We start from the raw sequence: 60948 nt of genomic DNA, 5'->3' as shown, positions 1-60948 counted from the left end.
TGGAGAAGTAAGTATGGAATGTAAGAGGAGAAACATTTGCAAGGATTGATGTTAGGAATTCATGTTTACGTTGCAATTTTATTTTATGATAACAGTTACATTTCAACATTTTAGCTGTAAAAGGCCACATGCAGTGGGTAATAAGAAATATGTTGTGGTTTTACATAAAAAGGTTGGTAGTAGTGTTACAGTTAATGCTCACAAACTTTGAAAATCTTAAATACAGAAGTTGCATTTGTAATGTTGCATTTTCATTTAGATGTGGTATTATTTGTGCAGTAAGAAGATTAATTACTGCATTAATTATTAAGCTTATCAGTAATACAGCTTTTAATATAACATATAGTCAACAGTAGCACTGTTGCTATAATTTTGATGGTTTGACCACATACTTTTGCTGCCGAATTTCCGCGCCGATTACTTTTGGGCTGGGCCTAGTCAAAGTCCAGGGCTGTTTTTCAGTCCAAGTCCGTCCCTGGTTTATTCTACTTATTTACTTAAACTTTTTACAGTGACAAAATCATACAAATGTATAGCACAGGAGGGAAAAAATAAAACAATATACAGGGCTAAGAATTAGCTATGCCTGTAAAATTTCCCAGAAGGCTTTTTCTCTAGCAGAAATGTAAACAAATGTAGGACGCTGTCCTGTAAATATAACCAAACATCAGAAGAGTCTGAAGCACTGCAGCAGGGTCTCAGTTTCAAGCAGAAGTGCTGCAGTTCACATTTCAAACATCTGACAAGAAAATGCTGCAGTAGCAAGACACAACACAGAGACGAGATGGCCTTACGAGAAAATAGTCTAAATTATTTTTAATTCCTTATGGTTTTCTTCCAGGGCTCATAGTGAAGCAACTGTCAGTACATAAACAAAAAAAAAATTCAAATAAGACAAGATTTGTATTATAAAGAAAAACAAATTACGAACAGTCAAAGTGCATTTTTCATTTACACTACCATACAAAACATTTTAGGCACTTCAAAAGGTTAGCTAAATATTCACATAGGATTATCCTGATATTTCTCAGGATAAAAAAATAATGTTTTACAATAAATTGGGTCATTTTGTAAAATGTAAACAAAAGCATTTTCTAAGAAAACGTTAGACAGTCATTGCTGCCTTTAGAAAAATATATACAAGCTATATCTGTGTAAAATTGCAACGTTTGTTGGGATTTAGTGTGTTTGTTGGCTCAATAGTAATTTATTTTAAATCTCAATATTTATACATATCATGAAAAAAAATGTGGCAGCATCATTATTTGAAATGGTGCAATGCTTATGTTGTTAGATCATTCTGTATTTATCTATAGTATATAACTTTATCAAACGTATGTTTCCTTGAAATAATTGCTAAAATAATCCATTCACACTGGAAGCTGATTTAAAGTGCAATTTGTAAGAATTCTACAATGAAATCATCACAGAACAGCCTAATGTCTCAATGATAGTAGAAGGAAGGATATACTGAAATAGATTTAATTCTCAGCTGGCTAGGGGATTGCCTGTTTTCATCCTTTTGGGAAAAAAAAAAAGTGGGATGTACACTGAATTTGTGAGTTTGCCGAATCTGCAACAACCTAACGCAGCATTGCCGGCATTTGCAATTCATCACTGACGGGCAAAAAGCTCCAGAGTTGTTTAAAGCAGTGGTTCCCAACCTTTTTCACGAGGACCGCCTTTAATGTGCTCAAGAAAAGCCAGGGACCCCCAACTCAAACTCTTACTTGCATGCACACAATTAAAAATTAATATTTACAAACTTGATACAGACTGAGTCATGCCTCTTACACAGAGTATTAATTTTACTATTGAGTGTGTTATCTGGATTTAATACAGATATAATCTTTGTAGCCACACTATCTCAGCACTGACAAAATTGTGGGGACCCCCTTGGGGTGTCATGGACCCTAGGTTGGGAACCACTGATTTAAAGAACAAAAGCCAGTAAACTGGAACAACCAAGAAGTTATTTCTTGTACCCCTAAAAAGCCACAGATACCTTTTGTTTTACTCTAATAAAAGGTGAAGCAGACTAGAGGCTAACGTTGAGCTAACAATGCTAACGATGAATTAGAAGCAAATAGTCAAGCTCTTACTTTTTCAACAGTCAATTGTGGTTGAAGTGAATAATGAGTAAATTGTGGCATTTTACTTTCTTTAATGAGTCGTTCAGAAGTATAACAGCAATCTGCCAGCAAGACGGCAAACAACCACACTTCCTGTAATGCCGGAGACATACTACCATAATAAGTGGAGTAAGTGGTCCTACTGTAGAACAGCCAAGAGGGCTAACACCAGATATGATAATGTGTATATCTACTTATCAACTTTGCGTATGACTCGTCTTGGCTAATCATCTAGAATCTTCTGGTCCTGATCCATAACTGGGAACAGCCATGAAACTCACAGAGCAGGAGTGAGAAGCCTAAGTATATTTCTGCGAAAAAATAATTGATTGCAGTAACCACGTTTTATTGCAAAAAAATCAGTCTTACAAATTTCACCTTTAAAAAACGTGTTTGTGGCTCAAACATTTTGGTGAATAACTGTCTTTTAACAACACTGGTGCTTTTTACACAAAGGGTCATTACGCTGAACACTATCGATTTTTTTCTTGTTGCATTTTACACAAGTTCATTAGGTATAAATTCACAGCTTTATATTTACAGTGTTGACTTCAATACACATAGTGCCTAAACATTTTGCATAGTGGCAAATGTTCAAAGTAAGACATGTGAAATTCAGTTAAGACTTAGACAAAGAAATTTCCTATGCTCAGGCAAAAACCATTAAACATGATGTTTGTTAGAATTTAAAAACAAAGTACACTAAGGTGATAAAGTCTTGAACCACTCCTTAGTTCTCAGTTTAATTTATGTATTTTAGTTCATATCAAGTTGAAAAATAATCTGTGGTCATTGTAAATTATTTTTGAAAATCTTGATCACGTGACAAAAGGAATGGACTGAAAGTTGAAGAAAATACCACAAAAGTCCAACAGAAAACTTTGCAAGACATTTGGGAAGTCTGAGACCACGTTATACATGCAATTACCAAAACTCATGGCAAAATATAAAAGAATTAGGGGTGGGTTTTAAACTTTAGCACAGGTCTGCATTTTGATTAATACGTAAAGAAAAATGGGAGATTTAAATAGGAGTATTTAAAAAGATGACTTATCTCTTATGAACAAAATGCACTTAAATAGTCTACATGAGACAGTGTTAAAACTAAAGTAAATTCAATGAAATGACCACTAAAAGTCAATGATTTGGGTTAACAGAAAATACCATAAATAAAGGGCCTGAAAAATAGGAAAAAGTCTAATAAAACATAATTCAAGTCATGCATAGAAAATACTGTCTTAGATAATAAGAAATTATTTCACTCACGCAAAGAAAAACTATTCTCATTTTGACAAGGATGGGACTTAAATAGTGCAATATAAACTGGGCCTCAGTGAATAACACCATCAGCTGACTTTTTAAAAAGTTAATAATTTACATATGTACAAAATAAAAAGCCCCCCAACAAATTTTGTATCTAATTAGAAAGAGGAGGGCTAACGTTTATGGTAAAGACAGCAGGAATTAGTCATATGATTCTTACAATATCACAACAAATCATAGTCTTTTGCAAACAAATGTATATTCATTGTCACTTCTATTATATACTTTACAACGTTCATTATGTCCTCTTCTTAGATAATTAATAAGATTATTTTTGTTTCAGACATGCAAGGTTGTGTTGTGAGTTCTTATTTACCTTGACATGTTTCGACGACGTCTTCATCAGAAGTGTCACACACAGATGACTGTGTGACATGTCTTTATCAGCTGTTCTTCTGAACATATTAACCAGCTGTTCTTCTGAACAGCTGATAAAGACGCATCACAGAAACATCTGTGACACTTCTGATGAAGACTGCAGTCATCGGTCGAAACATGTCAGTGTAAATAAGAACTCACAACACGACCTTAAATGTCTGAAACAAAAAGAATCTTATTAATAACATTTCTATTATAGAGTGGTTGTAGTTTGTCATTTAGATCTTCGTAAGGTTGTTGGGACTTTTTCATTAGTATGATTGTCAGACATGGAAAAACAGCTTAAAGGTGTGGTTTACTCATTTATTCAATACATTTGCAGTGTTCTCTAGTGTAAATCAATGTCTTATGAGTCATTAAAAAAGCTATGATGCTCCTGTTCTGAAAAGTAAAAGGTTGCTGGTGCAGAGGTGGGCTAAAAACAGCAGGATTACTCATTATTCTTAATGATACACACCTGGCTGATTGGCTAACAGAATGCGGTCAGCTATGGTGCAGTTACTGTCACCAAGACACTCTCCTCTCTCTCTTCTTGCTGCAATAAAAAACTGCCTTCCTGTGGGCAGTTGTGAACCAAGATGGGCAAGGCCATGAATGCAAATTCACAGAGTGACATAGATATGTGAGGATTTTCTAATCCTTGCATTTCACCATCTATTTTCTATCAAAAGCTAATGCAGGGAAGAGGTGTAGGAGACAATTTTCATGTTCAGCCTTCAGGAAAAACTCCAAGTGAACAAATGTAATCAGACATAACTAAAAAAATTATTTTTTCAGCCACACCTTTAACATCCTGCAACCCACAAGAGAATGTTGATTTAGTTGTATGATTTTCATTTTCACCCCTGACCCTAAAAAACTCTTCAATAATTCTACAGAAATAGAAATTTTTTTAGGGGTTATATAAAAGTGGGCGATATGACAATATTACATTGAGAAGAAATAAAGCTGCAGTGCAGCATTTCCTCAAATGCAAGCAGTAAGAACATTTTTAAATCCAAAAGCCCAATATGGTTACGGCCTGTTTTCAGAACGTCTGTATTAGATGTGACACACTCCAAGCCTGATTGCCTTTTGCCCAATACAATGCTGACAATTGAAAGTGAACAACTATAAAAATGTGTTCACTTGATGATTTTCTGTTAACATAACTTCACTGTGAATTGGTAATTCATACTGCAGTCATGGTAGTTACCATTTGTGGTGATATGTTGGCATTACTAGCACCTGTTAGCATGAGGCATTTTTTGATGTTGCCTGTGAATTTCACAACTCTTGCCACTAGAAATAAAGCCACAAATTTTGCAAAATAGAGGAGGGAAGCAGTGTGTACACATTGTTCTGTAACTTGCAAAAATAATAAAAAATAATTTAAATAATCAAAACAAAATTGTGATGTACTTTTGCTCTATTGCCCATCCCAAGTCTATAGGAGCAATAACAGGGTCTAAAAAGTTAGTTAATATAGTATAAAAAAAAGTGAAATAGAGAAAACAATTTTTTCATTGTCATACAGATGACTCTTTTAGGATTGATAAAGTTAAGAGGTGTTGATCAGGGGCAGAGTATAATAATACCTCGTTTGTTAATTCAACAGGAACAACAATATGTGGCTCTGAGGGCTCTTGATGACATTTGGCTTCATCACAGCATAAAATCACTTCTGTGTTCAGATGCTCTTGGTTTGCTAGAGCTTGTAAATCAAGTCGCTCCATTTCCTCAGCAAGGTCTGTATTGCTCCCATACAGCACCCCCATCCTTCTTGCAAGCAACCCCTCTTTTTCAGGAGAATCATCACCTCCACCCTTCCTGCCCATTGTCTTTGAGCGGTGCATGAAAGCAGCATGGTGTATGCAACGCTTCAGGAGATGTCTGCGATAAGCCCTTTGAATGATGAAAGAAGACATTAGCTCTTCTTTGTGGCGTACTGTTGTGATGACTGGTGCAAAGGAATCATTTTTTGGGTTGCTCAGGGTAAAATTCATCTCAATGCTCTTCTGCATGGCTGCCATCTCCACTGTGTCTCCCAGTACCATCTGAGTAACAGCCAACAAAACATCCAGGTAGTGGATCCTGTCCCCGATAACTAAAGGTAGATCCATTTCAATCAGGTGAAACCGATTGGGTTTGGGAACCCTTAGAGGTTCCTGTAAGGTGTCACAAAACTCCGAGAGTTGACTGAACTTGATGAACATTGTTCCATTTAGGTCAAACTTCTCCCAAGTTTCGTTGAACATCTCAAAGTCTTCCTCACAGAGAACATCGCCGCTCTCCTCCTGTGCTACATTGAAGTTCTCTAAGATTATGGCAATGTACATGTTAATAACTACCAAGAAAGAGACGATAATATAGCTGCAGAAAAACACCATTCCTATTACTGGGCTGCCACAGTTGCCTTTTACATCTGTTCCTGGGTTCTCAAAGGTTGGATCACAATCTGGAGGCTCTCTGTTCAGCATTGGAAGTAAAAATCCATCCCAACCTGCAGAAGTTGTGATCTGAAACAAGCAAATAATGCTTCCACCAAATGTTTCAAAGTTAAAAATGTCATCAATCCCAGCCTCCTTTTTTACATAGGCAAAATTTGACATGGCAAATATAGAGAAGATGAACATGATGAGGAAGAGCAGGAGACCAATGTTGAATAAGGCAGGAAGAGACATCATCAGAGCAAAGAGGAGCGTTCGAATACCCTTAGCTCCTTTAATGACGCGCAGAATCCTTCCAATCCTGGCTAGCCTGATCACCCTGAAGAGGGTCGGGGAAACAAAGTACTTCTCGATTAAGTCCGAGAGCATTGTACCTGAAATAACAGAGAAAACAGTAAGTTAATTTTCTGCTCAGAATAAAATTCATTGACTGCAATGATTTTAACTTCTCATACCCACCAGCTATAGACAAGATTACCACAATGAAATCAAAAATGTTCCATCCATTGGTGAAGAAGTATTGTCGCAGTGCAAACAGCTTCAACACACACTCCCCAGTGAAGACAACGATGAATGCCACATTTAGTTTAAAAAGAAAATCCTCCTTCTCTGGACTCTGGTCATCAGTTTCCACCATCATGGTGACCATATTCAGACAAATGAGAATCATGATGAAGATATCAAAGAACTGTTGACTGATGAAGTCAAACACCAAGCCCTGGATCGGGTTCTGTAGATCAGAGGGAGATAAAGAGACATTTGCTTGTTCACAATATTAATGTGGAGGTTGAGTCTGTGAATCGATCTTATGAGGACACTGTTATGCCAAAGTGTCTAATTTTTTCACTACTGTTTTCCAGATGACCCAATGAATTATAGGTCAATATCTAACCTTCCATTTTTATCCAAAGTCCTTGAGAAAATAGTGGCCATCCAAGTATGTGAACATTTAAACAGTAATGATCTGTTTGAGGAATTTCAGTCAAGTTTTAGAGAGTATCACAGCACTGAAACTGCATTAGTGAAAGTTACAAATGATATTCTCATGGCCTCAGATAAGAATCTTGTGTCTGTTCTAGTCTTGTTAGATCTCAGTGCTGCCTTTGACACATTAGATCACAATGTTATTTTTCAAAGACTTGAACATGTTGTAGGGATCAAAGGAACAGTGCTAGGCTGGTTTAAATCCTACCTGTCTGATATGTTTCATTTTGTAAACGTACATGACAAATCTTCTTCATACTCCAGGGTTACTTGTGGAGTACCACAGGGTTCAGTGCTTGGACCAATTCTTTTTACTATATATTTGCTTCCAATTGGTAAAATCATTAGATAGCATGGGATAAACTTCCACTGTTATGCTGACGATACTCAGTTATATCTATCCATTAACCATGATGAACCTAATCGGTTAGTTAGATTACAGGCTTTTCTTGAAGACATAAAAAAATTGATGACTCAAAACTTTTTGCTTTTAAATCAAGACAAGACTGAAGTTCTCATCTTTGGACCTGAAATTCAGAAAAGGAAATTGCTTAGTCAATCACCTGACCTGAACGACATTAAATTAATCTCAGAGAACAAAGTAAGGAACCTTGGTGTTATCTTTGACCAGGACATGTCATTCAAATCCCACGTTAAACAGGTTTCTAGGATTTCCTTTTTCCACCTTCAGAATATTGCTAAGATTAGATGCATCCTTTCCATGAGTGATGCTGAAAAACTAGTTCATGCATTTATTACATCAAGACTGGATTATTGTAATTCATTACTCTCAGGAAGTCCACAGAATGTAGTTAAAAGTCTTCAGCTTGTCCAGAATGCTGCAGCTAGAGTTCTGATGAGAATTAAAAAGAGAGATCATATCTCTCCTGTCTTAGCTTCCCTACATTGGCTGCCTGTTAAATTCAGAATAGATTTTAAGACCATCCTTTTAACATATAACAGTCTTAATAATCAAGCTCCATCATATATCAGTGACCTGATTATTCCATACATTCCTAACCGAGCACTTTGCTCTCAGACTGCAGGTTTACTGGTGGTTCCCAGAATATCTAAAAATAGGATGGGAGGCAGATCTTATAGCTATCAGGCTCCTCTCTTGTGGAACCAACTTCCAGCTTTAGTCCGTGAGGCAACATTGTCTACTTTTAAGACTAGGCTTAAAACATTTTTATTTGATAGGGCTTACGGTTAAAATCTGATGTTAGCCTAGAGCTGGACAAATGGGAGAGTAGAGGGAGGTGGAGTGTACAGTTGGTAAAGACGACTCTCTTGCCCTGCCTCCAACATGCCTCCATCTAAAAGGCTAGGTTATCCAGAGTTATCTCTGTAGTTATGCTGCTATAGGCTTAGACTGCTGGAGGATACACTGACCACTTTCCACACTCGACTACTTTCTTCTACAATTTGCTCTTTAACTGTATTAATTCCTGCAATTTCAGCTGTAAACTTAATTTTTTCTCTAGTTGTTTTTCTCCCCAGAAGAAGCTACAATGATGTTCTGCTGAGCTGTGGTGGCCTCATGGAGGGGGCCATCGGCTTGAACACTGTTGCTAACCATTTAAACATTCTCCCTCTTCTGATAATAGCATTTCACTTTCCTTGACATTGAATGTGCTACTACTAGTTTACCTGTTTAATTATAGATTCACTAGGATAAATACAATAAAGTTTATCCCTCACCAAATAGAATACTTACTAAGAAATCACAATGTAACCATAGAAACATGACTTGGTGTGTGTGTGTGTGTGTGTGTGTGTGTGTGTGCGTGCGTGCGTGCGTGCGTGTGTGTGTGTGTGTGTGTGTGTGTGTGTGTGTGTGTGTGTGTCTGCTCTGTCTTCTTGATCCCCAGTGAGTCATGGCGGATAGCTGCTTGTACTGAGCCAGGATCCTCTGGAGGTTTCTTCCTGTTAAGAGAGTTTTCCTCTCCACTTTCGCTAAATGCTTGCTTAGTATGAGGATTGCTGTAAAGTAGTCAGTGACTTGATGCAATCTGCTGGGTTCCTCACATAGGAAACTTTCTTTTCTGATTGGCTTAATGAACTGACCTGAATTGGAATGTTTATCATGTGAAGTGCCTTGAGACAACTCTTGTCGTTATTTGGCGCTATGTAAATAAACTTTAATTGAATAGAATTGCCTGGTCATCTTTTCTTCCATCCATCCATTTTCAGCTGCTCATGAGAAGTCGGGTTGCAGGGGCAGCAGCCTAAGCAGGGAGGGTCAGAATTCCCTATCCCCAGTCACTTGGGCCAGCTCCTCCAGAGGAATACCAAGGTGCTCCCTGGCCAGCCTAGAGACATTGTCCCTTCAGCGTGTCCTGGGTCTTCCCTTGGGTCTCCTCCCAATTGGAAAACCTCACCAAAGTGGCATCAAGGAAGCATCCTGACCAGATGCCTGAGCCACCTCTACTGGCCTCACTTCAATGTGGAGGAGTAGCAGCTCTACTCCGAGCTCCTCCCGGATGACCGAGCTTCTCACCCTATCTCTAAGGGAGAGCCCAGCCACCCTGCAGAGAAAACTCGTTGTGGCCGCTTGTGTCCGCAATCTCGTTCTTTTGGTTACTACCCAAAGAATGTGATGGTAGGAACGTAGATCGATCTGTAAATCGAGAGCTTCACCTTCTGACTCAGCTCTCTCTTCACCACGACAGATTGGTATAATGCCCACATCACTGCAGATGCAGCTCCCTGTCGATCTTGCGCTCCATTTTTCCCTAAATCATGAACAAGACCCAGAGATACTTAAACTCCTCCACTTGAGGCAGGACCTGGTTCCTGACCCTTTTCTGAATTAAGACCATGGTCTCAGATTTAGAGGAGCTGATTCTCATCCCAGCCTCTTCACTATCGGCTGCAAACTGCTCTAGCAAAAGCTGGAGATCACTGTCTGATGAAGCCAACAGGAACTCATCATCTGCAAAAAGCAGACTAAACTCATAGATCACCAAAACTGATCCCCTCAACAACTTGCTGTGCCTAGAAATCCTGTCCATAAAAGTTATGAACAGAATTGGTGACAAAGGGCAGCCTTAGCTCTCACCAAAAAGGAGCTTGACTTACTGCCAGCAATGCGGACCAAGCTCTGATGCCGGTCATACAGGGACCTAACAGCCTGTATCAGAGGGCCTGGTGCACCATACTCAAGAAGTACCCCCCCACAGGGACCCCCGAGGGACGTGGTCGAACGCCTTCTCCAAATCCACAAAACGCATGTAGATTGGTTAATAATAATAATAATAATAATAATCATTGTACTTATATAGCACTTGTTTAGGACACTCAAAGACGCTTTCATGCACTCTCACATTCACACACTGCTAGTGATGGCAAGCTACTTTGTAGCCACAGCCGCCCTGGGGTGGTCTGATTAAGGCGAGGCTGCCATTTGGCGCTGTCGGCCCTTCTGACTACCACCAATACAGGCAAGTTGGGTGAAGTGTCTTGCCCAAGGACACATCAGCAGAATACTCCAGGCAGGAGCTGGAATCAAGCCCATGACCCTCCCATCATGAGGCAACTCGCTCTACCTCCTGAGCTACTGCTGCGCTGTTGAAGGTTGGACCAACTCCCACACTCACCCTTCAGGATCCCTTAAAGAGTATAGAGCTTGTCTAGTGTTCCATGGCCAGGCTGAAAACCACAGTATTCCTCCTGAATTTGAGGTTCAACTATCCGACGGACCCTCCTTTCCAGAACCCCTGAATAGACCTTACCAAGGAGGCTCAGGAGTGTGTGACTGTCACTCCACACTCCATCTTTTGTTCATGAAGCCAAATTATGCAACTGGCTGATGTATTTGAGTGTGAAACCTACAAACTATACACAACAATACTTATTACTAATGAAATAACCACAAACGTATTAACGTACTTTTGGGCGTGGAATTGGCTTTGGTGGCTTTTTGGAACCAAGTTTCTTCATGGCCTCATAGTATTTCTTTTGCTCATCAGTCATAAAAAGATCTTTATCTCCAAAGTGCAGACATAATCACAAAACAATAATTACTTTTTAAATTGTGGGCATTTTAACAAACACATTTTTCTAAATACAGTAATTTTGTTATACTCATCTTTTTCTTTTGTTGGTTGAAATTGTCAATAACAACACCGATGAAGAGGTTTAAAGTGAAGAAAGCCCCAAAGATGATGAAGATGACAAAATATAAGTACATGTAAAGGTTGATCTCATAAGATGGTTGCTCCCCAACCTAAATGAAGAAGAAAAACATGTCGTTATTATAGTATTTTCAATGTAGTTTAGTTTCGCAAAAGCATGAAGCAAGAAAAACCCTCCTTTTATTTGTTGATTTATGTCTCTTGCAGCATTTGGGTCAAAAACATTTAATGACATTTTGGTGAAAGCATGTTAAAAATTTTGTTATGTCACCGATTCCTTTTTCTAAAGTTGGCTCTTGTATTGGATGTATAATTAGCAGATAAAGTAAGGAAATTTGAATTTGGCTTACTATTTTTTCATCTTAACAATACTTCTTAGCAACAAACCTCATGTCAGTTGATGGAATTGGAAAACCAACACAGAATGAACTTAACAAAGATATCAAAGAACAATACTGAGTAAGGTGATATTGTTGTAAAGCCAGAATAGTCATTTCATTGAAAACTAAAACTTGTTCATCTTGGACAAGCTCTGTGCATTAGAGTGACCAACACAACATCAAACTGGTTACCCTTCAACAATTCCTGATAAAGGAATGGGATGTCATTCCAAAGCTAGCTGTGACCAGACTGGTGACCAGCATGAGGAGGAATCAAGCTGCAGTGGCTACGTTTGGATCATCAGTAAGCAACTAAGACAATTGATAGTGTAAAAATGGTGTTGTTTTTTTTAACTCACTGCTGTGAAAACACCAAACAACAATAGGAAAATATTGCAGGGGACTCTGACACATTTTTGAGAGCACTAAACCACACCGGGTTGCTTATCTCATAGGAACACAATCTACATTCATTGTACTCATTAGCAATGGTGACTTATCTGACTTTCCAAAGATTTAAGATTATCACATAAATAATAGACTAAACAAAACTTCCCATAAGTTTTGGGGCAATGTTTCTTAAATTGACTTAGTATTTGAAACTAAAGATATTACCTCTCTTGAGTCCACAGCAGCATACATAATGTCCATCCAACCTTTAAAAGTTGCCTGCAGATATAGAAAACGTTTACTCCAAACGTTATCCAACAACAATCACTTAAAACCAAAATCATTTACTTCAAAAGTTTATTACTACTGAGAAAAACCTGTTACCACTTGAAGCAAAGACAGGTAGCCTTGTCCAACATTGTCATAATTGACTTTGATGTTGATCCATCGAGCCTCCTGTGTGGCTTCTCTAAGGGCCAAGCATTCACTCCGATTGTTGACCTCACTTATGGGGAAAAGCTCCTCTGTGGTGGTGTTGATGCAGCGGTAGAACTTCCCAGCAAACAGATTGACCCCCATGATGCTGAAGATGAGCCAGAAAATCAGACACACCAGCAGCACATTGAAGATGGAGGGAATTGCTCCAACAAGAGCGTTCACCACAACCTGCCCAAAACAAAAAGACTAAGTGAATTTCATAAACACACCTGGATTTGATTCAATCTGGTTTGTTTGCAAAACCAAGCACAAACCTTGGTCTAATCACCGCTATGCTAACCCTAACCCTAACCCTTACAAACTAACAATAAACACTTACCAAGGCCAGGTCTACTGCAGCAGGCAGCCATGGTGTAGCATGCATTCAACAAACACAGCAAGCCAATCAAATTAGAACAAAACTGCATTTAATACCACAGGTTTGCATCTTCACTATAATGCTAATTTCCTGTAAAACGGACATACCCTCATGCCTTCAAATCTCGACAGAGCTCGGAGAGGCCTCAGTGCTCTGAGGGTTCTGAGGGACTTGACTGGTCCGAGGTCCGAGTACCCCATCCAGCTGGCAACTAAACTAATCAGGGAAATCTGTAGCAGGATCAAATTATTTCCTGTTCACATCAGTCGTGTTTATCTGTTTACTCTGATGTAGAATGTTGGTATTTAACTTACATCCACAATGAAAAAGTCTAACCAACACCAAGCATTGGTGAAGTATGTCTTGAAGCCATACGCAACCCATTTAAGAAGCATCTCTATCACAAAGACGTATGTGAAAATCTTGTCTGCAAACTCCAGAATGATCTTGATGGTTTGACGTCTTTCTATGTAGATATCTTCAAAGGCCTGTGAAGACAAGATGTTTAATATTTAAGTATCTAGTCAATATTATGGTATGTATTTCAAAAATGCTCTCACCAGAGCTCCACTGCTGAGGAGAATCATAAAAATAATGAAGGTTTCAAACCAGTCATGTTCCACGACGGTGAAACAAGTTTTACGGAGATTCCACCATTTCTTGCCCTTGCCGTCAGTGATGTCCACAGTTAAACATGGCCATTTCAGCACACACTCTGAACAAAGGAGAAAATGCACATGTGCATGTTAGCATATTACATTCACTCTCACTCTACAACCCTGACGTTAAATAACCAGATGCTCCCCACCATTCCCAGACACAGATTAAAAAGCAGAGGTGACCGTGCCCCTAACCTCTGGAACAACTTACCTCTCTACGTTAGATCAGCTCTGGACCATGCTCATTTAAAAAATCTCTTAACCCTCCCACTGTCCTATTGGGTGACCCCGCCAAGAAAGTTGGCTATTGAGCTGGGTTGATGGTTTATCCCTTGAGGCTCACGTGGCAGGGGTGAGGTGGTGCTCACTGCTTTTATCCAATTCGAGGCAATGCCTAGATGACAGGATATAAGACTCCTAATAGCCCCATTTGAAGGACAGCTCTGATGTCACAGACTTGGGGTGTTTCTCAATGTCAAGGCACCTGACCTCGCAAGGTCTTGCAAGGTCAGACATCTTGCTCACAAGGACACTGTTCTTCCTTGGTCAAAGAAAATGGTTAAATGAAACAGACTGGCATCATGTGACACATGAAGTAACATTATGTTTTATACATATATGTCTTAATATAAATGTATAACGAGCTTTAACTTTTTATATTGCATATATATTGGTTAAATTAAATATGTAGGCAAGTTACTACCTGCTAGCCACCAAAGCTGCAACTCATAAGTAACTAATCAACCATAGATAACTGCTTTGGATATAAATAAATAAATAAATAAATAAATAAATAAATAAAATTTTAGATATCAGCCCAATAGCTACAATTAGTTGTCTTACATTTAAACTGGAAATTTGCGCCCGAAGTAGCTACCGGCTTCTCATCCGCCATCCTTAAGAAAATACAGAGCTGTATCCTGGGAAATTTTTGACCAAGGCAAGGCTACAAGACACCTCCCATGTATCCTTGCTCAGCTAGCTAAACAGCTAACAAATGGAGAACAGACGCCTTGGTAGAACATTGGAACACGCCTTGGCGGTTCCTGATGACGTATCTCCTAGGCAACTGGGGCGGGACCAATACATCAAGGCAAGGTTCCTTGACATTGAGAGCTGGCAGCTACTTCGGGGCCAAATTTCAAGTTTAAAAGTAAGTTAACGTGGCATCAGAGCATTTTTGCGTAGTGATGTTGCAAAACCTAAAACCGATATACCGGACTGAGTGAACGCTGGCGCGCTTGGCTGCCGCTGCCCACCAGTAACCTTTGACTTTATTTGATTTTATATGTTGGACTGACACTATCGGATTGTTGACTGGACTGTGGATATCTATATCAATATCTAACCTCTATTATGTGGACCAACGCTATTCACGTGTGGTCCGCACTCATCTGGATTTTATCATTCATCTTCCACCGACCTGCTGCTGGCTTCCTCCAGCACACTGCTGCTGAGCTCCTCAGGATTTGCCACCGCCCTGGATCTCCACCGGCTTCACTGCACCTCGACCCGGACATCTCTCATCTTCTCCTTCGGAGATATGTCCACCGCGGCTCATGCAGGAATTTCCACTACCACAACTCCTCTTCAATCAATTCTTTCTGGTCCACCACTCGCCGTCGTCCTCACAGGAACTCATACCGCCGAACAGCTGATCACTCCTCGTTAGCCATCCTCGCCAGGACAGCTAACGCTCATGGATGTGACAGCACCACCGTCAACTTAGGCCTTCTCAACATCTGCTCTCTCACTGGGAAAGGTCATCTCATTCACGATCTCATCAAGGACCGTGAAATCGACTTCATGTGCCTTTGCGAAACTTGGCAGCAGCCAGCTGATTTCTCCCAGCTCAATGATGCTACTCCTCCCGGGTTTGTTTACCTCACCAAACCACGTGGTTCTCGCAGAGTTGGAAAGTTTTGCCAGTGTCTGTCTCTGATTTTAATTCCTTTGAGTATTTGGTTTTTAAACTTAATGGACCTACCCCCACTATCATTGGATTAATCTACCGCCCCCCTAAACCTCACAAAGACGTTCTGTCAGAAGTCTCAGTACTGCTCACTCATTTATCTACACTCTCATCTAATGTAATACTGCTTGGAGATTTTAATATACACATGGAAAACAGCGATCTTCCCCTCACCAAAGACTTTTCATCCTGCCTGGACAGCCTCGGATTTAATCAGCACATCAACTTTCCAACTCACTCCAAAGGACACTGCCTGGATCTGCTGTGCTGCTCTGGTCTCACCCCTCTTAACTGTGCAGCTGATGATCTCCACATCACTGATCACTATTTTATTTCTTTCAATATTGTAACCCAGCTTTCTTTTACCAAACCAACCCGGCTCATTTCTTTTAGGAATATAAAGGACATCAATATCGACACTTTATCCTCCTATATTGATAATATTCAGCTACCGGACAATCTCTCCTCTCCTGATGACCTGGCTGCTCTCTACAATGACCAGTTAGCTCACATTTTAAACTCCCTTGCTCCAGTTAAAACCCGTTCTGTTACTTTCTGTCAGTCTGCTCCCTGGTTTTCCCCTCAATTCCGGATGCTGAAAACCAAATCCAGGCAGCTTGAACGCCTCTACAGAAAAACTGGTCTCACCATTCACAAATAACTATATAAAATCATATGACTCAGTAGAAAGACTTAATTATACTAACCAAACAACAGTATTATTCCTGTCTAATCAACTCCAATCGAGGCACACTAAGTCATTGTACTCCATTATCAATAAAATTCACCGGCCATCCGATACTCTGCCCCCACACGTGCTCTACTGCTACTTGTAATGCCCTTCTTCTGTTCTTCAACGAAAAAATTATAAACATTCACCGTGCAATCAACCAAAGCATCCCCCCTACCTCCCCATATGATCCGCCCGAACCAACACAGTTATTTTCCATTTTCCAACTTCCCAGTGATTCTGAGATATCAGATATTATCCACAAGTCAAAGCCTTCTGCCTGCCTTCTCGACCCCCTTCCCACAGCCTTGGTTAAATCCTGCCTCCCCTCCCTGCTCCCTCTTGTCTCCGCTCTCATACACGCATTTATTTCCTCCGGTATTGTTCTCTCTATCTTCAAAACTGCTGCAGTTACTCCAACCCTAACCCTAACCCTAACCCTTAAAAAACCTGGTTCGGATCCTAACATCTTTACTAATCTCCGCCCCTTCTCCAACCTACCCTTTGTCTCCAAAATTTTAGAAAAAAATAGTTGCTACCCAGCTCCACACCCATCTGACACTAAACTCCTTCTATGAACCCTTCCAGTCTGGTTTCCGCCCACTTCACAGCACAGAAACAGCCCTCCTCAAAATAACTAACGATCTCCTCCTTGCTGCTGATTCCGGTCTACTATCCATCCTGGTCCTCCTTGATCTGAGTGCGGCCTTTGACACAATATCTCATTCCATTCTCCTCCATAGGTTATCTTCCATCGGCATTGCTAACATCCCACTTCAGTGGTTTCAGTCCTACCTATCAGGTCGCACTCAGTTCATTACTATCAAATCCTCCCGCTCACAGCCCTCTTCTGTCTCTTCTGGTGTGCCCCAGGGCTCTGTCCTGGGGCCCCTCCTTTTCATTATATAAATCCTTCCCTTGGCAATATCTTCCGCAGATTCAATATTCATTTTCACTGCTTCGAGGATGACACCCAGCTCTATTTGTCCAGTAAGCCACATTCTGCACTTCCTCCCTCCTCCCTCATCACCTGCCTTCAAGAAATAAAATCCTGGTTCCGTTCGAACTTCCGGAATTTAAATACAGACAAAACAGAACTTCTTTTGGTTGGTACCAAGAACACCCTCTCAAAATTTGACAGTTTCTCTCTCACAGTTGATAATAATTCAGTTTCCCCCTCTCCCCAGGTCAAGAGTCTGGGTGTCATCCTAGACAGCACACCATCCCTCCAATCTCATATCAATAGCATCACACGGTCAGCTTATTTCCATCTTCGTAACATTAATCGTCTTCGCCCCTCCCTTGATGTCCACTCTACTTCTATTCTTGTCCATAGTCTGGTTACATCACGTATCGATTATTGCAACTCTCTTCTCTCAGGCCTCCCTCAGAAAACCCTCCGTAAGCTCCAGTTGGTTCAGAATGCAGCAGCACGCATCATTACTAAAACTCCCATCTCTCATCACATCACCCCATCCTCAAACAACTCCATTGGCTACCAGTGCACACCAGGATTAACTACAAGATTCTCCTTCTCACCTTCAAGGCCATCCATAACTTCGCCCCTCACTACCTCACAGATCTCCTTCACATCGTCACCTCGTCCCGTTCACTCAGATCTTCCTCCTCCATTCATCTCTCTGTGCCCTCCTTTCTTCTCAGCACCATGGGGAGTAGAGCCTTCAGCTCATAGACTGTACATACAGTGCTAACTGCTAACTGCTCCCAAACTCTGGAACTCCCTTCCCCCTCTGATCAAGAACAATATCTCCTTCACAGAATTCAAAAAACAACTCAAAACTCACCTCTTCATAACCACATATCAGCTTTGAATTTTAGAGTGCCTTGTTTGTTCATGTTTATGTATGTTTACTTACTGAATGATTTGTGTTTTTATTCTGTACAGTGTCCTTGAGTGACCAGAAAGGCGCTTTTAAATAAAATTTATTATTATTATTATCATTATTATTATTATTATTATTATTATTATTAACTAATTTAAAATGTTTTTTTAGATCTAAAGAAGTTATCTGTGCTTAATAGTTGCAGCTTCGGTGTATAGCGGGTAGTAACTTGCTTATATATTTAATTTAACAAATCTATACACAATTTAAAAAGTAAAGTTTGTCATATATTGTATATTGAAACTTATACATATAATATATAGCGTTATCTCCCGTGTCACGTGACGTTACATGACCGCCGTGGAAGCCGCAGTCACGTGATGTAAGTCTGTTCTATTTAACCATTTTCTTTGCCCAAGGAAGGACAGTGTCCTCGTAAGCAAGGCGCCTGGCCTTGCAAGACATCTCCTTGCAAAGTCAGTTGCTTTGGTATTGAGAAACAGCCCTTTTCCTGCTGAACCAGGGGTTTGTGGGGTTTCTTGTGCCCTGAATTCTGCCTGCAAGGCATTCCTGCCTATTAGACAAGTAGTAATCTACACCTTTAAAGGCCCCCTTGACCTCTCTGGCATTTAACTCAAGTAAAACTTATATCTTAACACCCCCCACCCCCCATGCCCTAGTCCATTTTATGTATAACTCATTTATTACTTCTGTTCCCATTTTGTTGTAGAAAGAAAATGGCCTGTGGTTGATATAGTGTTTTCTATAGTTTTACAACCACCTAAAGCACTTTACAACACAACCAGTCACACACACACAGGTTGTGATGACCTACATTATAGCCACAGCTGCCCAGGGGCACACTGACAGAGGCGAGAATACCGAGCACTGGTTCCAACCTCCAACCACCACCAGCAGGCAAGGAAGGTTAAGTGTCTTGCCCAAAATGACTATGACAGATGGGGGCATGAACCTGCAACCCTCCAGTTATGGGCAACCACTTTGCCACTGTTATCCATTGTAGTGCGGCTATAAAGCACTTTGGGGCAAACCTGGTTGCTAACAAGTGCTACAGGGAGCCTAAGTCACGCCCATCTACTTCCAGACCATGGGTACCCGGACGATCAAAAAAATTAATGCAAGTCAATGGGGTTAAAAACGCTGTTTTCTAATTCCGCTTGTTGTGTGCCATGGGTTTTACATACGATTTCCGTGAATTTTAAAGATGCATTTTGATGGGGGGTGAAATGTTATTTTAGGTTTTGTGTGAAAATACATCCGAGATATGCTTCACTAACCTGACTTCATTGAACCACACACTGAGAAAAACAGAGGGAAAATTGCTGTAAGTTCTTTAAATCCTTACCTTCTCAGTGGCCTAGTGGTAGAGCGTCCACCCTGGGACTGGGAGAATTGAGGTTAAAATCCTGGCCGAATCATACCAAAGACTTTAAAAATGGGACCCAATACCTCCCTGCTTGACACTCAGCTTTTAGAGGTTGGATTGGGGGGGTTAAACTACCAAATAGTTCCCAAGTGCAGCCACTGCTGCAGCTCATCGCTGCCCACGGGGGTGGATCAAATGAGGAGATGTAATTTCACCAGTGTGTGATGATGATGATGATGATGACTAAGAACAAAAATCTGGCCATGTGGTAAGTAGCAGCTAAGCTGGGGGTGGGGGTGGGGGGGAGGAGATTCTGTGATATGCGTACCGATATCTGATTTGTAGTCATTCTAATTACAAGCTTTTACAAGCTGATAAATCTAAAAGTACGTGACTGGCGAGGTCGAAACCCACATCATTACTTTTTATTTAAATTGAAGTACAACATACGTGCAATCCAGAGAGTAAGGCAAAGCGGATTAGAAAGCAGCATTCACCCATGAGCTGACTGGAAAGGGAGGAGACTTAGGCTCGCTATTTAAATAAACTTGACATTGACAACAGACAAAAAATTAACCGTTTCAGATCATGTAACTGCCAATGAAACAATGTTTTGGTTTCATTTTGAGTGATTGCTCCTACTGTCAGTGAAGCAGGTCTCTGGCTCCACAGGATCTATTATTTCTTCTTCCTCTACTGGTTCTGGTTCAGGCTCATAGTCTGCTGTGCTGCACACTGAAGCGTCGTCCTCTTTCACTGAACCAATCAACTGTTCAGAGTAATCACAAGTGAAGCTAGATTAGATAATACTGTGCCAAAGAGAACTGCTGTAAATCAATTTACATGAAAGTAATACTCATTATAGAAATACTCACTTTGATATTTTCTGAGATACTGATCACATCTTCTGAGTTTCTCTGAAAGTAGAAAACAATATTTGATTATCTTTAACAAGAGGAAATTGGTCTTAAATTAAGTAGTTCTGTGTTTTAGCATGTTTGATTTGTTATATCTGATGAATTTCTTCATGCTGACTTCTCTGAGAATAAATAACTAAATTAATCTGATCTGTAGAGGGCGGGGCAGACATACTTGCATCACTAAACATAGCGCCACTAAGCAGAAACAATTAGCAGGAAGTGTTGAGATTAGATGTGAACTACTGAGGAAAAACACATCTCCACAAGTAAGTCAAAAGTAGGTGTAGCGTACCAAAAGGCCAAGTATTTCATCAAAAATGAACATTTCAAGAATAGCCCAAGGAAGCTAATCTAGGATAGCTCCTTGAACCTGAGTTCTATTTCTATTATTACTGAAACTGATGGTTCAGTTTATTTTATTTTTATCTGGGTGATCCAAAAGTGTACTAACTTTTTTGAAAACAAGGTTACAGACTTTTGGCTACTTCTACAGAAGTAGAAATAACACATTTGCGGTTATAAACTCTCAAAGAATCCCATTCTTGTCACAAATGTACGTGTTATTGCTTCTCTTTTGTTTATTGTTATCAACATAAATAGATTATGAAGATACATACAAATAAATAGCTTAGTTGTGTGGATTTATTACCGTAGTTTGCTGAATATCTCTCTCATTTGTCCTCTCAAAGTTGTCTGCCTTATCTGCAACATCTTGTTCATCATCATCATCATCATCCTGGTCATACTCGCTCAGGTTTTCAAAATCTGATTCTGCTTCAGCGATTGGCACGTTCAGGCTGGCATCTCCATCCACAATAAATCCAGATGGCTGGCCTTCAACCAGGCAAACTAATAGTCCATCTGCTACGTTAAAAGCCTGACAGGTCTCCAGGTGGTTCATTTCAATTCCCTCTGTTTTAGCGTCTGCTCCGTCAGCCGGGCCCTCGTCGGGCTCCTTGGGTTTTCGGCCAAGAATCTGCTGGACTTTTTGAACAACAAATGCTTTAAACCAGTTGATGCCCAATGTGATCCTGCCGATGGCAATTTGGAGATTGTTCATCTCTCCGTCGTCGTCCACTCCTGAGAGGTTGTCTCCACTGAACGAGTTGAGCAGCAAGGCCAGAAAAAGGTTCAACACCTTAGCAGACAGACAGATTAAATAAAGCATTCAAATATGAATCTAAGACTTACAGGTGATACATTTATTGCACGTAAGCAACATTTCTCTTAAAATGTTGCTTCAGAAGAACAGATTTTTTATTTTATTTGTTTTAGAATGCAACTCTCCTCTAATATACAAATTATTCTCTCTTAAGTGACTAGACTTTGAGTACGAGTGTTTCAAATGTAATCAGCTCAACACAAAGTTCTGCTTCTTCTCAAATGCACACCTCAAAGTTCATATTGGCACTGTGATGTTGCATCGGTAAACTGTCTGCATCCACATGCTGCTGCTATTTTTAGATCCTTAACTCTGTTAGTTATTTTTTGATTGCTGTTTGCCAAGTTTAGCAGGTTATCACGGTTACATGTACTGGCTGATCTTCGTCTTTCCTGTTTGGAGGCTGTGAATCAGTTAAGAGCTGGTGGAAATACTAAGCTGCTGCTCAAACCTCATCTTACAATGAATGAGCTGAAAAATTCTGCAGGTTTTAACCTGAAAGATTTTGCACAGAATATGGTGTAGGTGGAGTAAAAAGCAATGTGCAAAATTTCTCTGTAAAAGTCACTCAGGTTACTTTTAATTTGGTTAAAAACATTTCTAGGGATCTGATCATGTGCAAATTTTCTTTTTTTTTCATAGAAGAATAGTTTGCATGTTTGCTGATGTACTGGGAAATGTTTATATTTTATTTGTCTTTGTCCTTGACGCTAAGAAGCTGGGGTCTCATTTATCAAACATTGCGTAGACTCCTTACTAAACTTACTAAACTTACTAAAACCTTACTTAAGCTCAGCAAAAAAATTTACTCACGCTAAGTAGGTTTGTGAACTGTAAAACACAGAGTACGCACAGCTTCATGCAATCTGCGCTTTATAAATCAGAGACTACCTAGAAAAGTTCTCAGCTGCTTCTGTGTCACATCCCGCCCTCACCACGCCCACTTTCTGCCATAAATGGTCAGTGCAAAGTGCCTTGTGGATCTCATGCATATACATAAGTTGGCTCGTTGCAGCGCTCCACCATTAAGATCGCGACCGCAGATCAAGGAAGCACAATTTCACAGAAGCAGAAATTGAGGTACTTGTGGGTGAGGTGGAAAAATGAAAGGAAGTACTTTTGCAAAACAAATAAGATAAAATCCACGGAGTGGCACAGTGTTGCTGAAGTCGTCAATGCTGAGTTCTTCAGAGAGATCTGTGGCGGATATTAAAAAATGGTCCAATCAGGATTTGATCCCCAGACTCCCAGGTGAGAGTCACATGCTCTAAACAGTCAGCCAAAGGAACATCCCCCTTGGCCATGTAGCCAGGGCGCATGATCAATCGGGTCACAGTGACAGGAAGCTCACGCTGTCACAGACGCATGACATTCTGTCTCAATCTGTCCCCCTGCTGATGTTCAGCATCCTGTATTCTATGCTTCAGGCTGTGCATGTGTGAGTGTGCACGCGTATGTGTGTGCGTGTGGGGGTCTTGTTCTGTGTGAAAACGAAGTGGTACAAGTGATAATGCTACAGGATTTCATAATTTTATCCTTTTCAGCAGCACCACTGCAGGTGCTCTCCATGTCCAAAATGTGCGTAAGCAAGGTCCTTAGTCAACTTAAAGTTGCGCACATTTTTCTGCTACGTTTTCTTTTATAAATCCCAAAGTTTGCAAGGAAAGTTGCTTACGCAGTTTTCCGACCCCGTTATGGGCATAAGCAAGCTTTATAAATGAGGCCCCTGGTGTCCAAAAGTCACTAGATGAGGTGTCAGACTCTAAAAGCCTAATTCATACTTCTCCATCAGAGCGTTTGCACACACGCACAAGTATTGATGGAAACATTTTCCTTTCATACTTCACTGTCGGTGTGCCAGTTTTGCAACGCAACTTTACACCAGGACAGTAGGGGGCATAGACCCTTTCTGGCAGGGCTTTACTGCAGTGATGTCTTTGGTTGACCACAGTTTACATTTTATTTACTTAAGCTTGCAAGTGCAAATGTCTTGAAGGATGTGTAAATTTAAATTTTAGATTATTGTGTTTATATTGGAATTTTTCATTGTTCCTATTCTTGTTAAATATTTCCACTCAAGGAGCAATGGCTGTCAGAGAGCGAGCTTTCATTGAGCTGGAACTACTTGATCACGTGGAACACAAACATTTGTTACATTTCAATGAGAGCAAAGGAGACGTGGCGTACGTAGAATGTCTTTTCAGGCAGGCTCTACAAATGTTCCTGTGTGATTATCTTAGCATTTCTAAGTAATTTACCTGTAAATAGTTAAGTCTATAAATAATTAACTTACAGAGTTTAGTTTGTTATTTAAAATTTGTTTTGTTGCTCTGTTTCATGTTGGATAGTTTGAAGTTATTTAAAGGGATACTCCGCAACTTTTTCATATTTTTAAATAATTTTCTTGAGCCAATATGTGCAAAAAGGACCCTTTACAGACCTCACTGCCATCTGTAGCCAGAATATCACACTTATGTATTCTTTGGACTGTGAGTCTGCAATAAAGGTTTACTACTTGCAACTTCAGTGTGGCGGCCACTGTTTAGCTGACATACCTGGTGCTCGTCAGAGTTAGTCAGTTAAAAATGTGAAAGTTCAACCAGCTCACTTGCGCGTGCGTGGGGGGTGGGGGGTGTGAGTGTGTGTGTGTGTGTCTGTGTGTGTGTGGGGGGGTGGGGGGTGGAGAGGGGGGGGGGGTTACTTAAAATTAACATTAATATTAAGCAGTTGTTGATACTTTATTTAATGATTTATTAATTAATGTCTAATAATGCACCGAGTAATGCTAATAAAGGGACCCTTATTGTAGTGTATTGCCCATTTCATGTCTGCCATGCAACAGTGCAAACCAACTGCTCCACCTAAGGATTGGCCATTTTAACTTTGCACCAAATATCCACCCAGACAAACCTTTGGTTTGGCACACTTTTATCAAGCTTATCGGCTATGGTGCAAAAATAGTAACAGAATGCTAAAGCAAGAATAAGCTAGCTTTATCTGTTTCTATTATATATGCTCTTAGACCTTGTCCACACTAAAAAATTAACATCTGCCCTCCCAAAACATAACACCCACACCACCTTGTTTAAAGAAAAAACTCCATCAACATGTAACCGCATAAGTGCATTGTTAAACACATTCATAGACATGCCAGAACTGCAGTAGTTCCCCCGACTCCTATCCATTTAGTCTTTCTGCTCAACTTCAACAAAACATAAAACATGGCGCTTAGCTCTTTTGTGTGGACCGATATGGAGGTAGAATTGCTCTAAAATGTAGTTTTATACCTAGTTTGACTACTAGTTAAATGTAGTTTGAAAACCCGAGCACAGCTCTGAAGTCTTCCACAGGTCGCACATGGGCCATCAGCATTTTGTGAAACCTTAAACTCCAGTTATTTCTGTCCACAGATACGCTTAAAACTGAAAAAACATAACTCTTCACTTTGGCTGTTTTAAAAAGATAAGTTTTTGTTACATAAATCTGTGTTTTTGTGTGGATGCTGAATCATAGAAACATTTTCGTTTTTGGAGATCCGGCTACGTGTGGACAGAGCTTTAGATTGTTACAAACAGCATCACCTCCTGCCACCAGAGCTCTGGTCGCTCAGCTGTTTGTGTTTGTTTCCTCAGCAGAAGCGTGGTCTCTTGAGCAAGATCTTAGCACATACTCAGGTCAGCAGCACTGTCGGATGTCACAAGCTGTCTGAGCTAAATTAAAACACCACTTCCTTTGAAAGGCAGGAAATATGCGCGATTGCAAATACAGTATATCTTATGTATAGATGAGTAAAGCCAAGCGTCTGATTTATTTACATGTTTTGGATCTTTCACCCATAATCAAGGTTTAATCACTGAGGGACTCACCACTAGATTCCCAATAACCATGACCATCATGAAGACGATAAAACACATTGCAGGTCCGGCCACCTCCATGCAGTCCCACATCGTCTCAATCCATTCTCCACACAGGATTCGGAATACGATGAGGAATGAGTGGAAGAAGTCATTCATGTGCCATCGTGGCAGCTCACAGTCTGATGAGATCTTGCAAACACAGTCCTTGTAGCTCTTTCCAAAAAGTTGCATGCCCACAACGGCAAAAATGAAGACGATGATGGCCAGCACCAAAGTAAGGTTTCCCAAAGCTCCAACAGAGTTACCGATGATCTTGATCAGCATGTTGAGCGTGGGCCAGGATTTTGCCAGTTTGAAGACACGCAGCTTTTTCCAGTAAAAAGAGACAGAAAAGGTAAATATAGTAAATAATACACATAATTACACGCCACTAAAATGGTTAATTAGTTTGTTATTTCCTTCGTTGGGTTGGGGAAAGATGTAAAATCTGCCAAGAGAATTTCTCATGAAGGAGTCAAGCTAACTGCTACTTAACTTTTCATTGAACCCATTTTCTAATAGATAATTCTGTTTTTCTAATAGATAATGCTGCTTGAAACATACCCTCTCTAACCAGCATGGATTGTGCCGTCTCTCTAAATAGTAGTTATTCTTCTATGTTGTTTTTGATTTAGCAGTCTAACTTTTGCTTTGGAATAAAAATGGCAGAAATACCTATTAGACCCTGTTCTGGTTAGCTGTTAGCCTATGCTAAATATGAGATTACAAAGTTAGAAGGGTTTTATTTGGCTTTTTTCAAAAGGTTTGGTCTTTTTATGTACTTTTCTACCTGAGAAAATATTCAGTCATCAGATTGCTACGTAGAGGTAAACATAACATTTTTTAAACATTTACTTGTTTGTATGACACAAATTTGCACAGTGAGTTTTTTTTTATGCTGGGGAAAAGTCCTTGAAACAGTTTTTCTGTAAATGCAAATTTAAACCACCAATGCAGGAACCAAACCACTACAATGTTTATGTAGCATGGCAAGAAAAATGCATAATTCGTTCCACCAAAAATTCCTCATTTAATGTAATTAACTTATTTAATTATGTATTTTTATTTAATTTACAAATTAAATATTTACATTAATGTATTTACTCTAAATAATTGTTTTAAGTTCATTGTTTTTCATGTTCGTTGTAAGATTCTGATTTTAAAAGTATATTTTTAGACATTTTGAGAAATGCTTGGTTCTATTATTTTGAACGGCCTTATCCTGTGATGTCATTTCCTCCCGAATCAATCGGTTTGAAGCTGTAATGGAGGTGTAACGTTTTCACCTACAGATTGACCTACATGCCAACGGTCATCTACAGACCTATTTCCACCCTCTAAGGTGGATTTTACATTCTATCTTCCAACAAGCCACAAGGTTCTGCAAATCTTGTTGACATTTCAGGAGGAACAAGATGTCAGCCTGTGTTCCCAAACAAAGCCTTCTTTTGATAACGCTGCAGGATTGTTCACTCTCATGAAAAAGAAACGTTTACAACTCATAAGTTAAATAATCATTAAATAATAATATGGTTGAATGAACAAATGTTATATGAATACTAATGAAATGTTTTTTATTAATCTTTGCTTAAATTACTGTGGTTGAAATTAATGTTATTATTACAACGAAACATTTTGGTGTTATGATCAGTGATGTTTGATTTAACAAGTGAATCATTATCTACACTCAGACACAATGTTCATTGGAGATTAATTAAAGTTAAAGTAATTTCTGCTCATAAATATTTTCTTGCCCACAAATCAGAGCGTCCTGTATCTGAAAGAAGGTGTAATGTTCTGAGGTTTGTTTGGTAACACCTCTTAACATGGCACGTCCCGATTGGCCAGGTAATCAAAATATGGCAATCATTAAAACAGAGCTCACTTTGCCGTGAGTCAGTTCTAGAGAAAGCTACGGACCAGCCATCCGGAGCAAAAACCTCTTTAGCCCAGAGCATCATTTGACAAGCTGTCAAAAACCTGCTACATGCTGAAGCTGACACAGCAAATGGTTCCTGCAGAACAAAGCTGATACAGTTCTGACTCCCTGAGAGTCCTTCTAGACGCAAACGATCTCATCTATCTGTTGTGACTCGGGTGACATCTCTGGACTGGAGCGTCGGTGCTGCGGTTAGTCTACTGAACCTCGGCGCCCAGAGGTCATCCGACCTTCCTGACCTTCGGATCCGCGAAGAGGGTCTCCAAAAAAGGTGAGGCAGACACAGCATGAATTGCATCTGATGTGGTTTTGATAAGAATCACCTTCATATTTTAATGCAAACCAAATTCTTTTCACACCCAGAACTCAGTTCTTCTCTAGATACGAAGGTTCTGATATTATCACATTCACACACATCATCACACCTCACATTCCATCCACTTAGATCCAGTCATCACATAAAGTGTTCCCTAGTTGTCTTGTTTTTAATTGTTTAGAAAATAAATGTCTTGCCTTTTATAAACCTGACTCTGTCTGAATTGGTACGAAGCGTGTTTGATCACTGAAAAAGCAAAGAATCCTACAATCTTCTGATTAAACATCCAAAGACCAATCAGGTTGATACTCTATATTTATATAGAATATCATATCTTATTGGTCATAAGTAAAGGAAGTATATTAAGCTTAAAAGCAACAATATTTACCCCCCACAGAGGGAAATGAGCTGAGATCAGCTGGGTGATTTTCACTGCTGCTGAACTGTTATCCCATTCTGTGCAGAGTAAAAATGCCGTCAGTAGGCTGAACCTGAACTCCTGAGTCATTCGTCACTTACACAATGCAGAACTTTTTGGGTGGTCTGGGCGAAACAGTGAGTCCGGTTGCATTTAAATGATGATTCAGAAAGAGCAGAAAAAAGCTGCAGCCACCCTCCAAACAAATGACTCTTCCATTTCTGGTCTGATTGATGCTTGCCTGTAAGGACTGCATCCTTTTTGGAATATTTCCCTGATTTGTCAAACAGAAATCACTGACAGTAGCTTAATTGCTGACTAAGCATAATTCCACACCACCCACAGCAAAAACAAGCCAACTCTCCAAAGTGTAAAAAGAAAAAGAATGATCATGTCTTACCAAACGAAAGGACCTAAGAACTGACAGACCCTGGACATTTGCCAACCCCAACTCCACCAGGCTGAGAGTGACAATGATGCTGTCAAAAATGTTCCAGCCAACTTGAAAATAGTAGTAAGGGTCCATGGCGATTAGCTTGAAAACCATCTCAGCTGTGAAAATCCCAGTAAAAACCTAAAAAGCATGAAGAAAACTCCAAAATTAAGATTTGGGATGTTGAATTGTTTAACTGCTGTAAATCTGAATTAAATGTGTAAAACACTCACCAGATTTCCTACTGAGAGCATGTCGTCAAACTCTGGGGTCATTGGGTAATGCTCCATGGCCATGAAAAGGGTATTGAGCACAATGCAGATGGTGATCGCCAGGTCAACAAAAGGGTCCATGACCACAAAGTGTACCCACTTTTTAAAGACAACCCAGGGCACACAGCAGTCCCACTTCAAGAAAATGTCTGCAAACTTGTACCAGCATGGTGGACACGGCCTCTGAGCTTCCTCCAACTCTACACACACACACACAAACAAGAGAAGATGAAATTATATGCAAAAAACAAGTCTAAAGACACAAGTCTAAAGCACAGTTGTTGGCATACATGATCACATGGGTTGATTTCATCTATCTGATAAATCAGCTCATGTATGTGTGGTGCCTGATTTCATACCAGTGTTGCTGCACCAGTGTGCTTAGATTAAAAAGCCACGAGGCTTAGCACCATGAGGGCATGACCCTAAATGCTGACAGGGATCTCAGCTGCAGATGGTGTGATTAACTTATCTGTGACAAGCTCCTGTTGAAAAATAAATTTGCTGTAGTCTGTTTGAATGGATGCTTGAGAGTCATTTTCAGCGGAAAGAAAACCTCTGGCGTTTCTGTTTCAAGAGGAGTGGGGGGTGGAAAACAACAGGATTTGGTGTCTTAAAGTCAAACTTAAAGTTCCATCATCACACACTGGTAAAATTTATCTCAACATTTGACCCATCCTCATGGAGAGGAGCAGTGAGTTGCAGCAGTGGCTGCGCTCGGGAACTATTTGGTTGTTTAACAACAATCCAACTCCTTAAAGCTGAGTGTCAAGCAGAGAGGTATTGATTCCCATTGTTGAAGTCTTTGGTATGGGCCTACTGGGAATCAAACCTCGATGTCCCAGTCCCAGGGCGGACACTCTACCACTAGGCCACTAAGCTGGTTACTCATTAATTTTCATGATGTTGAAATACCCCACCTCCGATTGGCTTACACTAATGCCACTCTTCGGCTGCCTCCATTTGCAACGCTTCTGCTAGCTAAGACACACTTTGCTCTCTCCTGGCTGCAACAACGGCCTTCTGTGGTTACAAGCCAATGTGTGTGTGAGTCCATGGTTGCAAATATTTCTATATGTGACATAATAGAGCCTGTCTTTTTCTGTCCCCAAGCATTTCTCCGTCTATTTTATTTTGGCAGCTAATGCAGGAAACAGGGGTTGAAGACTGTTTTAATGTTTAGCACACATTTAAAACTCAGCGTGACCGATCGTATTTCATCCATCCATTTTCTTTGAGTCAAGTCTAGTGCAGTCCAAGTCGATGCAGATCACCAGTTTGCGAACATCACGAATAGCAGCAAGTTGTAGTCTATCAGGATCCCAGCTACCTCTGCGAATTGTGAGGTCCGAGGGCCCAGCTGGTACCAAGAGCACTTCTGGTCAGAGTTCAGCCAAACGACACCCACGCCTGAATTCAGTTCAGCACTGTGTCAAGAAGAGCTGCCATCGACGTACACACCGACATACATACCGACGTATGCCCTCAAGGAGAGCTTGGTCAAAGTAGTGGTGATTGGGGTTCAGCAGGGTCAGGGGAGGGTTAGCTGGCAGGACTGATGCAGAAGTGTCGTCCGAGCATAGCACCAGAAGGAAGCCATAATAAATTCCTTCTCCTGACTCCCTTATCTGGCCTGCAACTCACAAATCTCTTCAGGAGAGAAACTTTTCTCTTTCAACAAAATTATTCTTATTTTGGTCTCATAAAATGATTTCTTTCACTGGATATGTAACGTAGACAAGGCCTGATTCATCAGTGTACCACTATCGACACCGGTGGTGTCATGACACCTGGAGGAAGCGATAATGAAATATCTCCTGACTTAGCGGGCCTACAAAGCCAAGGTCCCCTAACAGGAGACAAGACTTTTATCTAACTCCCTTTTAATAAAAATTATTCTGGCTCATAAAATGATTTCTTTACTTTACAGGTTAAGAACAATTAAATTAAACAATGAGTGTTTTATCTAAAGTGTTTTAATAATGTCTTGACTGCATCACAGGAATGAATGAATCGACGTAAATGTTTATTATTACACGACTTATTTCAGATCTGAAACACACCAAATGAGTCTACTTGTTAAATTTAATAATGGTTTATTATCAGCATATTAACATATAACTATATTAATAAATCACTGTTTAACAGATTTACTTCGCATTAAGTGAAAGAGGCCTCTTCTGAGTGTCTGAGATGTCTGAGGGTCTTGCTAAAACTAACTTTTAGAGGAGTTGTTCCTTTTATTAATTGTTGTTTACAGATTTAGACAAATCAGAATCTAACACGTGTAAAATGGCCATTTAGCAAGACTCTCGGACATCACACATTCCTCAGACACTCAGAAGAGCCCTCTTTCACTTAATGTGAAGTAAATCTGTTAAACAGTGATTTATTAATAAAAATATAATTATCGCTTCCTCCTGGTGTCATGGGTGTCACACTGATGAAGCAGGCCTTGTCTACTTTACAACATGCTTGTCCATGCAGGGGGAGCTGGTGCCCATCTCCAGCAGTCTCTGGGCAAGCAGGCGGGGTACACCCTGGACAGGTTGCCAGTCCATCACAGGGCAACACAGAGACACACAGGACAAACAATCAAGCACACTTAAGGACAATTTAGAAAGACCAATTAACCTGACAGTCGTGTTTTTGGACTGTGGGAGGAAGCCGGAGCACTCAGAGAGAACTCATGCATGCACAGGGAGAACATGCAAACTCCATGCAGAAAGACCCCAGGTTGGGATGTGAACCCAGAAGTATCTTGCTGCAAGGCAACAGCGCTAACCACTGCACTACTGTGCAGCCCCGATCATATTTCAAACTGAACAAATTTGATACGTTTCTCAGTGAACTTATATGTTTTAAGGTATTCAGTTTATAATTTGCAGAACAAATATTTGACTGACAACTGCAGGAATTTTCTTGTAATGCCGTTTTATGCTTTACATGATCTGGATCAATACTTTTTCATCATCATCATCATCATCATCATCATCGTCATCATCATCATCATTAAGCTTTAATTCTAAAGCACTTTCCAACAAAAAGGCTGACCAAAGGGCTTAACACTCCAATAATAATTACACCATTATCTAAAATTACAAAACACGAAAGACAATTAAGTAAATTCTGTGTTTCCAACAGAAACTTTGCATATTTTCCCCATAAATTATTTTCTCCAACAAGTCGTCAATTTTCACAGCCCAATGAGATTCTGAATCTGTTTCCTTATCCATCAAAAGGCTCTTTAAAATGCCACTTTGTAACCATTAAATAAACTGCCTGAAGAAAAACATTAATATTGCTCCAACTGTAACATTAATCGATGTTAGAATACGTAGCTCATATTAAGGGATTGTAGGCCCCGTACCTTCAATAGCAATGGCTGAAAGCATAGTCGTAGCACTCGCAGATCTTTGTTTCAGGCCTTGCTGATCCACATGAAGCGTGCTGTGCAGCGAGTCCGATGACTTGCCCTTGAGTTCATAATCTACAGCAGACTATAGAATATGATTAGAAAGTCTCTGAATAGACATGGATAAAAATAAGAAAAGACAATGAGGAGTCTCTGGTAACAGGTTATCTTGAGTGACCGACTAACCTCATCCATGGTGGGCGCTCTGATCAGCAACTGAGGGATGATCCTCCCATTGCAGTCCTTTACAGTCTCACCATGTGAGGAAGTCTTTTCATCATCTGCTTTTTCAGACGCGGACTTTTGACTGGCCAGAGTCGCTCGACTTCCATGAATCTGAGCCTATTCAGCAGAAGATGAAAATTTTGGTTAATTTCAAATGATGTGATTTTCTATGCTGCTTTATTTGAAAGGGGTGAATTTTTTTCAACAAAAATAAAATGTAGGAACTAGTTTGCTGTGATCGCAACGCTGCAGAACAACCATAAACATTATAACTAAAACATTTCTCTAACTGAACATAATTTTTCTTAAACCATAAATCAACTTGACTTAAAATTGAAAGTTAAATTCCAATGTGACTCTGATTTTTTAGTGTTAAGCAGAAATGAATACATGAATAGTTCTACAGCTACATCATCTCAGAGTTTGTTGGGCATCTTGGTCCACCCTCACAGCCCCGCTCTCAGCGACTGGGCTTCAGTTCAGCTCTTCATAAACCTGGTGACGATGCAGGTGGTATGTTTATATTTTCTATAGTCATTGGTCCTAACATGTAAAATGTTAGCTTTCACGTAAACATTTTTGATAAAGTTTCATGAACAAAAAGAGAGCAAGTAAAAACTTTTTGGTGAGCCCTTGAGACATATTTAACTAAATCTTGTACTAAACATGTTTTTGTTATTCTGCTGTAGAATTTCAAACTAACTATTGTTTCATGTTGTCATTCTAAATTTAAACGCAGTCATTTTTATTCTGAGTTACAGGAAACCACTTTTGAGGGACTGAAGAGCCACACGAAGCTCCAGAGCTGCAGACTTTATGGATCGGATGAGTTAGCTGAGGTAGTACCTGTTCAAGTGACCATGTAATCGTTATTTTAATAAATCTGCTGTGAACTCAAGTGTGAATGAAGGCTTTTTGAGTCATTCTCTACAGAAAAATTAACTCTGGCACTCCTGCTTCAGGAAGTTGTTAGCCGAACGAGAGGGGGGCAGAAAACAGCAGGATTTGTTATAATTCATGATACTCAGATATCTCTCCTCTGATTGGCTAACAGCAACGCATCTCTATCACTGACTGTTTGCTTTGCAACAGTAATGTCTTCTTTCCACAAATAACACAACCCTGAAGGAGTTCTGCCATGTTTTGGACTTGCTAATGCTAACGGTTATGATGGGTTTCATTCCGTGATCCGGTACGCGACTAGCTGCAGCTCGGTCGGAGCCGGGCCAACCTAAACCTCCCTGGTTCTTTCCTCACAGGGGAGAGATGCTTGGAGCTTTTGAACTGTTTCAATTGTGGCAACTCAATACTTCAATAACTCGATGAGGCAGTGATTAAATTTTATCTTGGTTTTGTTTGAATTCTGTCAGCACATATTTAGGAAAGCTAAAACTTTCACTCTGAATTCTTACCACTCTTTAATCTGATGTAGGTGGATCGTTCAAAAATACTATCACAGCAAAAACTGTATTTTAAGATATTTAATAAATGTTAGGTCCTGATACAAAAAGTTTTAATTCAGTCAGGCAAAGAATATAACAGCTAGCTAGCCACTACGTGCCAGCTCTCCTGGCCACCAAACCAACAGCAGCCTTCCTGATCTCGAGCCACGGTGGGTGAGTACATGAATGCAAATGTACAGTGATGTAGATCTGTGTGGCTTAGTCTGATCCGACTGTTTCTAAGTCTATTTTGCCGGCTAATGCAAGAACTGGGTGGAAGACCATTTTCACGTTCAGCCTGGATGTGAAACTCAGCGTGACCGATCACTTTTCAGACACGTTTCTCTGTGAACGTCGTCTTTAAGGGCTGCTTTTGACAAAACCAGAAGAATGAACACAATTTGTTTGTAGTTTTTTTTGTTTGTTTTCATAAATTTAGCAGACACAAACTAGAATAAACATAAACACCAAACCATTAAACTCTATTTAACCATTCTCTTTTCTTACCTGCTCTTGATTTTTGAGTTGCTCTAGCAGACGTTGGAATTCTGCCTCTTTTTCAATGGCTTCCTGTTGTGTTGCTTGATTCTGTTCATCATAAGCCATGGCTACCACAGCCAGGATGAGGTTGATGAGGTAGAAGGAGCCCAGAAAAATGACCACCACGAAGAACAGCATGTATGTCCTTCCTGCTGCTCGTAGCGTCTGTGTTAGGAGCAAAGCAAAAGCTACAAAAACTTAGAAACAATTTTCCACCTGTAGATGTACTAGAATCAATGGAGGACAGATATGACCCATGAAATAATTGAAAAATGTGCCAACCAGTTGGAAAAGGTTCTCCCAGAAGTCCTGGGTCATGAGTCTGAAGAGGGACAGAAAGGCCCAGCCAAAAGTGTCATAGCTGGTGTACCCAAAGTTGGGGTTCCTCCCTGCTTTTATGCATGTGTATCCTTCAGGGCACTTTCTATCAAGAGAGAAGGAAGGTTATCACACTTTTATAAACATTCAATTGAGATTGGCTGTTCAAGAAATGTTAGAATACAAAAATAAGAAAGATAAAACAAGTCTAGCAGATATTCAGAGGATAAAACATACCCAGCATCAGAGCTGTTACCACATAGAAGAGCATCTTTGCTACCCTCCAGAAAATACTGATTGTCTAAAATAAAACGAGAAAATAAAATCAACTCCACTATAAAGACAAACTGTCCTGAAAGAAATAAACATGTAAACACACCTGGGTTCTCTATATATTCAGTAAAATTGAAAGTGCTGTTGGAATAAACTGTATCATTCATGGTGCTGAAGTTGAATGTGTCATTAAAATCAGAGGTGGTAATGAAAAATTCAGTTTCATTCATCAGAATGGGCCAGCGAATGCATTTCTGACGCAGGTTTCCCATAAAAAGCTGAAGGCCGATGAGGGCAAAGACCGCCAGGGCGAAGACGGTCAGAACCATGACGTCACTCATTTTCTTCACCGACTGGATCAACGCGCCCACGATTGTTTTCAGACCTGGGAAAATACAAGTCAGCAGACACTGACAGTCAGCCAGCTCTGCTAAATAACATTTAAATAATTTGAGGCTACATGCCGAGGCTCTGCAATTGTGTAGCTTCAAAAATAAAATGCAAGCCATGACAGATTAAGATTAATAAAGCAGAAAATTTACCAGGGATCACAGTAATTGTTTTTAGGGCTCGAAGTACACGAAACGTCCTGAGGGCCGACACGTTGCCAAGATCAACAAACTCAGTGATGTAACTATGAAAAGACAAAGGATAAAATATAATTAGACTCTAACTGATATCTAATTGTGATGCAGTGTATTTGCTGCTGTGTGACGACTGAACTTTCTAAATAAAATGTCACAAAAATCTGCAAGGAAAAAAAAGCCTTCACTCATAATTTTACTGTAGTGGGGATTAATGCCTTGTAAGTTGTACTCTGAGGGGGAAGCTCTGGTGTGCCTATTTCAGCATGGATAATTCAGCCAGAGGAGAAAGTAGATTCAGACGGCAGGATTTATGGTCTTATTTCCTGACATTTGGACATCTTGCCTCAGATTGTCTAATAGCACCACGGCTCTGCCGCTGATTCTGCTCTGCATTGTTGATTTTATGTCCACAAATAACACAAGCCTGAAGGAGTTCTGCTGTGTGGTGGAGTTGCTAATGCTAATGGTTGGCTTCTATTTCCTGGATGCTATGGGTGAGTGCATGAATGTTAAGTGACAGCATGACATAGATCTGTCAGTCATTTGAAATCCTAGATTTTCACTGTGTATTTTCTATCAGAAGCTAATGGAGGAGACTATTTTCATGTTCAGCTTGCATGAAAAACTCAGTTACCAATCAATTTCAAAAATAATAATTAAGTCACGGTTTCTTAAACCAGGCATAGACAATCCTGGTCCGGGAGTGCCGCTATCCAGCACGTTTTAGCTCCAACACACCTAATTGAATGGTTGATTCACCTGTTTACCACGTTATCAAGCTCTGCAGAAGTCTGTTAATAACCTACTGATAAAAATCAGGTGTGTTGGAACAGAGAAAAACAAAAACATGCTGGACAGAGGCACCAAAGGACCAGAATTGCCTACCCCTGGTTTAAATAGTTTTTATTTGAGAACACATTGTATGGGTGTTATTGTGACTATGTTGTTTTTAAGTTCCTTGGTTGCTGGTGATATTAATTATTACTTTACCCTACGCTTCTGCTATTAGGCACCATATCTCATTTGTTAGTTCATTTATGAATCGATCCTTCTGCCATGTGCATCACAGAACTCTCAGCCACTCGATCTGTAAAACTGAACAAGTTGCTGCCATTTTGGAATCTGCTGATGTTAGTTAGCTATGGTGACGACCAGACTGAATCCGGTTGACTCAAAAAGGTTAATGACCAGTAAACGTACACCCAAGCCTTCATTTCTTAGAGTTTCATTCATTCACCACCTGTCCAGTGGTTCTGGAAATAAACGAACAAGCACACGTGCATCTCCTTTTGTGACTGGGTGTTGAATATTGTGACGTTACTTAAAATCAAGTAAACCAAACTGTAACGTGAAGTTGTTTTGTGATGGGCACAAAGATGCTTACGCCATGCTGATCACCATGAAATCCAGCCAGTTCCAGGGATCTCGAAGGAATGTAAAAGAACCAGCACAGAAACCTCTGGACAACACTTTGATTGTTGCCTCAAAAGTATAAATACCAGTGAAAATATACCTGGAGAGAAAAGGTCAAAGTAAAGAAATCACCGGAACGACCAAAGACAGAAATATGTTGATGTTATTTGAATAAACGTACTCACTCGACCGTTTTACTCCATGCTGGTGGGTTGCTCATCGTCATGAACACACAGTTGGAGAGAATTGTAAGCATGATAAACATGCTAAATAATTTAAGTCAGAATTAAGGAAACAGGCTTAAAGACAGATGTACTTTTTTAGAGTAAGATTCATGAATACAAGTTCAGTCTAGTTTGAGTAAAACTGGCCAAAGGATATGAATGTATGAGAATTTTGATGGCTCCTCTCCTGATCAAACTAAAGGGGCTCAGCATGTAACAAGCCGGCTCAGCGTTGAACCTGTAGATGGTGTTTCCTTTAGTGATCACAATGAATGTCTGAAAGTAGATAATATAAGTTAAAATATCTCTGAAATAGAATTTTTATTAAATATTTAGGGATGACTAACTTGAACTAAAGCTATTAAAATGCCATATATGCGGCTGCCTAAGCAGATCTGGAGTTTATTAGCTCAAATATGTTCACTCGGGTTGTGTGTTTTAGCTGAGAGAGTTCAGGCTGACTTTGTGTGTTTTGTAGAAGGGGTCCAGGTCCTCTAGAGGTGTGTTGAGCCGCTCTGGAGGAGGGTCTCCATAGATAAGAGGCAGATTCTTCCCAGCCTCCAGATCACGGTGTGGAGCCTCTGGTTCTCCGTCCTCCTTTTCTACTTGTGCTGCGTTCCTCCTTTCCTCCGCGAGCCTCTCGATTTCCACCAGAGATTCCCGGGTAAAGGGGCGGAAGACATCGGTGCCAGGGCAAGGGAGCAGGGTCGCCATCTTTGCATCGCGAAGGGAGACCACCACCCTGGGGAGTCCCTAGAAGCAGCTGGAGGAGGAAATGGAAATACAGAGCCTTAGTTTTTATATGATTTAAGCATTTAAATTTATTTAGTTTATTATTTATTAATATTTAATATTCCAACACCTTCATATAAAATGTTTGATCATCCTTATTTAAATGAATGGAACACACGTTCAATTAATGCATTTACAATGGTCCCTAGTAGGAATTGATGCCTTGTAAGTCGTACAATGGGGCTGGTGCACTATTTTCAGGAAGTAGAAGCGAGCCACGTGAGAGGAGAGCTTGGACGACAGGATTTGGAAAATATTTCCTGATATTTGGACATATTGCCTCTGATTAGCTAACAGAAATGTGACTATGCCATTGACTCTGTTTGCTTTGCAACACAGATGGTTTATCTCCACAAACAACACAAGCCTGAAGGAGTTCTGCTGTGTTGTGGAGTTGCTAATGCTAATGGTTAGCTTCTACTAGTTTTCTTCTCAGATTTCTGAGAATAATGTGAGGATTCTGGGAAAATTGATGAGGATTTTTTTAAAGCTTAAAGGTGTGGAACACTGAAAACCCTTTTTTTAATGATTATTTCTGAGTCACTCTGAGTTTTCCATTCAGGCTGAACATGAAAATAGTCTCCTACACCTATCTGCTGCATTAGCTTCTGATAGAAAATAGACGATGAAACTAGGATTAGAAAATCTTGACAGATCTATGTTACAGTGTTAACATTCATGAACTCACTTGTCGTTTAAGCATACAGGAAACAGCAGAGAACGTCTTTACTAGGAGAATCTAACCGTTAGCATTAGCAACTTCACCACACATTTACACATTTGGTAGAATTTTTGAAAATCTATTTATTTTGTTCCTATCATGTTTAAAAAAAACAATACGTTTCTTAAAGAAGTATGGATATTTATAGCATGTTGATATTTTCAGAGGTAAAAAACAGAAATTAATCTATAGTCACCTACAGCCACTCTGACAAAATTTAAATAATGAGGTAAACAACACATTACTTTGTTTATGGAATTGATTAAACTATTTTGAATTGAATTTGAAATTGAGTCGCAATAATTTAAAACTTAAAGCAAATGAGAAGCTAACGGTCTCTATGGGACCAATCAAATATTTACTAACTTTTGTTTATCGGCACTTTAAAATGTTCCAAAATCTATTGATTGCCAGTCAGACAGAAAAAGGGATGGTAGCTCATAAGAAAATGGATTTTTATTTGCAAACCGTTGCCTACTCATAATTTTAAATGTGCAAAATCTCACAAAAAATTATAGATGAATAAAACATAAATCAGCAAGAAGCTGGAGTCCATCCCAGTCAGCTGAGATGATGGGACAGACTCATTTACCCTGAAAGGTGATTACAAACATGAATGCAGGAAAGATTTTTGCTCACCAACATAAAATTGTGCACCTACACGCCTGTAAAGAGATGCACATGCTCGCACAGATACAGTGGCTGCACAGCTGCTGCAGGCAATCAAGGCAGAGTGTCGCGTTACAGAAGCCCGATGACTCCGCTCATTCCTCGTTGGTTGAGTTTTCGCTCTGCGCCTCACATCCCTCTGATAAACAGGACAGCATGCCAGCTTATCTTACTGAGCTGACTCTTCTGTACTGCATGGGGCCCCAAACACACCGAGCTTCGGCCTCTGCACCCAACACTTCTCAGGCCCCCTGCCATCCTGCTATGTGACACTTGGAGCTCTTAATCTTTCATCTTAACCCCGTCACTCACCAAAGCTCATTATTACCAAAGCACACGTCAGACACCGCCTCTCACTAGCCCCTGAAGCCCTTCCATTATGGTCTAATCAGTCACCTAAAACTACAAAGGCACATCTGACTTTACATCTCCGTCTTTTGTCCCTTTCAGCTTCCCGTCTTTGGGTCTCTCTGCTCTCAAAGGTTAGCCAAACTCAAAATACACATCCTGAGCATTGATGTGTTTCTCAGTAGGGAACATTTCCTGATTACATTACATCAAGATGCTACTGCTGAAGCAATCAAACGTCCATTTATAAAGAAGCCTGGTCACACATTGGAAAAGTCCCACTAAGGAAGCTGAAGCCTTGTCTCGCACGTCAGTTAGGTAAATGATACGTCTGCACCAAGCTACGTTTATGTGTTACAGTCATTAGCATGGGTTTTCCATATTTAAGCGCCAAGCTATTAACAACAATAATATATTCTGTGTTGGTACGTGAGATTCTTTATCTCCAAGTTAACGTATGATGTGAATTCGGGCCTATTTGGAGTTTAAAGTTGCAAAGAAAAGGTGTGTTGTTTCCAAACTCTTCAATATAACAACAATAAAACCCAAAATGTAGCTGGTAAAAGTTGTAAAACGGCGCCACTGTCCCTATTAAACAAAGGTTTACCCTATTTTGTACATTTAAGAGCAATTTAAAAAAATTATTTTGTGACAATGAAGCCAAAATGGTGCTTTAGCTAGTGTCTCGATAAAATAGAAAAACTGATTCTGAATCGATTCTTATAAAAGTTCCAAGACTTGAATAGAGTCCAACAACCTATTTAATTGTTTAGCATAGTTTGGTCTTTTTACCAACACGTTCTCACACCTGAAGCTTCGAAATATTAGACTCGGTGACCAAACGTTAGTTTCCGTCGCGTTGTCAGAGGGCGATGTGCTGTGCCAGAGCGTTGTTTTCCGTTGTTACCCTCTTGCTATTTCACCTTTCCCTCACCCCAATCCTAACCTTAACCCTCTTGCACTTTCAAAACTTTGTTTCGAGTTGTAACGTCCCTCCCAAACATGGTTAACAGGAAGTTTAGAATGAGCAACCGGGTTATGGTTAGGATGGGGGTGAGGGGTAGGTTAAACAGTAACATGTTAGAGCTTAAATGTCGGTGAAATGTGCATTTTACCGCAAGCAATCGGAAGCCGACTCTCTGGCACAGCGCGTTGCCTCCTGATGCGTTGAGGTTCCCAACGTGTCAGAAACGAATGCTTGGTCACCCATCGTCATGTTTTGATGCTTCGGGTGTGAGAATGTGTTGCTTTTTACAGCAGAAATTGGAAGGAAAAGTCCAGAAGGCCATTTTAATGTTTGGGTCCAAAAGCATTAATACAGTTTCCCCCAGTGAACTGTAACTCACCCAGAGTTGCATCAGTGAATTACAGGCATAAGGTGACAGCTAAAGAAAATAAACGTTACAGCACTGACCTAGCCTGGCAAGCCAGACTAAATAAATGTATTATTTACTTAGCAAGACCAATAAATGTATTATTTAGTCTGGCCACGCTCCATTGATGGCTCTCGGTTGTGGGGCGGGTTCTACCGTTGTCTTTCAAATGATCTCCGCATTCCGCTGGACAATGAATGTGACATACTCTTGTTTCCCTCTGTTGCATCCTCCCACCCACCAGGCGTATAAAGTGCCCTGATTGGCCCACAAAGCGGATAAAGCTCTGTGATTTGTTCACTAAGCGGATAGAGCACTGTGATTGGCCCACCATTATGGACCAATCACAGCTCTTTATGTGTTTGAAACCCCTCTAGAGAGTTGTGATTGGCTAGCCAGAGTCCTGGAAGGAGCTGCAGAGGTTCCAATGGAGCATGCCTAGGCCAAACTTTGCAAAGCAAGAATTTGGTCTAGTTCACTAGGCTACCACTGACCCAAATTGGTCTTAGGTGAAGGGTGAGACAAAGAACGGTTCGAAGGATCTTTCATGGCAATTAAAACGAAGAGTCGGAGTACCCGGCCCGGAGGGTTACCGGGGTCCCACCCTGGAGCCAGGCCTGGGGTTGGGGCCCGTGAGCGAGCGCCTGGTGGCCGGGCTTTTGCCCATGGGGCCCGGCCGGGCCCAGCCCGAACCGGATACATGGGCTCGTCCAACTGTGGACCCACCACCCGCAGGAGGAACATGAAGGGTCCGGTGCAATGCGAATCGGGTGGCAGACTTGAGGTCCTACCTCAAGTGGAGGAGTTTAAGTATCTCGGGGTCTTGTTCACGAGTGAGGGTAGGAGGGATCGGGAGATCGACAGGCGGATTGGTTCGGCGTCTGCAGTGATGCGGACGCTGAGCCGATCTGTCGTGGGGAAGAGGGAGCTGAGCCAGAAAGCCAGGCTCTCGATTTACCGGTCGATCTACGTCCCAATCCTCACCTATGGTCATGAGCTTTGGGTAATGACCGAAAGAACGAGATCGCGGATACAAGCGGCCGAAATGAGTTTCCTCCGTAGGGTGGCCGGGCTCAGCCTTAGAGATAGGGTGAGGAGCTCGGACATTCGGGAGGGACTCGGAGTAGAACCGCTGCTCCTCCGGATCGAAAGGAGCCAGTTGAGGTGGTTTGGGCATCTGGTCAGGATGCCTCCTGGACGCCTCCCCGGGGAGGTGTTTCGGGCATGTCCTGCCGGCAGAAGGCCCCCGGGTCGACCCAGGACACGTTGGAGAGGTTACATCTCCAATCTGGTCCGGGAACGCCTTGGGGTCCTGCCGGAGGAGCTGGTGGACAAGGCCGGGGAGAGGACGGCCTGGAGCTCCCTAATTGGGATGCTGCCCCCGCGACCCGGACCCGGATAAGCGGAGGAAGACGAGACGAGAGACGAGACCACTGACCCATATCAATATTGAACTGGAACAGACCGAATTGGATCGGATGGTGATGATTCTGACCCTTGAGAATTGGAATTGAATCGATTCTTGAAATTCGAGTCAATACCCAGCTCTACTATTAACCTATTTTTACATTTTATTTAGTTTTATGATCTCCAGCTGGTGTCCGACAAGCCGCTGTAGAGTACCTTAGGAAATATAAGGTATGAAAGACACTTTGTTGTAGTTGTTTTCTTATTGAGGGTTTTTTAGCTTATTTTACAGACACTACATCAGATCATCTGTGAAATTTCTAAGGGGGGGGGGGGGGTATCTATTCGAGACTACATAAACAGCTGTCTTTGGATTTGAAATCTTGGCATAATCTCTGATGTAGTCTCATAGCTTGGTGCTAATCAGTTTAACAAATAAAATATAAATCTCCTTTGGGATCATTATACCATCTTACTTTCTACTGTTGGTTATGTTTTTATAGTTAAACTGAAACAAGTCATTGCATAACAGTTCTAATGAGCCAAACTGATGCAAACAAATGAAAAAGAGATGAAAGTATAGCTTTTAGAAGCCTGACCTTGCAGTTACATATATCAGCTTGCATGGGAGCAAAGGCCACATGAGCTGGGACATTCAGGCTGAAGATATAGAGCTGTAATGTAGACAGACATCTGTTCATCACAACCAGTGTGAGTACCAACACTCATCGCTGCAAAAAGCAGGCTTTAGCTTTTATGATGAGTTGCATTTAACCAGAAACCTACGGGTGCTTCTAAATAAATCATGCTGAAGTCAAAAATGCAGACTTTGATTTTTTTTTTCTTTAAATTTATGTGCAAAAAAATGAAAGCCTGTTTGTGCAGGAAATACTGAGAAAATGTTCTGGGTAAAGTAGAGATTTAAACAAACCTCCCCTCTTTACACCACTCAGGGGGTGTAATGAATCTGTAAATGACAGCTCTTCAGAGTTAAATATGACTTTTGTTAGGATCTCCTTTGGCATTTGCCACAATTCCCATCTCTTGTTTTCTCACAGGGTCATTTCCTGACACTGATTTGCCCTCTGGAAGCTTTCTTCTCCACCCAATACTCAACAGTTAATGCTGCATTTCAAACCTTGCAGGAGCCACATGAAAACAGGTGGCTTCACATCTTTCACTCTTTTGCAGTAATCAGTTGTACTTCACACTTGCACATGTTGAATTTCTGCTCAGAGGAAATATGCTATTATCCACACGATCAGTTGCATGAGTCGACAGGTTTCCCACCATTTTTCATCAAATAAAATGTATGTGGAGCCACAAAACCGACATTGTCTTGAAATGAAGATTAAAGACCTCGTAAAGTTTATTCTTCGTGATATTCTGTTGACATCAGACCACTCTTGGAACTTGGAAAAAGGAAATAAAAACATGTTTGCACATTTTGCATAACAACTGCAGATCAGGTGAAACAGCTTTTTTAATTAATATAAACACTACATTTCTTTGTGACTTTTGGTCACACTATTAGGAATCACTGCAGAGGGGCATACTACACATGGCTTCTGTGATCTCTCTGTTAGCTGATCTGAAACCAAATGTCTTGTTGTCCAGGTTGTAAATCGTTCATTGATTTCTGGGTCATAATAACGTGAAAAATCAGTTTTTAAACAGTATTATATGGCTTTTTTAAGATGATTAACCTACTAGACAGATTTCTGTCTAACCCTAACCCTGCTGTCTCAAACTGACCTGTGTGGCCTTTCATTTACATTTGATGAAGATGTGGAGAATATTCCAGCCCTCTCTTATCATATTCAGCACAGCAGAGTCAGAGCTCTCTGTGTGCAAAACACAAAAATCAGCAACATGCTTACAGAATCGCATTTCTGTTTTGGTCAATTAAAATATTTGATTGCATTTTTTAAAGACTTGCATTTATCTGTTACCTCACTTCACCTTTTAAATACTCTGGAAAATACAGAGTCCTGGCCAAGTCACATGGACTCACTTGGTGAAAGAAACTCAAAACCGACACCTTCTGCGTCCAAGAACATGTGATGCAAGACACGCAAATACACTCGGGCAGAGAAAGACATCAGAAATGTTCTCATTTACCCACAATGCATGGGATAAAACACCAGAGAGACCAGCAAGAACCAGATTCCTATTTAAATATTTATTTTGAAAGCATGACCAAACTCACATTAAAAAGCTACCTGATGGTCCCCATTGCAGCTTGAAATGTGCATTAATTAGTCCAACTGTTGGGCCTTCAAGGAGTCCATCCTATAATAAATAAGAGTTTCAGATTCTCTGTTGACATCTAAAAGGAACGCCTCCCTTCGTCCTCCTCCATATCCATAGACGTGTGAGGAGCCAGACTGCCTCAGTATAGTCTCATATCACTGATACACAGAGTAACAGTAAAGAAATGATTAGTTATGAGCATCCACAGCATCACAGAGTGAGCCAATTTGCCATGAAGACACAGGCTAAAAATAAAACTCTGCCTCGGTGGGAGAAGAGATAGTGGGGGGTAGAAGGCTGCAGAGTGTCCACACTGGATGTTACAGCCATGTGCCCATAGAGAGCCGATAGCTCACTTTGCAGGGGAGAAAATAAATGCTATTAAGTTTACTCGTGAGTTTCTCATAAAACAGAATGGAAATATTCCACTATTGCACTTTGCACTCTGGGAAAAGTTCATTTCCTGATGTAACAGTTTTTATATGAACTTTACAGAGCACCTCATTATTGTTGGAGCCAAGAAAAACATACATCAAAATTACAATAACTGTTTAAAAAATATTTACAATAACAACTCACCCAGAACCTTAGAATAAAGAGAATTAGAAATGTGTCAGCTTTATTCCAACAAATGAAAGCATACTCACCACTGCAGCAACACAATATTCTGGGAAAACATTCCAAACTTTGCAAAAGAAACTGTCCAATCTGCAGCCCTACAGCCTGCAACTTCTCACAGGAGTCATGGTGAATGATAACAAAAAAAACTTCTCTCAAATCCTTGAACCTGAAATAAAAGTCTCTCAAGTCCTACCCCGAGGACGGAAATCTCCCCTTGTGGCAGCCGGTGGGGGGGCTGCAGGACAGCTGTTATTGACGCACAGCTCGTTCCACAGTGAAGGAAGGGTTGGTCCAGGTGGGAACAGATCGGACCTTTGACATTTCCCACACAGCTGGTCGCTTGTGCGCGCAGCTGTGTCACATTTATGACAGTCTTCTTTCAAAGTCACAATGTGGAAGAGGAGGAGTGCAGCAGCGTGGGGATCTGCTGAGCGCAGACTCCTCACCATGATGCTGCAGATCAGGATATGATAGCTCTTTTTAGTCTTTACATGCATGATAGTAAATGGACAGAAAACAAAAGAACATTTCGGTGTTCTGTGGTCATTACACGGGTATGTTGCTTTTATATTCACCGCCAGGTGGCAGCCGTGCTCTTCATGTATAGAATAGTTTTTCTTTGCTAAAAAAAAAATCAAAAACTGCGAAACATAAAACTTTGAATCTAATCTTGGTCAAAGTATTTAGCCTACCGTTCAATCCCATAATATCCCCCAATAAGCTACAATGCCCCCTGTTCCTGACAGTTACAGTGACTTAATGTAGTAAACGTTTGTGTTGGTGTTATTTGCACAATTGTATTTAATGTGCTTAGGCTAATCTACTTTTTGATTAATTTAGGGTTCTGCAACCTTCCTTGTCATGAAGGCCACTGTATAAAATGTGTCACAAAATGCACTGGAAGCTGTAAATCACCTATTTTGTTTAAATACACATTTGATTGCATTATTGTAAAATTTTTGTAACAATGAAGAGACCAGACGGTTCTCGAGAGTTGTGTAAATTTATATAACAGAGCAGGAGCAACCTTTGCATGCATCTTCAACACTATGGCTTTACACCCCTGGGACTGGGTGGGTAAAGAAGGTAACAACTAGAACTGTTCCGTTGGTAGCCTACAGCGCCCCTACAGGTCACTAGTAGCATTGAAAGCCGGTTACATTCTTCCCCTCTTAAGCTATGACTTCCTTAATGAAAATAAAAGACAAAAAAACTCCCAACTATTCTCTTAGTTACTTATTAACATTCTCGTTGTTAAACTATAACCTTCCAACCTAGTTATGGTTACACCTAAACCTGTGCATGCAAACTCTTAACACATTTAGTTCTTCAAGTAACTAGGTTTAATCCTAGCACATTTAGAACCACTCTTGGTGACTCAGGTGTCACCTTTACCACTTCCCGTAAAGGTATATCCAACACTGCAGGTACTGATTCCTCTGCAACGTCTCCTTCCTGCGTATGGCTGTCCTCTCCTGGTATGAAGATCTGGGATCCTACTGCAGCTTCAGGTGTTGCTCCAGAAACCAACGGTAGCTCCGGGGTGTGAAGTTCCAGTAACTCCTTCTCCTCTCTCACCAAAATCTGGTCCACATGCCTCCTCACCATGGATCCTTCACTCAACATCACCTTGTATGATAGTGGACCTGTGACCTTGACAATAAATCCTGGAATCCATTTGGGTCCCTAACTGAAGTTTCGTGTCATTACTGCATCTCCTAGTGTGAAACTTCTCTCTTTACTTCCCCTGTCCTGATGTTCTTTTTGAATCCGCTGTATCGTCTCCCCTTTAGCTCTGAGGTCAGGGTGCACCAGATCCAATGTGGATCTCAATCTTCAGTCTTGCAAAAGCTCAGCAGGTGACACTCCTGTGGTAGACTGTGGTGTAATGCGGTAGTTGAACAACACTTGTGCAACCTTGGTAGCAATACGCTACAATTCTCCAGCCTTTTTCATCATTAATTTAAAGGTCCGGGCAGCCCGTTCAGCACAATCATTTGAAGAAGCATGGTATGGTGCTGATTTAATGTGTTCATTGATGTTCTTGTTCACAAAGTCCTTAAACTCCATGCTCACAAAACAGGAAGCATTACTGGACACAATAGTCTCAGGTAGACCTTGGCTGCTGAAGCTTTTCCTCAGCCATTCTATAGTAGCGGTTGTTGTAGCTGTTTTCACTGGGTATGCATCCATCCATTTGGAATGAGCATCCATTATGATCAAAAACATGGATCCCGTAAAAGGTCCCGCATAGTCAATATGTAGTCTCTGCCAAGGGTTACTTGGCCACTCCCACGGGTGAAGTAGTGTTGAAACCATTGACATATACATATATGGACAATGGGTTTCCATAGACTCCAATAACACGTTTTTGAGGAAAAATGGGAGGTGGCCACCACCGCCATTTTTACCGTGTCACAGGTTCAGTCAAGCCCAGGCAATTCCACAAAAGGGAAAAGAGGTGGAGAGGAGGGTGGGGCTGTAAGGCTGGGATCAAATGACGACACCTGTTGAACTGAAGCTAATGTAGCTACAAGCTAACCTGAAGCTAACCCAAAGCTAACATGGAGGTGGGAGCTAAGCTAACGGAGGTAGCAACCTAGCTACAGCCAGAGTTAACTGTGCACAACACCAGAGCTTCTGAGTCAGAGATACGCCGGGCTGACCGGTAAAACCGGGTAGAACACAGAGGTCTCCCGAGAGCTCCACAAGCCGGCAGCCCGCAGACAAGCGCCACTGCGATCAGAGATGCGCAGAGCTGCCACTTGGGAGAACCGGGTAGAAAACATTGGTTTCCATCCAAGAGCCGGCAGCCCGCGCAGCAGACAAGCGCGGCGGCGATCAGAGATGCGGCAAGCTGCGGGGAGGAGACCATACCGATAGTGGGAACCCAGCTCCACCAACATGTTATATTTCAACCAATTTTCTAAAATGCAGCGTTTATGTTAAATGCACTGGGTTTTACCCTATTACATTTAAATTTCATGGTTAAACAGTACATGTTAAAATCTAAGCTCAGCTAGTGCAAGAGCAACAGTGACGTAAAATCATCGACATAAATACATAAATATAATTTTACTTACCGAAAAAAATGAAGTGGAGACTCCTTGGACGCTCTATTAGTGCAGTTAATACCACATGAAGTCATTTTGTCCAACAATTGCACAAATAATATCCAAAAAACAATACACAAACGGCACAACTAATGTTCTAAGTTGAGAACTGAAAATGGCGGAACAGTTTTCAGGCGAGACTGAGGCTCTACAGAGGCCTTTCCCTGGATCGATCTCTGTGGCCACGTGGGTCTGAGGCTCATTAATTATACAGAATTTTAGGCATTTAATACACTTAAACAGAAGAGTGACCAAAAAGATTCACCCCCTCAGAGTTGTCATGAGTGTAAACTAGATCAATTAAACCAAAAACATGTTTTGGAACCAGGCTGTAAACATGTTTATTTCTGCTGTGAAATTGGTATTTTTAACATGGGAGCTAACAAGGATTTGCTTGCTTCTGACACCAACCCACAGCGGATGAGGGTTGAACTGCAGTTTGTTTCACTTCTGCACTGGTTTCAATTTCAGACCTGCATTGTGGGGGCTTGGTTGAAACAGGTGAGTTGCAATGTTGTTGGCAGGTTTGACACTCTTTCACAGCTGCTTCAATGTCTTGGTCCAACCCTGGCCACCAGCGATAACTTTGCGCTAATGCTTTCATCCGAGTGATGCCAGGGTACCCATGATGCAGCTGGTGTAGAAATGCACTCCATCCTGGGGGAGGGATTATCACCCGTGATCCCTACAACACACATCCATCTTGCACACTCAGCTCTGTTTTTCTTACCACATAAGACTGGAAAATGGGATCAGTCTGCTAGAGGCCAGTCATGATGGACAAACTGTAGCATTCTGGGCAACACAGGGTCTTTGCGTTTCCACCTGTTCAGTTCCCTCGCCGACACTAGCGTTATGTCTTCCATTATCAACACTCAGTCCTCCAGCTCTTCCTCTGTGGGATGCCGAGGCAGAGGCAGTCGACTCGGCGCGTCCGCATAGCTGTGCTGCTTTCCGGGCTTATAAACAATCTCATATTCATAAGCTCTCAACATTACAGCCCAACATTGAATGCGGGGGGGAGCAATCTGAGGCACTGCTTTCATCTCTTTGAAAAGTGACAGTAATTGTGATCTGTGCAACTGACAAACTTCCTTCATAGAGATATTTATGGAAGCGCTTGATGCCAAACATCACAGCCAAACCCTCTTTGTCGAGCTGTGAATCAATCAATCAATCAAATCAATCAAAGCTTTATTTATAAAGCGCCTTCCGCAACCCTGTCAGGAAGCCCAAAGCGCTGAACATGGTACAGTTGTAAGTAATTATACTGAATAAATCAACAATAAAAGAAATTCAAATTACAAAATACAAAATGGAAATTACAAGATAGATGAAACATTCCGGTAAAATACAAATGTGTGAGACACAATTGGATTGAGTGGATGGATTGAGTGTACCAATGAAAACTGTGGAATGGATTCAACATAATAGAGGGCCATAATCAAACATGTTCTGGAAACGCCAAGCGGAGGAGGTGTGTTTTTAGGTGATTCTTAAAGACTGGCAGAGAAGGGGACAGCCTAACTGAGGGTGGCAACTGGTTAGAGTAACGGTGCTAGGACTGAGACAGCCCGGTCCCCACGGGTATGACACCTAGACCGAGGGACAGCGAGCAGGCCTTGGTCAGAGGAGCGCAGAGCGCGTGATGGGAAATGTCTGTTTAGGAGTGTGGCCAGATAGGGGGGAGCACCACCCTGGAAGAAATGATAAACAAAGACGAGTATTTTGAATTGTGAGCGATAGGAAATCGGAAGCCAGTGCAGGGAGGCCAGAACTGGACTGATGTGGTCCCGTTTCCTGGTCCCAGTCAGGAACCTGGCAGCGCTGTTCTGCACAACCTGTAGGCGACGCAGTGTTGACTGACACAACCCTGCATAGAGAGAGTTGCAGTAGTCAAGCCGAGAAATTACAAAGGCATGCAGTACCCGCTCCAGGTGGGCTCTCGACAGCATATGCTTGATTTTAGCAAGGCGTCTCAGGTGAAAGAAACTGGACCGGATCACAGAATTGATGTGAGCATCAAATTTAAGTCCTACATCAAGTTTCACCCCCAAACTGGTAACAACTGGTTTTGAGTATGGAGAAAGAGGGCCAAGATCAGCATAACGATCCACATTCCTGCTGTTGGGGTGAAAAACAATGAGCTCTGTCTTTCCCTCATTCAGATGTAGATAGTTGGACATTAGCCAAGACTTCACCTCATTAACACAGGAGACAAAGGACTGAATAGAGTGACCTTTCTCCTGACACAATGGAGAGTAAATCTGGCAATCGTCAGCATACAGATGGAATGATAGGCCATGTTTACGAAAGATTGACCCCAGAGGTAGCAGATAAATGGCAAACAAAAGTGGACCAAGGATCGACCCCTGCGGGACCCCCCACCGGAGCCCCTCCCAAGAAGAAAAAACATCACCCAGTTTAACACAGAATGTCCTGTTTTGGAGATACGATCTAAACCAGTCCAGAGCTGACCCTTTGATCCCAACCCATCGTTCCAAGCGATCGAGTAGAATCACACGGTCAACTGTGTCGAAGGCTGCTGTCAGGTCTAATAACAGAAGCAGCACAGATGTTCCGTGATCTAGTGATAGATAGATGTCATTTAGGACCCTCAGTAGAGCAGACTCTGTGCTATGGCCAGACCTGAACCCTGATTGGAAAACCTCAAACAGATCAGAGTCAGCTAAATGTGAGACCAGCTGCTGATAAACGACTTTCTCAAGCAGTTTAGATGTAAAGGGCAGGGTAGAGATAGGCCCGTAATTTTCTATCACAGAGACATCAGCACCAGGTTTCTTCAGGGTCGGCCGAATAACTGCTGCTTTCAAAGCAGCTGGGACCACACCTGTGCTGAGGCTTCCATTGATAATCTGACCAAGTGATGGGCCAAGGCATGGAAAGGCAGCCTTCCAGAGACGAGGCGGTAGAACATCAAGTGGAGAGCCAGATGGCTTCTGCCTCGCAACAAGCTTACTCAGCTCAGAGTATGAAACTGTATTGAGGGAGCTCAGGGTGGGTGGTAATGGAGGAACTGGAACAGGGTCAACAGAGTTACCAGAAATAGCTGCTCTAATGCCCGACACTTTATCAACAAAGAATTTGTGAAAAGCTTCAGAGTTTCCAGCAGCTGTAGGAGACATGGTGCTAGGCTCCTGATACACCAGAACTGAGTTTAGCGTTTTGAAGAGAATCTTAGGATTATTGGAGTTTGTCTCAATGATGTCTGCAAAATAGGCCATTCTGGCGGCCCTCACTGCATCCTGATAAGCAACCAGAGATGCTCTGAACAACTCACGCGAGACCTGTAGGCCATCCTTTTTCCACTTTCTCTCAGAGGATCTACACGCCCGCCTACAAGCCCGTGTGACATCAGAGAGCCAAGGCTCCCTCCTAGGCCGAGACTTGAAAAGCTTGAGAGGGGCAACCACGTCCAGGACCTGATTACAAAGTACATCAAAGTGATGTGAATAGTGATCAACGTTAGATGGATCTGGGTTAAAGGTCTCTAACCTTACGGACATACAGTCCACAAACTTTGAAATAGTTTCTGCATCCAGGGCTCTGAACCTAGTAGCTGGAGCTTCACACACAGGGACAGGACATGGCAACGTAACATCACAGAGTATTGGAGAGTGGTCAGAGAACACAGGAGGCAAAGTCACAAGGTTCATGATGGGTAGACCATAAGAGATAACCAGGTCCAGGGTGTGACCCCTGGCATAAGTTGGGGATGATACCCATTGTTTAGGATGATACCCATTGTTTGAATTGTCTGACTCTGCCGTTGTTCAGGTTTGTGACATGAATCTGATGGGTCGTTCTTGTCCATCTGGCATGCGGTGTGCCAACACTGCCCCTAGCCGATAAGGTGATGCATCACAGGACAGTATTAAATCTTTACGGCTATCATAGTGCACCAGCACATCTGAGGATTGCATTAGCTTCTTAGACTCTTTGAATGCTTTGCTCTGTTCCTCCTGCCACGTCCACTGTGTCTCCTTCCTCAAACAATCAATCAATCAAAGCTTTATTTATAAAGCGCCTTCCGCAACCCTGTCAGGAAGCCCAAAGCGCTGAACATGGTACAGTTGTAAGTAATTATACTGAATAAATCAACAATAAAAGAAATTCAAATTACAAAATACAAATTACAAAATACAAAATGGAAATAACAAAATAGATGAAACATTCCGGTAAAATACAAATGTGTGAAACACAATTGGATTGAGTGGATGGATTGAGTGTACCAATGAAAACTGTGGAATGGATTCAACATAATAGAGGGCCATAATCAAACATGTTCTGGAAACGCCAAGCGGAGGAGGTGTGTTTTTAGGTGGTTCTTAAAGACTGGCAGAGATGGGGACAGCCTAACTGAGGGTGGCAACTGGTTCCAGAGTATCGGTGCTAGGACTGAGAAAGCCCGGTCCCCACGGGTACGACACCTAGACCGAGGGACAGCGAGCAGGCCTTGGTCAGAGGAGCGCAGAGCGCGTGATGGGGAATGTCTGTTCAGGAGTGTGGCCAGATAGGGGGGAGCACCACCCTGGAAGAAATGATAAACAAAGACGAGTATTTTGAATTGTGAGCGATAGGAAATCGGAAGCCAGTGCAGGGAGGCCAGAACTGGACTGATGTGGTCCCGTTTCCTGGTCCCAGTCAGGAACCTGGCAGCGCTGTTCTGCACAACCTGTAGGCGACGCAGTGTTGACTTACACAACCCTGCATAGAGAGAGTTGCAGTAGTCAAGCCGAGAAATTACAAAGGCATGCAGTACCCGCTCCAGGTGGGCTCTCGACAGCATATGCTTGATTTTAGCAAGGCGTCTCAGGTGAAAGAAACTGGACCGGATCACAGAATTGATGTGAGCATCAAATTTAAGTCCTACATCAAGTTTCACCCCCAAACTGGTAACAACTGGTTTTGAGTATGGAGAAAGAGGGCCAAGATCAGCATAACGATCCACATTCCTGCTGTTGGGGTGAAAAACAATGAGCTCTGTCTTTCCCTCATTCAGATGTAGATAGTTGGACATTAGCCAAGACTTCACCTCATTAACACAGGAGACAAAGGACTGAATAGAGTGACCTTTCTCCTGACACAATGGAGAGTAAATCTGGCAATCGTCAGCATACAGATGGAATGATAGGCCATGTTTACGAAAGATTGACCCCAGAGGTAGCAGATAAATGGCAAACAAAAGTGTACCAAGGATCGACCCCTGCGGGACCCCCCACCGGAGCCCCTCCCAAGAAGAAAAAACATCACCCAGTTTAACACAGAATGTCCTGTTTTGGAGATAAGATCTAAACCCGTCCAGAGCTGACCCTTTGATCCCAACCCATCGTTCCAAGCGATCGAGTAGAATCGCGTGGTCAGCTGTGTCGAAGGCTGCTGTCAGGTCTAATAACAGAAGCAGCACAGATGTTCCGTGATCTAGTGATAGATAGATGTCATTTAGGACCCTCAGTAGAGCAGACTCTGTGCTATGGCCAGACCTGAACCCTGATTGGAAAACCTCAAACAGATCAGAGTCAGCTAAATGTGAGACCAGCTGCTGATAAACGACTTTCTCAAGCAGTTTAGATGTAAAGGGCAGGGTAGAGATAGACCTGTAATTTTCGAACACAGAGACATCAGCACCAGGTTTCCTCAGGGTCGGCCGAATAACTGCTGCTTTCAAAGCAGCTGGGACCACACCTGTGCTGAGGCTCCCATTGATAATCTGACCAAGTGAAGGGCCAAGGCACGGAAAGGCAGCCTTCCAGAGACGAGGCGGTAGAACATCAAGTGGAGAGCCAGATGGCTTCTGCCTCACAACTAGCTTACTCAGCTCAGAGTATGAAACTGTATTGAGGGAGCTCAGGGTGGGTGGTAATGGAGGAACTGGAACAGGGTCAACAGAGTTACCAGAAATAGCTGCTCTAATGCCCGACACTTTATCAACAAAGAATTTGTGAAAAGCTTCAGAGTTTCCAGCAGCTGTAGGAGACATGGTGCTAGGCTCCTGATACACCAGAACTGAGTTTAGCGTTTTGAAGAGAATCTTAGGATTATTGGAGTTTGTCTCAATGATGTCTGCAAAATAGGCCATTCTGGCGGCCCTCACTGCATCCTGATAAGCAACCAGAGATGCTCTGAACAACTCACGCAAGACCTGTAGGCCATCCTTTTTCCACTTTCTCTCAGAGGATCTACACGCCCGCCTACAAGCCCGTGTGACATCAGAGAGCCAAGGCTCCCTCCTAGGCCGAGACTTGCAAAGCTTGAGAGGGGCAACCACGTCCAGGACCTGATTACAAAGTACATCAAAGTGTTGTGAATAGTGATCAACGTTAGATGGATCAGGGTTAAAGGTCTCTAACCTTACAGACATACAGTCCACAAACTTTGAAATTGTTTCTGCATCCAGGGCTCTGAACCTAGTAGCTGGAGCTTCACACACAGGGACAGGACATGGCAACATAACATCACAGAGTATTGGAGAGTGGTCAGAGAACACAGGAGGCAAAGTCACAAGGTTCATGATGGGTAGACCATAAGAGATAACCAGGTCCAGGGTGTGACCCCTGGCATGAGTTGGGGATGATACCCATTGAGTTAGATTGAATGACTCTAGCAAATTAAAAAAAACCTTTAGCAAGCACATTATCAGGACAGCAGATATGGATGTTAAAATCACCAAAAAATAGGACATAATCATATTTAGGATGCAGTCTGCCACAAGATCACAGAAATCATTAAGGAAGTTAGAGTCAGTCTTTGGAGGGCGATAAATCAGCACAACGAGCAGGCGGGGGGAGATGCACAGTTCAAATAAGCACAGTTCAAAGGAAGAAAATGACATGGTGGGTGTAAGCTGTTTACAAGGAAAGCTGGATTTAAAAACAACAACCAGCCCTCCACCTCTGCCCCGTGACCTGGGGATATTAAAACACGAGCAGCCAGGTGGTATGAGCTCGAGTAGGAAACTTGTGTCGCCAAACGGGATCCAGGACTCACAGATGCAGAGAAAACCCAGGTCATGCTGAATAAAAAAGTCACGAAGAATAAAAGTTTTGTTCAGCACAGACCTGGCATTGACCAAACCAAACCGGGTCTTCAGCGGGGCTGCAGCACAGAGATCGCGCACGGACCCAGTCCCCTCTAACTCTGTGCCCGTAACCGAGCGCAGATTCTCCCAGCAAACCCCAGTCTGGCGTGATCTTCGAGCCGATCGGCCGTGGCGCGGTGCCAATACACCATCAGAGCCGGCCGAGTTCCCTGGGCAGGGCGCCGAGTAATCCAGGAGACATCTCGGAACCATCGGGTCAGAAGCTGGGCCGGATCGGGCCAGCCGCTTGTTCAGGGATCCAGGCCGACGTCTCACGCGCCGGCTACCTCTCTTTCCTCGTCTTCTCCGATGCTTCCTTCTCGAGCTGGGGCGGACAGAGGGCCGACACATCACGGCTTGGGTGGAGAGAGCACGCGGGCAGTTCAACCAGCAGCATCGTCCGTGAGGTTCATAGCTCGCACAGCCCGGTTCCCAGCGCGCGCTGCCGGCTACATCAACGGAAGGACGAAGCCTCAGCAGCGCAGCTCGATCATATGTCAGCAGAGGATCCACACCATTCAAAAAAGGGATCAGCGACAAGAAAAGTGCATAAAAGCCAATAAAACGCCAATAAAAACCGATAAAATGCAAGGCATCAGTGCGTAAAGAGGACGAGCAGCTCGCAGCGTGACCGTGCGCAAGCGCCATCTCTCTCAACTCCCTTCCTTAACAGATTATGTAAAGGGACTAACAAATGTTGGCAGGTTTGGTAGGAACCTGTTATAGCAGTTGAGTAAACCCAGGTAGGCTTTTAGTTCCATGACATTAGTGGTTGCAGGTGCCTATTCTATGGCCTTTACCTTGTTTGGCAGGAAGTGGAGCCCCAAAGCATCCACCTTGTGAACAAGGAGCTCTGCTTCCTGATCCCCGAAGGCACATTTTCTCTGCTCCAGCCGCAGACCTGCCTCTTGAAGCCTCTTCAACACCTCATTCAGGGTCTCCAGATGCTCATAGTTGTTTTGGTAGGTCAGTAAGATGTCATCTAAGTAGACAGCCACATTTGGAATTCCTGCCACCAGACCCTTCATCATTCTCTGAAAAATAGCTGGACTAGAGGAAACACCAAATGGTAAGCCATTCACTTAAAACAGACCTTTGTGGGTGTTAATGGTGACATTTGACTTGGACGCCTTGTCCAGAATGGCTTGTTGGTACGCATGACATGGGACAGTTTGCTCAACTTCTCACCCCCAGACAGCTTCTCAAATAAATCCTCCAACTTTGGTATTGGATACTGCTCCAGCTTTGGAGACTTAGTTAACGGTGAGTTTGTAGTCACCACAGATGCGTGCAGTATTGTCCGCTCCGAAAACTTCACTGGATTAATGATGCCCTGCTTTGTGAGTTTCTCTAGCTGTCTCCACCTTCTTCCTCATTGCATATGGCACTGATCTAGGTTTGTAGAATTTTAGGATGACATTTTCCTTTGTGTGTATTTTTACTGGTGGACCCCTCCAAGTACCCAGTACCTCTTTGAACACTTCTTTTTTCTGCAGCACGTGCTGTAAGGTCAGCTGATGTTGTCCTATCTTATGGACCTGTATACAGTTCATTTACAACTCCTTCAACCAAGCTCTACCTAACAATTTTGGTCCGCTGCATGCTACCACCACTGCTGGCAACTGCTTGACTTTGTCTTTGTGTGATACAGTTACTTTTGCCATCCCTAGTGTGGAGACTCTTTCACCTGTATACGTTTTCAACGTCACTGAGCAGTCCTGCAGCTCCTGAGCTTTTCTGTCTTGCCATAACTTCCCATATTCAGTTTTCGATAAAACTGTCACACTGCAGTCAGTATCCACTTCAAAACGGATCCTTTGTCCATTTACGTCCAACCGTATAATAATTGGATCGACACTGTCCATTTTTGACTCCTTCATGTTAAGCATAGTAAACACCTCCTCTTCCTCATTGGATTGTGGGTCTGTAGCTTTCCTTATGTGACGTGCGTACTGCTATTTATTTTTCCAGTTTCCCTTTTTGTCCTTTGTAATGTTCATTTTCTCCTCCTTCCCCTGCTGGCCACTAGGAGGCGCCAACCTGCATATCTTCCTCACATGGCCCCTTTTTCCACAACCATGACATTTTTCATTTAAAAAACAACAGTCCCGGGACAGATGTTCACCACCACACCTATAACAGATAAATGGACCACTCTTGCCTTGTCGTTTATGCGCCATTATCACTTTATGGACTGGCAGCGAGGCAGCACTCCTGCTTCCAGCCCCATCCAGTGTTCTTGGCTGTAAATCACAAATATCCTTATTTGCTGTCTCAATGGTTTGTGCCAGCTTTAAGGTCTTTTCAAATGTCAACTCAGGCTCCACCAACAGTCTTCGTTGTATGCAGTCATCTGTAATGCCACATACGAGCCTATCACATTGCATCTCCTACAGCCTGTCTCTGTAGTTACAGTGTTGCGCCAACTCCCGCAGCATAGCCACATATTCTGTTATAGTCTCATAAGCCGCTCTTGTCCATGAACTTAACTTCAATCTCTGGACTATGTCACTCAGATTTGGGTTATAATGTGACTGAAGCAGGCTCGTCAACTCTGAGAATCCGGCTTATCCGGACTCAATAAGTTCCTCATCAAACTGTATGTCCTGCTGCCCACTGAGCTCGACAAATGGGCTCGCTTTCGTCCTGTATTCGAAATTTGGTATGCCTCAAAAAAGTGCTCCAACACTTCACAATACTCCTCTCAGCTCTGTGTTTGAGCGTTATACGCAGCCAGCAACCCCAGCATGGAAACAGCTTAGCTCAGCCGCCTTGAGAAGAAAAAAAATACGTTGTCAACTTTAACAGCGTTTTCCGAGCTCACCAGTTTCCTCGTTGCCAATATGTAACATCTTTGTATGAAGAGACCAGACGGTTCTTGAGAGTTGTGTAACTTTATAAAACAGAGCAGGAGCAACCTTTGCGTACATCTTCAACACTATGGTGCACACCCCTGGGGCTGGGTGGGTAAGAAGGTAATGACAACTAGAACTGTTCCGTTGATGGTCTACAGCGCCCCCACAGGTCACTAGTAACATTAAATGCCCGTTACTACAAATGTTAAATAAGAAACTAGACAACATGTAATTGTCACTTGCTATTTTTAATTTTATTAAAAATAAATATTGAAAACATTCAACAAATAGAAACAGGTTGAATAAAACAACCCCGAGTCTTTTACTGTATTTGTTTATTATTTCAGTGGAAATTCGAATTACACAATGACGTGAATTGAATTGTTTTAACAACCTAGTGGAACCAGGCGAAGTGGGAACAGTTTTCAAAGCCTGGGGGGAATATTGATGGTGTGGGACGGTTACCATGGAAACCGGAAAGACACATAAGACGCGCAGAAAAGGGTTCGTTTTCTTGCTTTTAAGTTCAAATGTGTTACTTGATTCGGGACGCTTACTTAACTTAGAACAATAAATTAGATTGAAAAGATAAATTACTTTAGTTACCTTTGGGTTACACACGCCAGGGTTTCATGCTCCTTCCGCAAACCCATTTATGCTAAATGTTTTGTTAGACTGGTGGCTCGCTGTGTCGACCGCTGAATGTAAAAGGCGGAAGAGAGGAATATTGATGTTTCTTGTGTGTGTGTGTGTGTGTGTGTGTGTGTGTGTGTGTGTGTGTGTGTGTGTGTGTGTGTGTGTGTGTGTGTGTGTGTGTGTGTGTGTGTGTGTGTGTGTGTGTGTGTGTGTGTGTGTGTGTGGTTAGAAGGCAATTATATGGAGTCGGAGTATATAAAACAGCACCTGGGGAAATGTCTGGGGGAAGGACTAGTGGAGGTGGCCGAGCGGCGACCTAAGGACCCCATCCTGTACCTGGCTCACTGGCTGTACAGACACAACTCTAATGTGGAGTATAAGAAACAGGTGAGCTACCGTTTTCTTCTCTAGCCAGCAGAGGGCAGCACAACACCACATGCTTTCAACATGGCAGCGTTCCCTTACTCCAAAACATTAGATAAGGGTCTGCTTTACTCCATACAACTAGATTTTTTTAAACACTTCATTTATGTGTAGTTTTTAAAGGTTAGTGTGAAAATGTGAAACAAAAATTATGACTCCAGTCTTAAGGAGTTTGTTTTGTGCTTCCCCTTACAGGAAAAAATAGATAACACATAACATATAAATTAATTATCTATTCATCTTATTCTTTCATACAAATGTTAAAATAAACTCTACTTGTTAACTCCAACAAACTGCATTTTTAATCTCTGTCTAGTACACGGAATTGTAGTCTCTATTATGGGCTAATTATTAAATTCATCTAGACTATTTCAAAGGGTGTATAGGTAAAAAATGGTCACCCTACCTTTGCAGCTGCCAAATTACTTTAAAATAGTTTCAGGTCTCCGAATAATAACTGATTTTCTTGCATCTGAAACAGTAACTTGTTGTTTGTCTTTTTCAACAAGATTATGTAGAAAAATAACAAAAAGCTTCATTAGAATGTAGAGCTATAGTAGGATATTAGTAAATAACGAGTTCACCCAACCCCATAATATAACTTTAAAAGTTAGTCAGTCATTTTCCAGTTTGTCTCGAGTAGTTTGCAGGGAGCTGGTCCAGCAGTAATTGGACACGAGATAGGGACACCCTTGATTGATTCTCAGTCCATAGGGCATAGAGACAAACGAGACATACAATCAGCCACACACTCACTCAAACCTAGAGACAATGACGCATGTACAGGAAGAACCTGCTTTCCAAGAAGAAAGGCCAGGTTTATTAACCTGCAACCGTCTTGCTGTGAAGCAGAAACGCTACCAATTACACCAGGCAGGCCCAGGTAAAGCCCTGATCTTCAAAAAGGGTTTGAGGGTTTGTGGAGGATAAAAAGTGGCTTAGACAAACAACCTCATCAGGCTGGAGGATGTAATCACCACAAATACCCAGTCACCTTTTACCTTTAGTTCATCAGGCCCTTTGTCTGCTACTGCTGCCTTCAGCTTTGAAGAAACAGAATAGTTAAAGATCAAACCATTTGCAGTTCACCCCTGCAGGTATTGAGAGACTGAAGATTTTAGTTAGAAATATGTGCCGCATAGAAACTGAAAAGAGGCCTTCCTTTATCATTTTAGCAGATGATTGAGAAGACCACACAGTCTGCTGCACCCACTGAAACAGCTGTAGAATCTGCTGAGGATGCAA

The 60948-nt window shown here is 41.7% G+C and overlaps 2 protein-coding genes across 6 annotated transcripts in view; one reads left to right on the top strand and one right to left on the bottom strand.

Annotated features, from left to right (window-relative positions):
* Positions 1-5110: 5110 nt before the first annotated feature.
* On the bottom strand, positions 5111-45832 carry scn4aa (sodium channel, voltage-gated, type IV, alpha, a). Of its 4 annotated transcripts, none has more exons than XM_054749345.2 (28): positions 45604-45813; positions 44913-44995; positions 37856-38156; positions 37551-37669; positions 37355-37444; positions 37141-37269; positions 35712-35803; positions 35276-35554; positions 35134-35197; positions 34861-35002; positions 34546-34743; positions 32558-32713; positions 32327-32456; positions 28918-29156; positions 28652-28825; positions 25549-25905; positions 21170-21658; positions 20476-20517; positions 20243-20369; positions 13569-13723; positions 13323-13496; positions 13116-13238; positions 12537-12818; positions 12378-12431; positions 11337-11474; positions 11138-11242; positions 6722-6992; positions 5111-6636 (listed from the first exon to the last, which is right to left on the bottom strand). In XM_054749345.2, the coding sequence occupies exons 3-28, from the start codon at positions 38105-38107 to the stop codon at positions 5342-5344; spliced, it is 5676 nt and encodes a 1891-aa protein (XP_054605320.2). In that variant the 5' UTR covers positions 38108-38156; positions 44913-44995; positions 45604-45813; the 3' UTR covers positions 5111-5341. The 4 variants fall into 4 exon arrangements, with proteins under 4 accessions (XP_054605320.2, XP_054605321.2, XP_015818233.3 ...); XM_054749346.2 differs by having other exon boundaries at positions 44926-44995; XM_015962747.3 differs by lacking the exon at positions 44913-44995 and having other exon boundaries at positions 45604-45832.
* Positions 45833-59080: 13248 nt separating this feature from the next.
* dydc2 (DPY30 domain containing 2) overlaps positions 59081-60948 on the top strand; it is a 4568-nt gene continuing 2700 nt past the window's right edge. Inside the window, exons 1-3 of one of the 2 annotated variants that reach the window (XM_015962752.3) lie at positions 59081-59148; positions 59510-59667; positions 60882-60948. The exon at positions 60882-60948 is cut by the window's right edge and continues 101 nt beyond it. In XM_015962752.3, the coding sequence (XP_015818238.3) occupies positions 59521-59667; positions 60882-60948 (214 nt within the window). In that variant the 5' untranslated portion in view covers positions 59081-59148; positions 59510-59520. Of the gene's footprint in view, positions 59149-59509; positions 59668-60878 lie in introns of both variants that reach the window. The other variant, XM_015962751.3, reaches the window with a different exon arrangement.

Source organism: Nothobranchius furzeri, chromosome 16 (assembly GCF_043380555.1).
Source record: "Nothobranchius furzeri strain GRZ-AD chromosome 16, NfurGRZ-RIMD1, whole genome shotgun sequence".
NCBI classification, from domain to species: domain Eukaryota; kingdom Metazoa; phylum Chordata; class Actinopteri; order Cyprinodontiformes; family Nothobranchiidae; genus Nothobranchius; species Nothobranchius furzeri.
The sequence above is the reverse complement of the archived record's forward strand: the minus strand, read 5'-3'. Positions and strand labels throughout refer to the sequence as shown.

Excerpts from the sequence above, each read along its gene's own strand:
- scn4aa (XM_015962747.3), bottom strand. The coding sequence starts at position 38,107 with ATGGCGACCCTGCTCCCTTGCCCTGGCACCGATGTCTTCCGCCCCTTT. Across the intron at positions 35,198-35,275 it reads TGAATATATAGAGAACCCAG|ACAATCAGTATTTTCTGGAG; the intron begins GTGTGTTTACAT and ends GTTTTATTTTAG. Across the intron at positions 32,714-34,545 it reads AACTCAAAAATCAAGAGCAG|GCTCAGATTCATGGAAGTCG; the intron begins GTAAGAAAAGAG and ends TCTGCTGAATAG.